The sequence below is a fragment of the Taudactylus pleione genome, unplaced genomic scaffold (genome assembly GCF_031769625.1).
Source record: "Taudactylus pleione unplaced genomic scaffold, aTauple2 ptg001716l, whole genome shotgun sequence".
Classification (NCBI taxonomy): domain Eukaryota; kingdom Metazoa; phylum Chordata; class Amphibia; order Anura; family Myobatrachidae; genus Taudactylus; species Taudactylus pleione.
In genome coordinates, this window is record NW_028286113.1 from 910,820 (window position 1) to 973,441 (window position 62,622).

A 62,622-nucleotide genomic window follows, 5' to 3' on the forward strand; every position below is an offset into this window, starting at 1 on the left:
TGGGGCAGACAATAGCAGATTAGTACATCAGTATAACACTATAAGGACACACAATACAGTATATATATAAGATATTACACCATCAGTAAGTATAGTAATGACATAACACTCCTGTGCTGTGTCCCTCCTGTCAGTACCAGCCCCGTGTGTCTCCCCAGCACACCAGACGAGCTCTCCCATGATGGCCGTATCTGGTAACAGACATAGATAACTTATGTTACCGCAGTATAACAATATCTGTCTCATGTAGATAACACACAACATGTAAGGGACGGATGACTCCTGTCCTGTGTCCATGCTATTATCACACTGGGGGGTTATAGTATTAGTCTGTTATGGGTCTGTAATAACTACACACCAGCCCCCCCCTCTATCACTAACGTCAGCCAGGCTACAGGACACAGACGCGCTTTACTGACTCGCCCAGATGTGCGCTGACGAGCGGGGTCACACATCACATTACCGTTAGGTAATCAGCCCTCAGTTATGCCATAAATAGACTATTATACTGTGTAATAACATTGTCCAGTTACTACTTCATCCCTTCTGTGGGACAGTACTCTTCCTGCTCCAGTATTCCCAGCATGCTTCAGGGAGAGATTCAGCTGTAATAGGGGAGGTTAGGGGCAGACACTTATAGGGGTGGTTAGGGGTAGGCACTTATAGGGGGTGGTTAGGGGTAGGCACTTATAGGGGGTGGTTAGGGGTAGGCACTTATAGGGGTGGTTAGGGGTAGACACTTATAGGGGGTGGTTAGGATTAGACACTTATAGGGGAGGTGAGGGGTAGGCACTTATAGGGGTGGTTAGGGGAAGGTCCTTATAGGGGTGGTTAGGGGTAGGCACTTATAGGGGGTGGTTAGGGGTAGGCACTTATAGGGGGTGGTTAGGGGTAGACACTTATAGTGGAGGTTAGGGGTAGACACTTATAGGGGTGGTTAGGGGAAGGCACTTATAGGGGTGGTTAGGGGTAGGCACTTATAGGGGTGGTTAGGGTTAGACACTTATAGGGGGGTTAGGGGTAGGCACTTATAGGGGGGGTTAGGGGTAGACACTTATAGGGGAGGTTAGGGGTAGACACTTATAGGGGGGTTAGGGGTAGGCACTTATAGGGGAGGTTAGGGGCAGACACTTATAGGTATGGTTAGGGGTAGGCACTTATAGGGGAGGTTAGGGGCAGGCACTTATAGGGGTGGTTAGGGGTAGGCACTTATAGGGGGGGCTAGGGGTAGGCACTTATAGGGGTGGTTAGGGGTAGGCATACGGGGGTTAGGGGTAGGCACTTATAGGGGTGGTGAGGGGAGGCACTTATAGGGGTGGTTAGGGGTAGGCACTTATAGGGGAGGTTAGGGGTTGGCACTTATAGGGGGGGTAGGGGTAGGCACTTATAGGGGTGGTTAGGGGTAAGCACTTATAGGAGTGATTAGGGGTAGACACTTTTAGGGGTGGGTTAGAGGTAGGCACTTATAGGGGTGGTTAGGGATAGGCACTTATAGGGGGGGTTAGGGAAAGGCACTTATAAGGGTGGGTTAGGGGTAGGCACTTATAGGGGTGGGTTAGGGGTAGGCACTTATAGGGGTGGTTAGGGATAGGCATTTATAGGGGTGGTTAGGCACTTATAGGGGAGGTTAGGGTTAGGCACTTATAGGGGTGGTTAGGGGTAGGCACTTTTAGGGGGGCTAGGGGTAGGCACTTATAGGGGAGGATAGGGGTAGGCACTTATAGGGGTGGTTAGGGGTAGGCACTTTTAGGGGGGCTAGGGGTAGGCACTTATAGGGGTGGTTAGGGGTAGGCACTTATAGGGGGGGTTAGGGGTAGACACTTATAGGGGGGTTAGGGGTAGACACTTATAGGGGAGGTTCGTGGTAGGCACATAGGGGTGGTTAGGAGTAGGTACTTATAGGGGAGGTTAGGGGTAGACACTTAGAGGGGTGGTTAGGGATAGGCACTTATAGGGGAGGTTAGGGGTAGGTACTTATAGGGGTGGTTAGGGGTAGGCACTTATAGGGGTGGTTAGGGGTAGACACTTATAGGGGTGGTTAGGGTTAGGCACTTATAGGGGGTGGTTAGGGTTAGGCGCTTATAGGGGAGGTTAGGGGTAGGCGCTTATAGGGGTGGTTAGGGTTAGGCGCTTATAGAGGAGGTTAGGGGTAGGCGCTTTTAGGGGTGGTTAGGGGTAGACACTTATAGGGGAGGTTCGTGGTAGGCACATAGGGGTGGTTAGGAGTAGGTACTTATAGGGGAGGTTAGGGATAGGCACTTATAGGGGAGGTTAGGGGTAGGCATTTATAGGGGTGGTTAGGGGTAGACACTTATAGGGGTGGTTTGGGGTAGGCACTTATAGGGGAGGTTAGGGGTAGGCGCTTATAGGGGTGGTTAGGGTTAGGCACTTATAGGGGAGGTTAGGGGTAGGCACTTATAGGAGAGGTTAGGGTTAGGCACTTATAGGGGTGGTTAGGGGTAGGCACTTATAGGGGAGGTTAGGGTTAGGCACTTATAGGGGGGGTTAGGGGAAGGCACTTATAGGGGGGGTTTAGGGGTAGGCACTTATAGGGGGGATAGGGTTAGGCGCTTATAGGGGAGGTTAGGGGTAGGCACTTATTGGAGAGGTTAGGGTTAGGCGCTTATAGGGGAGGTTAGGGGTAGGCACTTATTGGAGAGGTTAGGGGTAGGCACTTATAGGGGGGGATAGGGGTAGGCACTTATAGGGGAGGTTAGGGTTAGGCGCTTATAGGGGAGGTTAGGGGTAGGCACTTATAGGAGAGGTTAGGGGTAGGCACTTATAGGGGGGTTTAGGGGAAGGCACTTATAGGGGGGTTTAGGGGTAGGCACTTATAGGGGGGGATAGGGGTAGGCACTTATAGGGGAAGTTAGGGGTAGGCACTTATAGGGGAAGTTAGGGGTAGGCACTTATAGGGGAAGTTAGGGGTAGGCACTAATAGGGGTGGTTAGGGGTAGGCACTTATAGGGGTCTCTCTGAGATAAAGGGAGAACATTATATATACACAGCAGTATATATGAGAGCGGCGGCCATTTTCCAGTAGTCAGACACTGTCACATCTCTTATAAAGCAGAAAGCTACTTAGTTTCTATAGAAGCAGACACAAACATTCCGTAACATGTGACCTGCATCCAGCATCAGATTGGTTTAGACTTCATCACTAGAGGATCAGTTTCCTATTTGAGCTGTAGGGCGGCGGCCATTTTGGTGTAGTTTCTATTCTCCCATGTTACACCTTATACGCCAGCTGTGGGCACGTGATGTGGACGTGGGCGGAGCCATTTTGCTTTGTGGACGTCATGGACCTGTAAGCTGATATAATACAGCGAGGCTGAGGTAATATATATCATATTATATATCATTATTATATAGGGGAGAGGGGACTGTACAGTGATATATGAGGGGGAACAACACAGCTCCCAGCACACACTGATATGTGGTATTATTATTATATGGGGGAGAGGGGACTGTACAGTGATATATGAGGGGGAATAACACAGCTCCCAGCACACACTGATATGTGGTATTATTATTATATAGGGGAGAGGGGACTGAGCTGTGATATATGAGGGGGAATAACACAGCTCCCAGCACACACTGATATCTGGTATTATTATTATATAGGGGAGAGGGGACCGTACAGTGATATATGAGGGGGAATAACACAGCTCCCAGCACACACTGATATCTGGTATTATTATTATATAGGGGAGAGGGGACTGTACTGTGATATATGAGGGGGAATAACACAGCTCCCAGCACACACTGATATGTGGTATTATTATTATATGGGGGAGAGGGGACTGTACAGTGATATATGAGGGGGAATAACACAGCTCCCAGCACACACTATGTGCTATTATTATTATATAGGGGAGAGGGGACTGTACTGTGATATATGAGGGGGAATAACACAGCTCCCAGCACACACTGATATGTGGTATTATTATTATATGGGGGAGAGGGAACTGTACAGTGATATATGAGGGGGAATAACACAGCTCCCAGCACACACTGATATCTGGTTTTATTATTATATAGGGGAGAGGGGACTGTACAGTGATATATGAGGGGGAATAACACAGCTCCCAGCACACACTGATATGTGGTATTATTATTATATAGGGGAGAGGGGACCGTACAGTGATATATGAGGGGGAATAACACAGCTCCCAGCACACACTGATATGTGGTATTATTATTATATGGGGGAGAGGGGACTGTACAGTGATATATGAGGGGGAACAACACAGCTCCCAGCACACACTGATATGTGGTATTATTATTATATGGGGGAGAGGGGACTGTACAGTGATATATGAGGGGGAATAACACAGCTCCCAGCACACACTGATATGTGGTATTATTATTATATAGGGGAGAGGGGACTGAGCTGTGATATATGAGGGGGAATAACACAGCTCCCAGCACACACTGATATCTGGTATTATTATTATATAGGGGAGAGGGGACCGTACAGTGATATATGAGGGGGAATAACACAGCTCCCAGCACACACTGATATCTGGTATTATTATTATATAGGGGAGAGGGGACTGTACTGTGATATATGAGGGGGAATAACACAGCTCCCAGCACACACTGATATGTGGTATTATTATTATATGGGGGAGAGGGGACTGTACAGTGATATATGAGGGGGAATAACACAGCTCCCAGCACACACTATGTGCTATTATTATTATATAGGGGAGAGGGGACTGTACTGTGATATATGAGGGGGAATAACACAGCTCCCAGCACACACTGATATGTGGTATTATTATTATATGGGGGAGAGGGAACTGTACAGTGATATATGAGGGGGAATAACACAGCTCCCAGCACACACTGATATCTGGTTTTATTATTATATAGGGGAGAGGGGACTGTACAGTGATATATGAGGGGGAATAACACAGCTCCCAGCACACACTGATATGTGGTATTATTATTATATAGGGGAGAGGGGACCGTACAGTGATATATGAGGGGGAATAACACAGCTCCCAGCACACACTGATATGTGGTATTATTATTATATAGGGGAGAGGGGACCGTACAGTGATATATGAGGGGGAATAACACAGCTCCCAGCACAAACTGATATGTGGTATCATTATTATATAGGGGAGAGGGGACTGTACAGTGATATATGAGGGGGAATAACACAGCTCCCAGCACACACTGATATGTGGTATTATTATTATTATATGGGGGAGAGGGGACTGTACAGTGATATATGAGGGGGAATAACACAGCTCCCAGCACACACTGATATGTGGTATTATTATTATATAGGGGAGAGGGGACTGTACAGTGATATATGAGGGGGAATAACACAGCTCCCAGCACACACTGATATGTACTATCATTATTATATAGGGGAGAGGGGACTGTACAGTGATATATGAGGGGGAATAACACAGCTCCCAGCACACAGTGATATGTGGTATTATTATTATATTGGGGAGAGGGGACTGTACAGTGATATATGAGGGGGAATAACACAGCTCCCAGCACACACTGATATGTACTATCATTATTTTATAGGGCAGAGGGCACTGTACAGTGATATATGAGGGGGAATAACACAGCTCCCAGCACACACTGATATGTAGTATTATTATTATATAGGGGAGAGGGGACTGTACAGTGATATATGAGGGGGAATAACACAGCTCCCAGCACACACTGATATGTGCTATTATTATTATATAGGGGAGAGGGGACTGTACAGTGATATATGAGGGGGAATAACACAGCTCCCAGCACACACTGATATGTAGTATTATTATTATATAGGGGAGAGGGGACCGTACAGTGATATATGAGGGGGACTAACACAGCTCCCAGCACACACTGATATGTGGTATTATTATATAGGGGAGAGGGGACTGTACAGTGATATATGAGGGGGAATAACACAGCTCCCAGCACAAACTGATATGTGGTATTATTATTATATAGGGGAGAGGGGACTGTACAGTGATATCTGAGTGGGAATAACACAGCTCCCAGCAGACACTGATATGTAGTATTATTATATAGGGGAGAGGGGACTGTACAGTGATATCTGATGGGGAATAACACAGCTCCCAGCACACACTGATATGTGGTATTATTATTATTATATAGGGGGAGAGGGGACTGTACAGTGATATATGAGGGGGAATAACACAGCTCCCAGCACACACTGATATGTGGTATTATTATTATATAGGGGAGAGGGGACTGTACAGTGATATATGAGGGGGAATAACACAGCTCCCAGCACACACTGATATGTAGTATTATTATTATATAGGGTAGAGGGGACTGTACAGTGATATATGAGGGGGAATAACACAGCTCCCAGCACACACTGATATGTAGTATTATTATTTTATAGGGGAGAGGGGACTGTACAGTGATATATGAGGGGGGAATAACACAGCTCCCAGCACACACTGATATGTAGTATTATTATTATATAGGGGAGAGGGGACTGTACAGTGATATCTGAGGGGGAATAACACAGCTCCCAGCACACACTGATATGTGGTATTATTATTATTATATAGGGGGAGAGGGGACTGTACAGTGATATATGAGGGGGAATAACACTGCTCCCAGCACACACTGATATGTGGTATTATTATTATATAGGGGAGAGGGGACTGTACAGTGATATATGAGGGGGAATAACACAGCTCCCAGCACACACTGATATGTAGTATTATTATTATATAGGGGAGAGGGGACTGTACAGTGATATATGAGGGGGAATAACACAGCTCCCAGCACACACTGATATGTAGTATTATTATATAGGGGAGAGGGGACCGTACAGTGATATATGAGGGGGAATAACACAGCTCCCAGCACACACTGATATGTGGTATTATTATTATATAGGGGAGAGGGGACTGTACAGTGATATATGAGGGGGAATAACACAGCTCCCAGCACACTGATATGTGGTATTATTATTATATAGGGGAGAGGGGACTGTACAGTAATATATGAGGGGGAATAACACCGCTCCCTGCACACACTGATATGTGGTATTGCTATTATATAGGGGAGAGGGCACCGTACAGTGATATATGAGGGGGAATAACACAGCTCCCAGCACATACTGATATGTGCTATTATTATTATATAGGGGGAGAGGGGACTGTACAGTGATATATGAGGGGGAATAACACAGCTCCCAGCACACACTGATATGTGGTATATTATTATATAGGGGAGAGGGGACTGTACAGTGATATATGAGGGGGAATAACACAGCTTCCAGCACACACTGAGATGTGGTATTATTATTATATAGAGGGAGAGGGGACCGTACAGTGATATATGAGGGGGAATAACACAGCTCCCAGCTCACACTGATATGTGCTATTATTATTATATAGGGGAGAGGGGACTGTACAGTGATATATGAGGGGGATAACACAGCTCCCAGCATACACTATGTGGTATTATTATATAGGGAGAGGGGACCGTACAGTGATATAAGAGGGGGAATAACACAGCTCCCAGCACACACTGATATGTAGTATTATTATTATATAGGGGAGAGGGGACCGTACAGTGATAATAGGGGGAATAACACAGCTCCCAGCACATACTGATATGTGGTATTATTATTATATAGGGGGAGGGGGGACCGTACAGTGATAATAGGGGGAATAACACAGCTCCCAGCACACACTGATATGTGGTATTATATAGGGGAGAGGGGACTGTACAGTGATATTTGAGGCGGAATAACACAGCTCCCAACACACACTGATATGTGGTATTATTATTATATAGGGGGAGGGGGGACCGTACAGTGATAATAGGGGGAATAACACAGCTCCCAGTACACACTGATATGTGGTATTATATAGGGGAGAGGGGACTGTACAGTGATATTTGAGGGGGAATAACACAGCTCCCAACACACACTGATATGTGGTATTATTATTATATAGGGGAGGGGGTACCGTACAGTGATAATAGGGGGAATAACACAGCTCCCAGCACATACTGATATGTGGTATTATTATTATATTGGGGGAGGGGGGACCGTACAGTGATAATAGGGGGAATAACACAGCTCCCAGCACATACTGATATGAGGGGGAATAACACAGCTCCCAGCACACACTGATATGTGGTATTATTATAAAGGGGGAGAGGGGACTGTACAGTGATATATGAGGAATAACATAGCTCCCAGCACACACTGATATGTGCTATTATTATTATATAGGGGGAGAGGGGACTGTACAGTGATATATGAGGGGGAATAACACAGCTCCCAGCACACACTGATATGTGGTATATTATTATATAGGGGAGAGGGGACTGTACAGTGATATATGAGGGGGAATAACACAGCTTCCAGCACACACTGAGATGTGGTATTATTATTATATAGAGGGAGAGGGGACCGTACAGTGATATATGAGGGGGAATAACACAGCTCCCAGCTCACACTGATATGTGCTATTATTATTATATAGGGGAGAGGGGACTGTACAGTGATATATGAGGGGGAATAACACAGCTCCCAGCACACACTGATATGTGCTATTATTATTATTATTATTATATAGGGGGAGAGGGGACTGTACAGTGATATATGAGGGGGAATAACACAGCTCCCAGCACACACTGATATGTGGTATTATTATTATATAGGGGAGAGGGGACTGTACAGTGATATATGAGGGGGAATAACACAGCTCCCAGCACACACTGATATGTAGTATTATTATTATATAGGGGAGAGGGGACCGTACAGTGATATATGAGGGGGAATAACACAGCTCCCAGCACACACTGATATGTACTATCATTATTATATAGGGGAGAGGGGACTGTACAGTGATATATGAGGGGGAATAACACAGCTCCCAGCACACAGTGATATGTGGTATTATTATTATATTGGGGAGAGGGGACTGTACAGTGATATATGAGGGGGAATAACACAGCTCCCAGCACACACTGATATGTACTATCATTATTTTATAGGGCAGAGGGCACTGTACAGTGATATATGAGGGGGAATAACACAGCTCCCAGCACACACTGATATGTAGTATTATTATTATATAGGGGAGAGGGGACTGTACAGTGATATATGAGGGGGAATAACACAGCTCCCAGCACACACTGATATGTGCTATTATTATTATATAGGGGAGAGGGGACTGTACAGTGATATATGAGGGGGAATAACACAGCTCCCAGCACACACTGATATGTAGTATTATTATTATATAGGGGAGAGGGGACCGTACAGTGATATATGAGGGGGACTAACACAGCTCCCAGCACACACTGATATGTGGTATTATTATATAGGGGAGAGGGGACTGTACAGTGATATATGAGGGGGAATAACACAGCTCCCAGCACAAACTGATATGTGGTATTATTATTATATAGGGGAGAGGGGACTGTACAGTGATATCTGAGTGGGAATAACACAGCTCCCAGCAGACACTGATATGTAGTATTATTATATAGGGGAGAGGGGACTGTACAGTGATATCTGATGGGGAATAACACAGCTCCCAGCACACACTGATATGTGGTATTATTATTATTATATAGGGGGAGAGGGGACTGTACAGTGATATATGAGGGGGAATAACACAGCTCCCAGCACACACTGATATGTGGTATTATTATTATATAGGGGAGAGGGGACTGTACAGTGATATATGAGGGGGAATAACACAGCTCCCAGCACACACTGATATGTAGTATTATTATTATATAGGGTAGAGGGGACTGTACAGTGATATATGAGGGGGAATAACACAGCTCCCAGCACACACTGATATGTAGTATTATTATTTTATAGGGGAGAGGGGACTGTACAGTGATATATGAGGGGGGAATAACACAGCTCCCAGCACACACTGATATGTAGTATTATTATTATATAGGGGAGAGGGGACTGTACAGTGATATCTGAGGGGGAATAACACAGCTCCCAGCACACACTGATATGTGGTATTATTATTATTATATAGGGGGAGAGGGGACTGTACAGTGATATATGAGGGGGAATAACACTGCTCCCAGCACACACTGATATGTGGTATTATTATTATATAGGGGAGAGGGGACTGTACAGTGATATATGAGGGGGAATAACACAGCTCCCAGCACACACTGATATGTAGTATTATTATTATATAGGGGAGAGGGGACTGTACAGTGATATATGAGGGGGAATAACACAGCTCCCAGCACACACTGATATGTAGTATTATTATATAGGGGAGAGGGGACCGTACAGTGATATATGAGGGGGAATAACACAGCTCCCAGCACACACTGATATGTGGTATTATTATTATATAGGGGAGAGGGGACTGTACAGTGATATATGAGGGGGAATAACACAGCTCCCAGCACACTGATATGTGGTATTATTATTATATAGGGGAGAGGGGACTGTACAGTAATATATGAGGGGGAATAACACCGCTCCCTGCACACACTGATATGTGGTATTGCTATTATATAGGGGAGAGGGCACCGTACAGTGATATATGAGGGGGAATAACACAGCTCCCAGCACATACTGATATGTGCTATTATTATTATATAGTGGAGAGGGGACTGTACAGTGATATATGAGGGGGAATAACACAGCTTCCAGCACACACTGAGATGTGGTATTATTATTATATAGAGGGAGAGGGGACCGTACAGTGATATATGAGGGGGAATAACACAGCTCCCAGCTCACACTGATATGTGCTATTATTATTATATAGGGGAGAGGGGACTGTACAGTGATATATGAGGGGGATAACACAGCTCCCAGCATACACTATGTGGTATTATTATTATATAGGGAGAGGGGACCGTACAGTGATATAAGAGGGGGAATAACACAGCTCCCAGCACACACTGATATGTAGTATTATTATTATATAGGGGAGAGGGGACCGTACAGTGATAATAGGGGGAATAACACAGCTCCCAGCACATACTGATATGTGGTATTATTATTATATAGGGGGAGGGGGGACCGTACAGTGATAATAGGGGGAATAACACAGCTCCCAGCACACACTGATATGTGGTATTATATAGGGGAGAGGGGACTGTACAGTGATATTTGAGGCGGAATAACACAGCTCCCAACACACACTGATATGTGGTATTATTATTATATAGGGGGAGGGGGGACCGTACAGTGATAATAGGGGGAATAACACAGCTCCCAGTACACACTGATATGTGGTATTATATAGGGGAGAGGGGACTGTACAGTGATATTTGAGGGGGAATAACACAGCTCCCAACACACACTGATATGTGGTATTATTATTATATAGGGGAGGGGGTACCGTACAGTGATAATAGGGGGAATAACACAGCTCCCAGCACATACTGATATGTGGTATTATTATTATGTTGGGGGAGGGGGGACCGTACAGTGATAATAGGGGGAATAACACAGCTCCCAGCACATACTGATATGAGGGGGAATAACACAGCTCCCAGCACACACTGATATGTGGTATTATTATAAAGGGGGAGAGGGGACTGTACAGTGATATATGAGGAATAACATAGCTCCCAGCACACACTGATATGTGGTATTATTATTATATAGGGGGAGAGGGGACTGTACAGTGATATATGAGGGGGAATAACACAGCTCCCAGCACACACTGATATGTGCTATTATTATTATATAGGGGAGAGGGGACTGTACAGTGATATATGACGGGGAATAACACAGCTCCCAGAACACACTGATATGTGGTATTATTATTATGTAGGGGAGAGGGGACCATACAGTGATATATGAGGGAGAATAACACAGCTCCCAGCACACACTGATATGTGGTATTATTATATAGGGGAGAGGGGACTGTACAGTGATATATGAGGGGAATAACAGCTCCCAGCACACACTAATATGTGCTATTATTATATAGGGGAAGAGGGGACTCTACAGTGATATATGAGGGGAAATAACACAGCTCCCAGCACACACGGATATGTGCTATTATTATATAGGGGAGAGCGGACTGTACAGTGATATATGAGGGAGAATAACACAGCTCCCAGCACACACTATGTGATATTATTATTATATAGGGGAGAGGGGCCTGTACAGTGATATATGAGGGGGAAAAACATAGCTCCCAGCACACACTGATATGTGGTATTATTATATAGGGGAGAGGGGACTGTACAGTGATATCTGAGGGGGAATAACACAGCTCCCAGCACACACTGATATGTGGTATTATTATTATTATATAGGGGGAGAGGGGACTGTACAGTGATATATGAGGGGGAATAACACTGCTCCCAGCACACACTGATATGTGGTATTATTATTATATAGGGGAGAGGGGACTGTACAGTGATATATGAGGGGGAATAACACAGCTCCCAGCACACACTGATATGTAGTATTATTATTATATAGGGTAGAGGGGACTGTACAGTGATATATGAGGGGGAATAACACAGCTCCCAGCACACACTGATATGTAGTATTATTATTTTATAGGGGAGAGGGGACTGTACAGTGATATATGAGGGGGAATAACACAGCTCCCAGCACACACTGATATGTAGTATTATTATTATATAGGGGAGAGGGGACTGTACAGTGATATCTGAGGGGGAATAACACAGCTCCCAGCACACACTGATATGTGGTATTATTATTATTATATAGGGGGAGAGGGGACTGTACAGTGATATATGAGGGGGAATAACACTGCTCCCAGCACACACTGATATGTGGTATTATTATTATATAGGGGAGAGGGGACTGTACAGTGATATATGAGGGGGAATAACACAGCTCCCAGCACACACTGATATGTAGTATTATTATTATATAGGGGAGAGGGGACTGTACAGTGATATATGAGGGGGAATAACACAGCTCCCAGCACACACTGATATGTAGTATTATTATATAGGGGAGAGGGGACCGTACAGTGATATATGAGGGGGAATAACACAGCTCCCAGCACACACTGATATGTGGTATTATTATTATATAGGGGAGAGGGGACTGTACAGTGATATATGAGGGGGAATAACACAGCTCCCAGCACACTGATATGTGGTATTATTATTATATAGGGGAGAAGGGACTGTACAGTAATATATGAGGGGGAATAACACCGCTCCCTGCACACACTGATATGTGGTATTGCTATTATATAGGGGAGAGGGCACCGTACAGTGATATATGAGGGGGAATAACACAGCTCCCAGCACATACTGATATGTGCTATTATTATTATATAGGGGGAGAGGGGACTGTACAGTGATATATGAGGGGGAATAACACAGCTCCCAGCACACACTGATATGTGGTATATTATTATATAGGGGAGAGGGGACTGTACAGTGATATATGAGGGGGAATAACACAGCTTCCAGCACACACTGAGATGTGGTATTATTATTATATAGAGGGAGAGGGGACCGTACAGTGATATATGAGGGGGAATAAGACAGCTCCCAGCTCACACTGATATGTGCTATTATTATTATATAGGGGAGAGGGGACTGTACAGTGATATATGAGGGGGATAACACAGCTCCCAGCATACACTATGTGGTATTATTATTATATAGGGAGAGGGGACCGTACAGTGATATAAGAGGGGGAATAACACAGCTCCCAGCACACACTGATATGTAGTATTATTATTATATAGGGGAGAGGGGACCGTACAGTGATAATAGGGGGAATAACACAGCTCCCAGCACATACTGATATGTGGTATTATTATTATATAGGGGGAGGGGGGACCGTACAGTGATAATAGGGGGAATAACACAGCTCCCAGCACACACTGATATGTGGTATTATATAGGGGAGAGGGGACTGTACAGTGATATTTGAGGCGGAATAACACAGCTCCCAACACACACTGATATGTGGTATTATTATTATATAGGGGGAGGGGGGACCGTACAGTGATAATAGGGGGAATAACACAGCTCCCAGTACACACTGATATGTGGTATTATATAGGGGAGAGGGGACTGTACAGTGATATTTGAGGGGGAATAACACAGCTCCCAACACACACTGATATGTGGTATTATTATTATATAGGGGAGGGGGTACCGTACAGTGATAATAGGGGGAATAACACAGCTCCCAGCACATACTGATATGTGGTATTATTATTATATTGGGGGAGGGGGGACCGTACAGTGATAATAGGGGGAATAACACAGCTCCCAGCACATACTGATATGAGGGGGAATAACACACCTCCCAGCACACACTGATATGTGGTATTATTATAAAGGGGGAGAGGGGACTGTACAGTGATATATGAGGAATAACATAGCTCCCAGCACACACTGATATGTGGTATTATTATTATATAGGGGGAGAGGGGACTGTACAGTGATATATGAGGGGGAATAACACAGCTCCCAGCACACACTGATATGTGCTATTATTATTATATAGGGGAGAGGGGACTGTACAGTGATATATGACGGGGAATAACACAGCTCCCAGAACACACTGATATGTGGTATTATTATTATATAGGGGAGAGGGGACCATACAGTGATATATGAGGGAGAATAACACAGCTCCCAGCACACACTGATATGTGGTATTATTATATAGGGGAGAGGGGACTGTACAGTGATATATGAGGGGAATAACACAGCTCCCAGCACACACTAATATGTGCTATTATTATATAGGGGAAGAGGGGACTCTACAGTGATATATGAGGGGAAATAACACAGCTCCCAGCACACACGGATATGTGCTATTATTATATAGGGGAGAGCGGACTGTACAGTGATATATGAGGGAGAATAACACAGCTCCCAGCACACACTATGTGATATTATTATTATATAGGGGAGAGGGGCCTGTACAGTGATATATGAGGGGGAAAAACATAGCTCCCAGCACACACTGATATGTGGTATTATTATATAGGGGAGAGGGGACTGTACAGTGCTATATGAGGGGGAATAACACAGCTACCTGCACACACTAATATGTGCTATTATTATTATATAGGGGACTGTACAGTGATATATTAGGGGAAATAACACAGCTCCCAGCACACACTGATATGTGGTATTATTATTTAGGGGGAGAGGGGACTGTACAGTGATATATGAGGGGGAATAACACATCTCCCAGCACACACTGATATGTTCTATTATTATATAGGTGGAGGGAGGACTATACAGTGATATATGAGGGGGAATAACACAGCTCCCAGCACACACTATGTACTATTATTATTAAATAGGGGAGAGAGGACCGTACAGTGATATATGACGGGGAATAACACAGCTCCCAGCACACACTGATATGTGGTATTATTATTATATAGGGAAGAGGTGACCGTACAGTGATATATGAGGGGGAATAACAGCTCCCAGCACACACTGATATGTGCTATTATTATTATATAGAGGAGCCGACTGTACAGTGATATATGAGGGAGAATAACACAGCTCCCAGCACACACTATGTGGTATTATTATTATATAGGGGAGAGGGGCCTGTACAGTGATATATGAGGGGGAATAACACAGCTCCCAGCACACACTGATATGTGCTATTATTATATAGGGGGAGGGAGAACTATACAGTGATATATGAGGGGGAATAACACAGCTCCCAGCACACACTATGTGCTATTATTATATAGGGGAGAGAGGACCGTACAGTGATATATGAGGGGGAATAACACAGCTCCCAGCACACACTGATATGTGCTATTATTATTATATAGGGGAGAGGGGACCGTACAGTGATATATGACGGGGAATAACACAGCTCCCAGCACACACTACTATATGTGCTATTATTATTATATAGGGGGAGGGGACTGTACAGTGATATATGAGGGGGAATAACACAGCTCCCAGCACACACTGATATGTGGTATTATTATATAGGGGATTGGGGACCGTACAGTGATATATGAGGGGGAGTAACACAGCTCTCAGCACACACTGATATGTGGTATTATTATTATATAGGGGAGAGGGGACTGTACAGTGATATCTGAGGGGGAATAACACAGCTCCCAGCACACACTGATATGTAGTATTATTATATAGGGGAGAGGGGACTGTACAGTGATATCTGAGGGGGAATAACACAGCTCCCAGCACACACTGATATGTGGTATTATTATTATTATATAGGGGGAGAGGGGACTGTACAGTGATATATGAGGGGGAATAACACAGCTCCCAGCACACACTATGTACTATTATTATTATATAGGGGAGAGAGGACCGTACAGTGATATATGAGGGGGAATAACACAGCTCCCTGCACACACTGATATGTGCTATTATTATTATATAGGGGAGAGGGGACCGTACAGTGATATATGACGGGGAATAACACAGCTCCCAGCACTCACTGATATGTGGTATTATTATTATATAGGGAAGAGGTGACCGTACAGTGATATATGAGGGGGAATAACAGCTCCCAGCACACACTGATATGTGCTATTATTATTATATAGGGGAGAGAGGACTGTACAGTGATATATGAGGGGGAATAACACAGCCCCCAGCACACACTGATATGTGGTATTAATATTATATAGGGGAGAGGGGAACGTACAGTGATATATGAGGGGGAATATCACAGCTCCCAGCACACACTGATATGTGGTATTATTATATAGGGGGAGAGGGGACTGTACAGTGATATATGAGGGGAAATAACCCAGCACACATGGATATGTGTTATTATTATATAGAGGAGCCAACTGTACAGTGATATATGAGGGACAATAACACAGCTCCCAGCACACACCACACACTATGTGGTATTATTATTATATAGGGGAGAGGGCCTGTACAGTGATGTATGAGGGGGAATAACACAGCTCCCAGCACACACTGATATGTGCTATTATTATATAGGGGGAGGGAGGACTATACAGTGATATATGAGGGGGGAATAACACAGCTCCCAGCACACACTATGTGCTATTATTATTATATAGGGGAGAGAGGACCGTACAGTGATATATGAGGGGGAATAACACAGCTCCCAACACACACTGATATGTGCTATTATTATTATATAGGGGGAGGGGACTGTACAGTGATATGAGGGGGAATAACACAGCTCCAGCACACACTGATATGTGGTATTATTATATAGGGGGATTGGGGACCGTACAGTGATATATGATGGGGAATAACACAGCTCCCAGCACACACTGATATGTGGTATTATTATTATATAGGGGAGAGGGGACTGTACAGTGATATCTGAGGGGGAATAACACAGCTCCCAGCACACACTGATATGTAGTATTATTATATAGGGGAGAGGGGACTGTACAGTGATATCTGAGGGGGAATAACACAGCTCCCAGCACACACTGATATGTAGTATTATTATTATTATATAGGGGGAGAGGGGACTGTACAGTGATATATGAGGGGGAATAACACAGCTCCCAGGACACACTGATATGTGGTATTATTATTATATAGGGGAGAGGGGACTGTACAGTGATATATGAGGGGGAATAACTCAGCTCCCAGCACACACTGATATGTAGTATTATTATATACGGGAGAGGGGACCGTACAGTGATATATGAGGGGGAATAACACAGCTCCCAGCACACACTGATATGTACTATCATTATTATATAGGGGAGAGGGGACTGTACAGTGATATATGAGGGGGAATAACACAGCTCCCAGCACACACTGATATGTAGTATTATTATTATATAGGGGAGAGGGGACTGTACAGTGATATATGAGGGGGAATAACACAGCTCCCAGCACACACTGATATGTGGTATTATTATTATATAGGGGAGAGGGGACTGTACAGTGATATATGAGGGGGAATAACACAGCTCCCAGCACACACTGATATGTAGTATTATTATTATATAAGGGAGAGGGGACCGTACAGTGATATATGAGGGGGAATAACACAGCTCCCAGCACACACTGATATGTACTATCATTATTATATAGGGGAGAGGGGACTGTACAGTGATATATGAGGGGGAATAACACAGCTCCCAGCACACAGTGATATGTGGTATTATTATTATATTGGGGAGAGGGAACTGTACAGTGATATATGAGGGGGAATATCACAGCTCCCAGCACACACTGATATGTACTATCATTATTATATAGGGCAGAGGGCACTGTACAGTGATATATGAGGGGGAATAACACAGCTCCCAGCACACACTGATATGTGCTATTATTATTATATAGGGGAGAGGGGACTGTACAGTGATATATGAGGGGGAATAACACAGCTCCCAGCACACACTGATATGTAGTATTATTATTATATAGGGGAGAGGGGACCGTACAGTGATATATGAGGGGGAATAACATAGCTCCCAGCACACACTGATATGTGGTATTATTATTATATAGGGGAGAAGGGACTGTACAGTGATATCTGAGGGGGAATAACACAGCTCCCAGCACACACTGATATGTGGTATTATTATTATTATATAGGGGGAGAGGGGACTGTACAGTGATATATGAGGGGGAATAACACAGCTCCCAGCACACACTGATATGTGGTATTATTATTATATAGGGGAGAGGGGACCGTACAGTGATATAAGAGGGGGAATAACACAGCTCCCAGCACACACTGATATGTAGTATTATTATTATATAGGGGAGAGGGGACCGTACAGTGATATATGAGGGGGAATAAACACAGCTCCCAGCACACACTGATATGTGGTATTATTATTATATAGGGGAGAGGGGACTGTACAGTGATATATGAGGGGGAATAACACAGCTCCCAGCACATACTGATATGTGCAATTATTATTATATAGGGGGGAGAGGGGACTGTACAGTGATATATGAGGGGGAATAACACAGCTCCCAGCACACACTGATATGTGGTATATTATTATATAGAGGGAGAGGGGACCGTATAGTGATATATGAGGGGGAATAACACAGCTCCCAGCTCACACTGATATGTGCTATTATTATTATATAGGGGAGAGGGGACTGTACAGTGATATATGAGGGGGATAACACAGCTCCCAGCATACACTATGTGGTATTATTATATAGGGAGAGGGGACCGTTACAGTGATATATGAGGGGGAATAACACAGCTCCCAGCACATACTGATATGTGGTATTATTATTATATAGGGGGAGAGGGGGACTGTACAGTGATATATGAGGGGGAATAACACAGCTCCCAGCACACACTGATATGTGGTGGTATTATTATTATATAGGGGGAGAGGGGACTGTTCAGTGATTTATGAGGGGGAATAACACAGCTCCCAGTACACACTATGTGGTATTATATAGGGGAGAGGGGACTGTACAGTGATATTTGAGGGGGAATAAACACAGCTCCCAACACACACTGATATGTGGTATTATTATATAGGGGAGGGGGTACCGTTACAGTGATAATAGGGGGAATAACACAGCTCCCAGCACATACTGATATGTGGTATTATTATTATATAGGGGGAGGGGGGACCGTACAGTGATATATGAGGGGGAATAACACAGCTCCCAGCACACACTGATATGTGGTATTATTATATAGGGGGAGAGGGGACTGTACAGTGATATATGAGGGGGAATAACACAGCTCCCAGCACACACTAATATGTGCTATTATTATTATATAGGGGACTGTACAGTGATATATTAGGGGAAATAACACAGCTCCCAGCACACACTGATATGTGGTATTATTATATAGGGGGGAGATGGACCGTACAGTGATATATGAGGGGGAATAACACAGCTCCCAGCACACACTATGTGGTATTATTATTATATAGGGGAGAGGGGACCGTACAGTGATATATGACGGGGAATAACACAGCTCCCAGCACACACTGATATGTGGTATTATTATTATATAAGGGAGAGGTGACCGTACAGTGATATATGAGGGGGAATAACAGCTCCCAGCACACACTGATATGTGCTATTATTATTATATAGGGGGAGAGAGGACTGTACAGTGATATATGAGGGGGAATAACACAGCCCCCAGCACACACTGATATGTGGTATTAATATTATATAGGGGAGAGGGGAACGTACAGTGATATATGAGGGGGAATATCACAGCTCCCAGCACACACTGATATGTGGTATTATTATATAGGGGGAGAGGGGACTGTACAGTGATATATGAGGGGAAATAACCCAGCACCCAGCACACATGGATATGTGTTATTATTATATAGGGGAGCCGACTGTACAGTGATATATGAGGGAGAATAACACAGCTCCCAGCACACACTGTGGTATTATTATTATATAGGGGAGAGGGGCCTGTACAGTGATATATGAGGGGGAATAACACAGCTCCCAGCACACACTGATATGTGCTATTATTATATAGGGGGAGGGAGGACTATACAGTGATATATGAGGGGGAATAACACAGCTCCCAGCACACACTATGTGCTATTATTATTATATAGGGGAGAGAGGACCGTACAGTGATATATGAGGGGGAATAACACAGCTCCCAGCACACACTGATATGTGCTATTATCATTATTTAGGGGAGAGGGGACCGTACAGTGATATATGATGGGGAATAACACAGCTCCCAGCACACACTGATATGAGGTATTATTATTATATAGGGGAGAGGTGACCGTACAGTGATATATGAGCGGGGAATAACAGCTCCCAGCACACACTGATATGTGCTATTATTATTATATAGGGGAGAGAGGACTGTACAGTGATATATGAGGGGGAATAACACAGCCCCCAGCACACACTGATATGTGGTATTAATATTATATAAGGGAGAGGGGAACGTACAGTGATATATGAGGGGGAATAGCACAGCTCCCAGCACACACTGATATGTGGTATTATTATATAGGGGGAGAGGGGACTGTACAGTGATATATGAGGGGAAATAACACAGCACCCAGCACACATGGATATGTGTTATTATTATATAGGGGAGCCGACTGTACAGTGATATATGAGGGAGAATAACACAGCTCCCAGCACACACTGATATGTGTTATTATTATTATATAGGGGACTGTACAGTGATATATGAGGGGGAATAACATAGCTCCCAGCACACACTAATATGTGGTATTATATAGGGGGAGAGGGGACTGTACAGTGATATATGAGGGGGAATAACACAGCTCCCAGCACACACTATGTGCTATTATTATTATATAGGGGAGAGGAGACCGTACAGTGATATATGACGGGGAATAACACAGCTCCCAGCACATACTGATATGTGGTATTATTATTATATAGGGGAGAGGGGACCGTACAGTGATATATGAGGGGGAATAACACAGCTCCCAGCACACACTGATATGTAGTATTATTATTATATAGGGGAGAGGGGACTGTACAGTGATATATGAGGGGGAATAACACAACTCCCAGCACATACTGATATGTGGTATTATTATTATATAGGGGAGAGGGGACTGTACAGTGATATATGAGGGGGAATAACACAGCTCCCAGCACACACTGATATGTAGTATTATTATTATATAGGGGAGAGGGGACCGTACAGTGATATATGAGGGGGAATAACAGCTCCCAGCACACACTGATATGTGGTATATTATTATATAGGGGAGAGGGGACTGTACAGTGATATATGAGGGGGAATAACACAGCTTCCAGCACACACTGATATGTGGTATTATTATTATGTAGAGGGAGAGGGGACCGTACAGTGATATATGAGGGGGAATAACACAGCTCCCAGCTCACACTGATATGTGCTATTATTATTATATAGGGGAGAGGGGACTGTACAGTGATATATGAGGGGGATAACACAGCTCCCAGCATACACTATGTGGTATTATTATTATATAGGGAGAGGGGACCGTACAGTGATATAAGAGGGGGAATAACACAGCTCCCAGCACACACTGATATGTAGTATTATTATTATATAGGGGAGAGGGGACCGTACAGTGATATATGAGGGGGAATAACACAGCTCCCAGCACATACTGATATGTGCTATTATTATTATATAGGGGGAGAGGGGACTGTACAGTGATATATGAGGGGGAATAACACAGCTCCCAGCACACACTGATATGTGGTATATTATTATATAGGGGAGAGGGGACTGTACAGTGATATATGAGGGGGAATAACACAGCTTCCAGCACACACTGATATGTGGTATTATTATTATATAGAGGGAGAGGGGACCGTACAGTGATATATGAGGGGGAATAACACAGCTCCCAGCTCTCACTGATATGTGCTATTATTATTATATAGGGGAGAGGGGACTGTACAGTGATAAATGAGGGGGATAACACAGCTCCCAGCATACACTATGTGGTATTATTATTATATAGGGAGAGGGGACCGTACAGTGATATATGAGGGGGAATAACACAGCTCCCAGCACACACTGATATGTGGTGGTATTATAAAGGGGGAGAGGGGACTGTACAGTGATATATGAGGAATAACATAGCTCCCAGCACACACTGATATGTGGTATTATTATTATATAGGGGAGAGGGGACTGTACAGTGATATATGAGGGGGAATAACACAGCTCCCAGCACACACTGATATGTGGTATTATTATAAAGGGGGAGAGGGGACTGTACAGTGATATATGAGGAATAACATAGCTCCCAGCACACACTGATATGTGGTATTATTATTATATAGGGGGAGAGGGGACTGTACAGTGATATATGCGGGGGAATAACACAGCTCCCAGCACACACTGATATGTGGTGGTATTATTATTATATAGGGGGAGAGGGGACTGTTCAGTGATTTATGAGGGGGAATAACACAGCTCCCAGTACACACTGATATGTGGTATTATATAGGGGAGAGGGGACTGTACAGTGATATTTGAGGGGGAATAACACAGCTCCCAACACACACTGATATGTGGTATTATTATTATATAGGGGAGGGGGTACCGTACAGTGATAATAGGGGGAATAACACAGCTCCCAGCACATACTGATATGTGGTATTATTATTATATAGGGGGAGGGGGGACCGTACAGTGATATATGAGGGGGAATAACACAGCTCCCAGCACACACTGATATGTGGTATTATTATAAAGGGGGAGAGGGGACTGTACAGTGATATATGAGGAATAACATAGCTCCCAGCACACACTGATATGTGGTATTATTATTATATAGGGGGAGAGGGGACTGTACAGATATATATGAGGTGGAATAACACAGCTCCCAGCACACACTGATATGTGCTATTATTATTATATAGGGGAGAGGGGACTGTACAGTGATATATGACGGGGAATAACACAGCTCCCAGAACACACTGATATGTGGTATTATTATTATATAGGGGAGAGTGGACCGTACAGTGATATATGAGGGAGAATAACACAGCTCCCAGCACACACTGATATGTGGTATTATTATATAGGGGAGAGGGGACTGTACAGTGATATATGAGGGGAATAACACAGCTCCCAGCACACAGTAATATGTGCTATTATTATTATATAGGGGAAGAGGGGACTGTACAGTGATATATGAGGGGAAATAACACAGCTCCCAGCACACACGGATATGTGGTATTATTATATAGGGGAGAGCGGACTGTACAGTGATATATGAGGGAGAATAACACAGCTCCCAGCACACACTATGTGGTATTATTATTATATAGGGGAGAGGGGCCTGTACAGTGATATATGAGGGGGAAAAACATTGCTCCCAGCACACACTGATATGTGGTATTATTATATAGGGGAGAGGGGACTGTACAGTGCTATATGAGGGGGAATAACACATCTACCTGCACACACTAATATGTGCTATTATTATTATATAGGGGACTGTACAGTGACATATTAGGGGGAATAACACAGCTCCCAGCACACACTGATATGTGGTATTATTATATAGGGGGAGAGGGGGACTGTACAGTGATATATGAGGGGGAATAACACAGCTCCAAGCACACACTGATATGTTCTATTATTATATAGGGGGAGGGAGGACTATACAGTGATATATGAGGGGGAATAACACAGCTCCCAGCACACACTATGTACTATTATTATTATATAGGGGAGAGAGGACCATACAGTGATATATGAGGGGGAATAACACAGCTCCCAGCACACACTGATATGTGCTGTTATTATTATATAGGGGAGAGGGGACCGTACAGTGATATATGACGGGGAATAACACAGCTCCCAGCACACACTGATATGTGCTATTATTATTATATAGGGGAGAGAGGACTGTACAGTGATATATGAGGGTGAATAACACAGCCCCCAGCACACACTGATATGTGGTATTAATATTATATAGGGGAGAGGGGAACGTACAGTGATATATGAGGGGGAATATCACAGCTCCCAGCACACACTGATATGTGGTATTATTATATAGGGGGAGAGGGGATTGTACAGTGATATATGAGGGGAAATAACACAGCACCCAGCACACATGGATATGTGTTATTATTATATAGGGGAGCCGACTGTACAGTGATATATGAGGGAGAATAACACAGCTCCCAGCACACACTATGTGGTATTATTATTATATAGGGGAGAGGGGCCTGTACAGTGATATATGAGGGGGAATAACACAGCTCCCAGCACACACTGATATGTGCTATTATTATATAGGGGGAGGGAGGACTATACAGTGATATATGAGGGGGAATAACACAGCTCCCAGCACACACTATGTGCTATTATTATTATATAGGGGAGAGAGGACCGTACAGTGATATATGAGGGGGAATAACACAGCTCCCAGCACACACTGATATGTGCTATTATTATTATATAGGGGAGAGGGGACCGTACAGTGATATATGACGGGGAATAACACAGCTCCCAGCACACACTGATATGTGGTATTATTATTATATAGGGGAGAGGTGACCGTACAGTGATATATGAGGGGGAATAACAGCTCCCAGCACACACTGATATGTGCTATTATTATTATATAGGGGAGAGAGGACTGTACAGTGATATATGAGGGGGAATAACACAGCCCCCAGCACACACTGATATGTGGTATTAATATTATATAGGGGAGAGGGGAACGTACAGTGATATATGAGGGGGAATAGCACAGCTCCCAGCACACACTGATATGTGGTATTATTATGTAGGGGGAGAGGGGACTGTACAGTGATATATGAGGGGAAATAACACAGCACCCAGCACACATGGATATGTGTTATTATTATATAGGGGAGCCGACTGTACAGTGATATATGAGGGAGAATAACACAGCTCCCAGCACACACTGATATGTGTTATTATTATTATATAGGGGGACTGTACAGTGATATATGAGGGGGAATAACACAGCTCCCAGCACACACTGATATGTGGTATTATATAGGGGGAGAGGGGACTGTACAGTGATATATGAGGGGGAATAACACAGCTCCCAGCACACACTGATATGTGGTATTATTATATAGGGGAGAGGGGACCGTACAGTGATATATGACGGGGAATAACACAGCTCCGAGCACACACTGATATATGTTATTATTATAATATAGGGGAGAGGGGACTGTACTGTGATATGAGGGGGAATAACACAGCTCCCAGCACACACTGATATGTGCCATTATTATTATATAGGGAACTGTACAGTGATATGAGGGGGAATAACACAGCTCCCAGCATACACTGATATGTGGTATTATTATATAGGGGGAGAAGGGACCGTTCAGTGATATGAGGGGGAATAGCACAGCTCCCAGCACACACTGATATGTGGTATTATTATATAGGGGGGAGGGGAACGTACAGTGATATATGAGGGGGAATAACACAGTTCCCAGCACACACTGATTTGTGGTATTATTATATAGGGGGAGAAGGGACCGTTCAGTGATATGAGGGGGAATAGCACAGCTCCCAGCACACACTGATATGTGGTATTATTATATAGGGGGGAGGGGAACGTACAGTGATATATGAGGGGGAATAACACAGTTCCCAGCACACACTGATATGTGCCATTATTATTATATAGGGGAGAGGGGACTGTACTGTGATATGAGGGGGAATAACACAGCTCCCAGCACACACTGATATGTGCCATTATTATTATATAGGGAACTGTACAGTGATATGAGGGGGAATAACACAGCTCCCAGCATACACTGATATGTGGTATTATTATATAGGGGGAGAAGGGACCGTTCAGTGATATGAGGGGGAATAGCACAGCTCCCAGCACACACTGATATGTGGTATTATTATATAGGGGGGAGGGGAACGTACAGTGATATATGAGGGGGAATAACACAGTTCCCAGCACACACTGATATGTGCCATTATTATTATATAGGGAACTGTACAGTGATATGAGGGGGAATAACACAGCTCCCAGCATACACTGATATGTGGTATTATTATATAGGGGGAGAAGGGACCCTTCAGTGATATGAGGGGGAATAGCACAGCTCCCAGCACACACTGATATGTGGTATTATTATATAGGGGGGAGGGGAACGTACAGTGATATATGAGGGGGAATAACACAGTTCCCAGCACACACTGATTTGTGGTATTATTATATAGGGGGAGACGGGACTGTACAGTGATATATGAGGGGAAATAACACAGCTCCCAGCACACACGGATATGTGTTGTTATTATTATTATATAGGGGAGAGCGAACTGTACAGGGATATATGAGGGAGAATAACACAGCTCCCAGCCCACACTGATATGTGGTATTATTATTATATAGGGGATTGGGGACTGTACAGTGATATATGAGAGGGAATAACACAGCTCCCACACACACTGATATGTGGTATTATTATATAGGGGGAGAAGTGACCGCTCAGTGATATGAGGGGGAATAACACAGCTCCCAGCACACACTGATATGTGGTATTGCTGTTATATAGGGGAGAGTGGACTGTACAGTGATATATGAGGGGGAATAACACAGCTCCCAGCACACACTTTGTGGTATTATTATTATATAGGGGAGAGGGGACTGTACAGTGATATATGAGGGGGAATAACACAGCTCCCAGCACACACTGATATGTGCTATTATTATTATATAGGGAAGAGGGGACTGTACAGTGATATATGAGGGGGAATAACAAAGCTCCCAGCACACACTGATATGTGCTGTTATTATTATATAGGGGAGAGTGGACTGTTCAGTGATATATGAGGGGGAATAACACAGCTCCCAGCACACACTGATATGTGGTATTATTATTATATAGGGGAGAGGGGACTGTACAGTGATATATGAGGGGGAATAACACAGCTCCCACACACACTGATATGTGGTATTATTCTTATATAGGGGAGAGGGGACTGTACAGTGATATATGAGGGGGAATAACACAACTCCCAGCACATACTGATATGTGTTGTTATTATTATATAGGGGAGCCGACTGTACAGTGATATATGAGGGAGAATAACACAGCTCCCAGCACACACTATGTGGTATTATTATTATATAGGGGAGAGGGGCCTGTACAGTGATATATGAGGGGGAATAACATAGCTGCCAGCACTCACTGATATGTGTTATTATTATAATATAGGGGAGAGTGGACTGTACAGTGATATATTAGGGGAATAACACAGCTCCCAGCACAGACTGATATGTGGTATTATTATTATATAGGGGACTGTACAGTGATGTATGAGGGGGAATAACACAGCTCCCAGCACACACTGATATGTGGTATTATTATATAGGGGGAGACGGGACTGTACAGTGATATATGAGGGGGAATAACACAGCTCCCAGCACACACTATGTGCTATTATTATTATATAGGGGAGAGGGGACCGTACAGTGATATATAACGGGGAATAACACAGCTCCCAGCACATACTGATATGTGGTATTATTATTATATAGGGGAGAGGGGACCGTGCAGTGATATATGAGGGGGAATAACAGCTCCCAGCACACACTGATATGTGTTATTATTATTATATAGGAGAGTGGGGACCGTACAGTGATATATGAGAGGGAATAACACAGCTCCCAGCACACACTGATATGTGGTATTATTATTATATAGGGGAAAGGGGAACGTACAGTGATATATGAGGGGGAATAACACAGCTCCCAGCACACACTGATATGTGGTATTATTATATAGGGGGAGAGGGGACTGTACAGTGATATATGAGGGGGAATAACACAGCTCCTAGCCCACACTGATATGTGCTATTATTATTATATAGGGGACTGTACAGTGATATGAGGGGGAATAACACAGCTCCCTGCACACAATGATATGTGGTATTATTATATAGGGGGAGAGTGGACTGTACAGTGATATGAGGGGGAATAACACAGTTCTCAGCACACACTGATATGTGGTATTATTATATAGGGGGAGAGGGGACTGTACAGTGATATATGAGGGGAAATAACACAGCTCCCAGCACACACGGATGTGTGTTATTATTATTATATAGGGGAGAGCGGAATGTACAGTGATATATGAGGGAGAATAACACAGCTCCCAGCACACACTATGTGGTATTATTATTATATAGTGGAGAGGTGCCTGTACAGTGATATATGAGGGGGAATAACATAGCTCCCAGCACACACTGATATGTGGTATTATTACATAGGGGAGAGGGGACTGTACAGTGATGTATGAGGGGGAATAACACACACTGATATGTGGTATTATTATATAGGGGAGAGGGGACTGTACAGTGATATATGAGGGGGAGTAACACAGTTCCCAGCACACACTGATATGTGCTATTATTATTATATAGGGAAGAGGGGACTGTACAGTGATATATGAGGGGGAATAACAAAGCTCCCAGCACACACTGATATGTGGTATTATTCTTATATAGGGGAGAGGGGACTGTACAGTGATATATGAGGGGGAATAACACAACTCCCAGCACATACTGATATGTGCTATTATTATTATATAGGGGAGAGGGGACTGTACAGTGATATATGAGGGGGATTAACAGCTCCCAGCACACACTGATATATGCTATTATTATTATTATATAGGGGGAGAGGGGACTGTACAGTGATATATGAGGCGGAATAACACAGCTCCCAGCACATACTGATATGTGCTATTATTATTATATAGGGGAGAGGGGACTGTACAGTGATATATGAGGGGGAATAACACAGCTCCCAGCACACACTGATATGTGCTATTATTATATAGGGGAGAGGTGACCGTACAGTGATATATGAGGGGGAATAACACAGCTCCCAGCACACACTGATATGTGCTATTATTATTATATAGGTGACTGTACAGTGATATGAGGGGGAATAACACAGCTCCCAGCATACACTGATATGTGGTATTATTATATAGGGGGAGAAGGGACCGTACAGTGATATATGAGGGGGAATAGCACAGCTCCCAGCACACACTGATATGTGGTATTATATAGGGGAGAGGGGAACGTACAGTGATATATGAGGGGGAATAACACAGCTCCCAGCACACACTATGTGTTATTATTATTATATAGGGGAGAGAGGACTGTACAGTGATATATGAGGGGGAATAACACAGCTCCCACACACACTGATATGTGGTATTATTCTTATATAGGGGAGAGGGGACTGTACAGTGATATATGAGGCGGAATAACACAGCTCCCAGCACATACTGATATGTGCTATTATTTATATAGGGGAGAGGGGACTGTACAGTGATATATGAGGGGGAATAACACAGCTCCCAGCACACACTGATATGTGCTATTATTATATAGGGGAGAGGGGACCGTACAGTGATATATGAGGGGGAATAACACAGCTCCCAGCACACACTGATATGTGCTATTAATATTATATAGGGGACTGTACAGTGATATGAGGGGGAATAACACAGCTCCCAGCATACACTGATATGTGATATTATTATATAGGGGGAGAAGGGACCGTACAGTGATATATGAGGGGGAATAGCACAGCTCCCAGCACACACTGATATGTGGTATTATTATATAGGGGAGAGGGGAACGTACAGTGATATATGAGGGGGAATAACACAGCTCCCAGCACACACTATGTGGTATTATTATTATATAGGGAAGAGGGGACTGTACAGTGATATATGAGGGGGAATAACACAGCTCCCACACACACTGATATGTGGTATTATTCTTATATAGGGGAGAGGGGACTGTACAGTGATATATGAGGGGGAATAACACAACTCCCAGCACATACTGATATGTGCTATTATTATTATATACGGGAGAGGGGACTGTACAGTGATATATGAGGGGGAATAACATCTCCCAGCACACACTGATATGTGCTATTATTATTATATAGATGAGAGAGGACTGTACAGTGATATATGAGGGGGAATAACACAGCTCCCAGCACACACTGATATGTGGTATTATTATTATATAGGGGAGAGGGGACTGTACAGTGATATATGAGGGGGAATATCACAGCTCCCAGCACACACTGATATGTGGTATTATTATATAGGGGGAGAGGGGACTGTACAGTGATATATGACGGGAAATAACACAGCTCCCAGCACACTGATATGTGGTAGTATTATTATATAGGGGGAGGGAGGACTATACAGTGATATATGAGGGGGAATAACACAGCTCCCAGCACATACTACTATGTGGTATTATTATTATATAGGGGAGAGGGGACTGTACAGTGATATATGAGGGGATTAACACAGCTCCCAGCACACACTGATATGTGTTATTATTATTATATAGGGTAGAGGGGACTGTACAGTGATATATGAGGGAGAATAACACAGCTCCCTGCACACACTATGTGGTATTATTATATAGGGGAGAGGGGCCTGTACAGTGATATATGAGGGGGAATAGCATAGCTCCGAGCACACACTGATATGTGGTATTATTATATAGGGGAGAGGGGACTGTACAGTGATATATGAGGGGAGATAACACAGCTCCCAGCACACACTGATATGTGGTATTATTATTATATAGGGAGAAGGGACTGTACAGTGATATATGAGGGGGGATAACACAGCTCCCAGCACACACTGATATGTGGTATTATTATTATATAGGGAGTGGGGATTGAACAGTGATATATGAGGGGGAATAACACAGCTCCCAGCACACACTGATATGTGGTATTATTATAATATAGGGGAGAGGGGACCGTACAGTGATATATGAGGGGAATAACACAGCTCCCAGCACACACTGATATGTGCTATTATTATTATATAGGGTAGAGGGGACCGTACAGTGATATATGAGGGGGAGTAACACAGCTCCCAGCACACACTGATATGTGGTATTATTATTATATAGGGGAGAGGGAACCGTACAGTGATATATGAGGGGGAATAATACAGCTCCCAGCACACACTGATATGTGCTATTATTATTATATAGGCGAGAGAGGACTGTACAGTGATATATGAGGGGGAATAACACAGCTCCCAGCACACACTGATATGTGGTATTATTATTATATAAGGGAGAGGGGACCGTACAGTGATATATGAGGGGGAATAACACAGCTCCCAGCACACACTGATATGTGGTATTATTATTATATGGGGATAGGGGACCGTACAGTGATATATGAGGGGGAATAACACAGCACCCAGCACACACGGATATGTGTTATTATTATATAGGGGAGCCGACTGTACAGTGATATATGAGGGAGAATAACACAGCTCCCAGCACACACTATGTGGTATTATTATTATATAGGGGAGGGGGGCCTGTACAGTGATATATGAGGGGGAATAACAGCTCCCAGCACATACTGATACTTGGTATTATTATTATATAGGGGAGAGGGGACCATACAGTGATATATGAGGGGGAATAACAGCTCCCAGCACACACTGATATGTTTTATTATTATTATATAGGGGAGTGGGGACCGTACAGTGATATATGAGGGGGAATAATACAGCTCCCAGCACACACTGATATGTGGTATTATTATTATATAGGGGAAAGGGGAACGTACAGTGATATATGAGGGGGAATAACACAGCTCCCAGCAAACACTGATATGTGGTATTATTATATAGGGGGAGAGGGGACTGTACAGTGATATATGAGGGGAAATAAAACAGCTCCCAGCACACACGGGTATGTTATTATTATTATATATGGGAGAGCGGACTGTACAGTGATATATGAGGGAGAATAACACAGCTCCCAGCACACACTATGTGGTATTATTATTATATAGGGGACAGGGGACTGTACAGTGATATAGGAGGGGGAATAACACAGCTCCCAGCACACACTGATATGTGGTATTATTATTATATAGGGGACTGTACAGTGATATGAGGGGGAATAACACAGCTCCCAGCACACACTGATATGTGGTATTATTATATAGGGGGAGAGGGGACTATACAGTGATATATGAGGGGGAATAACAGAGCTCCCAGCACACACTGATTTATGTTATTATTATAATATAGGGGAGAGGGGACTGTACAGTGATATGAGGGGGAATAACACAGCTCCCAGCACACCCTGATATGTGCTATTATTATTATATAGGGGACTGTACAGTGATATGAGGGGGAATAACACAGCTCCCAGCATACACTGATATGTGCTATTATTATTATATAGGGGAGAGGGGACTGTACAGTGATATATGAGGGGGAATAACATAGCTCCCAGCACACACTGATATGTGCTATTATTATTATATAGGGGAGAGGGGACTGTACAGTGATATATGAGGGGGAATAACACAGCTCCCAGCACACACTGATATGTGCTATTATTATTATATAGGGGAGAGGGGACCGTACAGTGATATATGAGGGGGAATAACACAGCTCCCAGCACACACTGATATGTGCTATTATTATTATATAGTGGACTGTACAGTGATATGAGGGGGAATAACACAGCTCCCAGCATACACTGATATATGCTATTATTATTATTATATAGGGTGAGAGGGGACTGTACAGTGATATATGAGGGGGAATAACACAGCTCCCAGCACACACTGATATGTGGTATTATTATATAGGGGAGAGGGGACTGTACAGTGATATATGAGGGGGAATAACACAGCTCCCAGCACACACTGATATATGCTATCATTATTATTATATAGGGTGAGAGGGGACTGTACAGTGATATATGAGGGGGAATAACACAGCTCCCAGCACATACTTATATGTGCTATTATTATTATATAGGGGAGAGGGGACTGTACAGTGATATATGAGGGGGAATAACACACACTGATTTGTGGTATTATTATATAAGGGAGAGGGGACTGTACAGTGATATATGAGGGGGAATAACACAGCTCCCAGCACACACTGATATGTGCCATTATTATTATATAGGGAACTGTACAGTGATATGAGGGGGAATAACACAGCTCCCAGCATACACTGATATGTGGTATTATTATATAGGGGGAGAAGGGACCGTTCAGTGATATGAGGGGGAATAGCACAGCTCCCAGCACACACTGATATGTGGTATTATTATATAGGGGGGAGGGGAACGTACAGTGATATATGAGGGGGAATAACACAGTTCCCAGCACACACTGATTTGTGGTATTATTATATAGGGGGAGACGGGACTGTACAGTGATATATGAGGGGGAATAACACAGCTCCCAGCACACACGGATATGTGTTGTTATTATATAGGGGAGAGCGAACTGTACTGGGATATATGAGGGAGAATAACACAGCTCCCAGCACACACTGATATGTGGTATTATTATTATATAGGGGATTGGGGACTGTACAGTGATATATGAGAGGGAATAACACAGCTCCCAGCACACACTATGTGGTATTATTATTATATAGTGGAGAGGTGCCTGTACAGTGATATATGAGGGGGAATAACATAGCTCCCAGCACACACTGATATGTGGTATTATTATATAGGGGGAGAGGGGACTGTACAGTGATATATGAGGGGGAATAACACAACTCCCAGCACACACTGATATGTGGTATTATTATTATATAGGGGACAGGGGACTGTACAGTGATATATGAGGGGGAATAACACAGCTCCCAGCACACACTGATATTTGTTATTATTATAATATAGGGGAGAGGGGACTGTACAGTGATATATGAGGGGGAATAACACAGCTCCCAGCACACACTGATATGTGCTATTATTATTATATAGGGGAGAGGGGACCGTACAGTGATATATGAGGGGGAATAACACAGCTCCCAGCACACACTGATATGTGCTATTATTATTATATAGTGGACTGTACAGTGATATGAGGGGGAATAACACAGCTCCCAGCACACACTGATATGTGCCATTATTATTATATAGGGAACTGTACAGTGATATGAGGGGGAATAACACAGCTCCCAGCATACACTGATATGTGGTATTATTATATAGGGGGAGAAGGGACCGTTCAGTGATATGAGGGGGAATAGCACAGCTCCCAGCACACACTGATATGTGGTATTATTATATAGGGGGGAGGGGACTGTACAGTGATATATGAGGGGGAATAACACAGCTCCCAGCACACACTATGTGGTATTATTATTATATAGGGGAGAGGGGCCTGTACAGTGATATATGAGGGGGAATAACACAACTCCCAGCACACACTGATATGTGGTATTATTATTATATAGGGGACAGGGGACTGTACAGTGATATATGAGGGGGAATAACACAGCTCCCAGCACACACTGATATTTGTTATTATTATAATATAGGGGAGAGAGGACTGTACAGTGATATATGAGGGGGAATAACACCGCTCCTAGCATACACTGATATGTGGTATTATTATATAGGGGGAGAAGTGACCGCACAGTGATATGAGGGGGAATAACACAGCTCCCAGCACACACTGATATGTGGTATTGCTATTATATAGGGGAGAGTGGACTGTACAGTGATATATGAGGGGGAATAACACAGCTCCCAGCACACACTTTGTGGTGTTATTATTATATAGGGGAGAGGGGACTGTACAGTGATATATGAGGGGGAATAACACAGCTCCCAGGACACACTGATATGTGCTATTATTATTATATAGGGAAGAGGGGACTGTACAGTGATATATGAGGGGGAATAACAAAGCTCCCAGCACACACTGATATGTGCTATTATTATTATATAGGGGAGAGTGGACTGTTCAGTGATATATGAGGGGGAATAACACAGCTCCCAGCACACACTGATATGTGCTATTATTATTATATAGGGAAGAGGGGACTGTACAGTGATATATGAGGGGGAATAACAAAGCTCCCAGCACACACTGATATGTGCTGTTATTATTATATAGGGGAGAGTGGACTGTTCAGTGATATATGAGGGGGAATAACACAGCTCCCAGCACACACTGATATGTGGTATTATTATTATATAGGGGAGAGGGGACTGTACAGTGATATATGAGGGGGAATAACACAGCTCCCACACACACTGATATCTGGTATTATTCTTATATAGGGGAGAGGGGACTGTACAGTGATATATGAGGGGGAATAACACAACTCCCAGCACATACTGATATGTGTTGTTATTATTATATAGGGGAGCCGACTGTACAGTGATATATGAGGGAGAATAACACAGCTCCCAGCACACACTATGTGGTATTATTATTATATAGGGGAGAGGGGCCTGTACAGTGATATATGAGGGGGAATAACATAGCTGCCAGCACTCACTGATATGTGTTATTATTATAATATAGGGGAGAGGGGACTGTACAGTGATATATTAGGGGAATAACACAGCTCCCAGCACACACTGATATGTGGTATTATTATTATATAGGGGACTGTACAGTGATGTATGAGGGGGAATAACACAGCTCCCAGCACACACTGATATGTGGTATTATTATATAGGGGGAGACGGGACTGTACAGTGATATATGAGGGGGAATAACACAGCTCCCAGCACACACTATGTGCTATTATTATTATATAGGGGAGAGGGGACCATACCGTGATATATAACGGGGAATAACACAGCTCCCAGCACATACTGATATGTGGTATTATTATTATATAGGGGAGAGGGGACCGTACAGTGATATATGAGGGGGAATAACAGCTCCCAGCACACACTGATATGTGTTATTATTATTATATAGGAGAGTGGGGACCGTACAGTGATATATGAGGGGGAATAACACCGCTCCCAGCACACACTGATATGTGGTATTATTATTATATAGGGGGAGAGGGGACTGTACAGTGATATATGAGGGGGAATAACACAGCTCCCAGCCCACACTGATATGTGCTATTATTATTATATAGGGGACTGTACAGTGATATGAGGGGGAATAACACAGCTCCCTGCACACACTGATATGTGGTATTATTATATAGGGGGAGAGGGGACTGTACAGTGATATATGAGGGGGAATAACACAGCTCCCAGCACACACTGATATGTGTTGTTATTATTATAATATAGGGGAGAGGGGACTGTACAGTGATATAAGGGGGAATAACACAGTTCTCAGCACACACTGATATGTGTTATTATTATATAGGGGGAGAGGGGACTGTACAGTGATATATGAGGGGAAATAACACAGCTCCCAGCACACACGGATATGTGTTGTTATTATTATTATATAGGGGGAGAGGGGACTGTACAGTGATATATGAGGGAGAATAACACAGCTCCCAGCACACACTATGTGGTATTATTATTATATAGTGGAGAGGTGCCTGTACAGTGATATATGAGGGGGAATAACAAAGCTCCCAGCACACACTGATATGTGGTATTATTATTATATAGGGGAGAGGGGACTGTACAGTGATATATGAGGGCGAATAACACAGCTCCCTCACACACTGATATGTGGTATTATTCTTATATAGGGGAGAGGGGACTGTACAGTGATATATGAGGGGGAATAACACAACTCCCAGCACATACTGATAAGTGCTATTATTATTATATAGGGGAGAGGGGACTGTACAGTGATATATGAGGGGGATTAACAGCTCCCAGCACACACTGATATATGCTATTATTATTATTATATAGGGGGAGAGGGGACTGTACAGTGATATATGAGGCGGAATAACACAGCTCCCAGCACATACTGATATGTGCTATTATTATTATATAGGGGAGAGGGGACTGTACAGTGATATATGAGGGGGAATAACACAGCTCCCAGCACACACTGATATGTGCTATTATTATATAGGGGAGAGGGGACCGTACAGTGATATATGAGGGGGAATAACACAGCTCCCAACACACACTGATATGTGCCATTATTATTATATAGGTGACTGTACAGTGATATGAGGGGGAATAACACAGCTCCCAGCATACACTGATATGTGGTATTATTATATAGGGGGAGAAGGGACCGTACAGTGATATATGAGGGGGAATAGCACAGCTCCCAGCACACACTGATATGTGGTATTATTATATAGGGGAGAGGGGAACGTACAGTGATATATGAGGGGGAATAACACAGCTCCCAGCACACACTGATATGTGGTATTATTATATAGGGGAGAGGGGACCGTACAGTGATATATGAGGGGGAATAACACAGCACCCAGCACACACCGATATGTGTTGTTATTATTATATAGGGGAGCCGACTGTACAGTGATATATGAGGGAGAATAACACAGCTCCCAGCACACACTATGTGGTATTATTATTATATAGGGGAGGGGGGCCTGTACAGTGATATATGAGGGGGAATAACAGCTCCCAGCACATACTGATATGTGGTATTATTATTATATAGGGGAGAGGGGACCGTACAGTGATATATGAGGGGAAATAACAGCTCCCAGCACACACTGATATGTTTTATTATTATTATATAGGGGAGTGGGGACCGTACAGTGATATATGAGGGGTAATAACACAGCTCCCAGCACACACTGATATGTGGTATTGTTATATAGGGGGAGAGGGGACTGTACAGTGATATATGAGGGGAAATAACACAGCTCCCAGCACACACGGGTATGTTATTATTATTATATATGGGAGAGCGGACTGTACAGTGATATATGAGGGAGAATAACACAGCTCCCAGCACACACTATGTGGTATTATTATTATATAGGGGAGAGGGGACTGTACAGTGATATATGAGGGGGAATAACACAGCTCCCAGCACACACTGATATGTGGTATTATTATATAGGGGGAGAGGGGACTATACAGTGATATATGAGGGGGAATAACAGAGCTCCCAGCACACACTGATATATGTTATTATTATAATATAGGGGAGAGGGGACTGTACAGTGATATGAGGGGGAATAACACAGCTCCCAGCACACCCTGATATGTGCTATTATTATTATATAGGGGACTGTACAGTGATATGAGGGGGAATAACACAGCTCTCAGCATACACTGATATGTGGTATTATTATATAGGGGGAGAAGGGACCGTACAGTGATATGAGGGGGAATAGCACAGCTCCCAGCACACACTGATATGTGGTATTATTATATAGGGGGGAGGGGAACGTACAGTGATATATGAGGGGGAATAACACAGTTCCCAGCACACACTGATTTGTGGTATTATTATATAGGGGGAGAGGGGACTGTACAGTGATATATGAAGGGAAATAACACAGCTCCCAGCACACACGGATATGTGTTGTTATTATTATAATATAGGGGAGAGGGGACTGTACAGTGACATATGAGGGGGAATAACACAGCTCCCAGCACATACTGATATGTGGTGTTATTCTTATATAGGGGAGAGGGGACTGTACAGTTGTATATGAGGGGGAATAACACAACTCCCAGCGCATACTGATATGTGCTATTATTATTATATAGGGGATAGGGGACTGTACAGTGATATATGAGGGGGAATAACACAGCTCCCTGCACACACTGATATATGGTATTATTATTAAATAGGGGGAGAGGACTGTACAGTGATATATGAGGCGGAATAACACAGCTCCCTGCACACACTGATATGTGGTATTATTATTATATAGGGGACAGGGGACCGTACAGTGATATATGAGGGGGAATAACACAGTTCCCAGCACACACTGATATGTGCTATTATTATTATATAGGTGACTGTACAGTGATAGGAGCGGGAATAACACAGCTCCCAGCATACACTGATATATGCTATCATTATTATTATATAGGGTGAGAGGGGACTGTACTGTGATACATGAGGCGGAATAACATAGCTCCCAGCACACACTGATATGTGGTATTATTATTATATTGGGGACAGGGGACCGTACAGTGATATATGAGGGGGAATAACACAGCTCCCAGCACACACTGATATGTGCTATTATTATTATTTAGGGGAGAGGGGACTGTACAGTGATATATGAGGGGGAATAACACAGCTCCCAGCACACACTGATATGTGGTATTATTATTATATAGGGGAGAGGGGATTGTACAGTGATATATGAGGGGGAATAACAGCTCCCAGCACATACTTATATGTGCTATTATTATTATATAGGGGAGAGGGGACTGTACAGTGATATATGAGGGGGAATAACACACACTGATTTGTGGTATTATTATATAGGGGAGAGGGGACTGTACAGTGATATATGAGGGGGAATAACACAGCTCCCAGCGCACACTGATATGTGGTATTATTATTATATAGGGTAGAGGGGACTGTACAGTGATATATGAGGAGGAATAACACAGCTCCCAGCACACACTATGTGGTATTATTATTATATAGGGGACAGGGGACTGTACAGTGATATATGAGGGGGAATAACAGGTCCCAGCACACACTGATATATGCTATTATTATTATATAGGGGGAGAGGGGACTGTACAGTGATATGAGGCGGAATAACACAGCTCCCCGCACACTCTGATATGTGGTATTATTATTATATAGGGGACAGGGGACCGTACAGTGATATATGAGGGGGAATAACACAGCTCCCAGCACACACTGATATGTGCTATTATTATTATATAGGGGAGAGGGGACCGTACAGTGATATATGGGGGGAATAACACAGCTCCCAGCACACAATGATATGTGCTATTATTATTATTATATAGGGGACTGTACAGTGATATGAGGGGGAATAACACAGCTCCCTGCATACACTGATATGTGGTATTGCTATTATATAGGGGTGAGGGGACTGTATAGTGATATATGAGGGGGAATAACACAGCTCCCAGCACACACTGATATGTGGTATTATTATTATATAGGGTAGAGGGGACTGTACAGTGATATATGAGGGGGAATAACTCAGCTCCCAGCACACACTATGTGGTATTATTATTATATAGGGGAGAGGGGACTGTACAGTGATATATGAGGGGGAATAACACAGCTCCCAGCACACACTAATATGTGGTAATATTCTTATATAGGGGAGAGGGGACTGTACAGTGATATATGAGGGGGAATAACACAGCTCCCATCACATACTGATATTTGCTATTATTATTATATAGGGGAGAGAGGACTGTACAGTGATATGAGGGGGAATAACACACACTGATATGTGGTATTATTATATAGGGGAGAGGGGACTGTACAGTGATATATGAGGGGGAATAACACAGCTCCCAGCGCATACTGATATGTGGTATTATTATTATATAAGGGAGAGGGGACTGTACAGTGATATATGAGGGGGAATAACACAGCTCCCAGCACACACTGATATGTGGTATTATTATTATATAGGGGAGAGGGGAATGTACAGTGATATATGAGGGGGAATAACACAGCTCCCAGCACACACTGATATATGCTATTATTATTATTATTATATAGGGGAGAGGGGACCGTACAGTGATAAATGAGGGGGAATAACACAGCTCCCAGCACACACTGATATGTGGTATTATTATTATATAGGGGAAAGGGGACCGTACAGTGATATATGAGGGCGAATAACACAGCTCCCAGTACACACTGATAGGTGGTGGTATTATTATTATATAAGGGAGAGGGGACTGTACAGTGATATATGAGGGGGAATAACACAGCTCCCAGCACACACTGATATGTGGTATTATTATTATATAAGGGAGAGGTGACTGTACAGTGATATATGAGGGGGAATAACACAGCTCCCATCACACACTGATATGTGTTATTATTATAATATAGGGGAGAGGGGACTGTACAGTGATATATGAGGGGGAATAACACAGCTCCCAGCACACACTGATATGTGGTATTATTATTATATAGGCGACAGGGGACCGTACAGTGACATATGAGGGGGAATAACACAGCTCCCAGCACATACTGATATGTGGTTTTGTTCTTATATAGGGGATAGGGGACTGTACAGTTGTATATGAGGGGGAATAACACAACTCCCAGCACATACTGATATGTGCTATTATTAATATATAGGGGAGAGGGGACTGTACAGTGATATATGAGGTCGAATAACACAGCTCCCTGCACACACTGATATATGGTATTATTATTATATAGGGGGAGAGAGGACTGTACAGTGATATATGAGGCGGAATAATACACCTCCCTGCACACACTGATATGTGGTATTATTATTATATAGGGGACAGGGGACCGTACAGTGATATATGACGGGGAATAACACAGTTCCCAGCACACACTGATATGTGCTATTATTATTATATACGTGACTGTACAGTGATAGGAGCGGGAATAACACAGCTCCCAGCATACACTGATATGTGGTATTATTATATAGTGGGAGAAGGGACCGTACAGTGATATATGAGAGGGAATAGCACAGCTCCCAGCACACACTGATATGTGGTATTATTATATAGGGGACAGGGGAACGTACAGTGATATATGAGGGAGAATAACACTGCTCCCAGCACACACTATGTGGTATTATTATTATATAGTGGAGAGGTGCCTGTACATTGATATATGAGGGGGAATAACATAGCTCCCAGCACACACAGATATGTGGTATTATTATATAGGGGGACTGGGGACTGTACAGTGATATATGACGGGGAATAACACAGCTCCCAGCACACACTGATATGTGGTATTATTGTATAGGGGGAGAGGGGACTGTACAGTGATATATGACGGGGAATAACACAGCTCCCAGTACACACTGATATGTGTTGTTATTATTATATAGGGGACTGTACAGTGATATGAGGGGGAATAACACAGCTCCCAGCATACACTGATATGTGGTATTATTATATAGGGGGAGAAGGGACCGTACAGTGATATATGAGGGGAAATAACACAGCCCCCAGCACACACTGATATGTGGTATTGCTATTACATAGGGGAGAGGGGACTGTACAGTGATATATGAGGGGGAATAACACAGCTCCCAGCACACACTGATATGTGGTATTATTATTATATAGGGTAGAGGGGACTGTATAGTGATATTTGAGGGGGAATAACACCGCTCCCAGCACACACTATGTGGTATTATTATTATATAGGGGAGAGGGGACTGTACAGTGATATATGAGGGGGAATAACACACACTGATATGTGGTATTATTATATAGGGGAGAGGGGACTATACAGTGATATATGAGGGGGAATAACACAGCTCCCAGCACACACTATGTGGTATTATTATTATATATGGGAGAGGGGACCGTACAGTGATATATGAGGGGGAATAACACAGCTCCCAGCACATACTGATATGTGGTGTTATTCTTATATAGGGGAGAGGGGACTGTACAGTGATATATGAGGGGGAATAACACAACTCCTAGCACATACTGATATGTGCTATTATTATTATATAGGGGAGAGGGGACTGTACAGTGATATATGAGGGGGAATAACAGCTCCCAGCACACACTGATATATGCTATTATTATTATATAGGGGGAGAAGGGACTGTACAGTGATATATGAGGCGGAATAACACAGCTCCCAGCACACAGTTATATGTGGTATTATTATTATATAGGGGACAGGGGACCGTACAGTGATATATAAGGGGGAATAACACAGCTCCCAGCACACACTGATATATGCTATTATTATTATTATTATTATATAGGGGAGAGGGGACTGTACAGTGATATATGAGGGGGAATAACACAGCTCCCAGCACACACTTATATGTGGTATTATTCTTATATAGGGGATAGGGGACAGTACAGTGATATGAGGGGGTATAACAGAGCTCCCAGTACACACTGATATGTGGTATTATTATATAGGGGGAGAAGGGACCGTACAGTGATATATGAGGGGGAATAGCACAGCTCCCAGCACACACTGATATGTGGTATTATTCTTATATAGGGGAGAGGGGACTGTACAGTGATATATGACGGGGAATAACACAGCTCCCAGCACACACTATGTGCTATTATTATTATATAGGGGAGAGGGGACTGTACATTGATATATGAGGGGGAATAACACAGCTCCCAGCACACACTGATATGTGGTATTATTATATAGGGGACAGGGGACCGTACAGTGATATGAGGGGGAATAACACAGCTCCCAGTACACACTGATATGTGGTATTATTATATTGGGGAGAGGGGACTGTACAGTGATGTATGAGGGGGAATAACACAGCTACCAGCACACACTGATATGTGGTATTATTATATAGGGGAGAGGGGACTGTACAGTGATATATGAGGGGGAATAACACAAATCCCAGCATATACTGATATGTGCTATTATTATTATATTGGGGAGAGGGGACGGTACAGTGATATATGAGGGAGAATAATACAGCTCCCAGCACACACTGATATGTGCTATTATTATTATATAGGGGAGAGGGGACCGTACAGTGATATGAGGGGGAATAACACAGCTCCCAGCACACACTGATATATGGTATTATTATTATATTGGGTAGAGGGGACTGTACAGTGATATATGAGGGGGAATAACACAGCTCCCAGCACACACTGATATGTGGTATTATTATTATATAAGGGAGAGGTGACTGTACAGTGATATATGAGGAGGAATAGCACACGCTGATATGTGGTATTATTATATAGGGGAGAGGGGACTGTACAGTGATATATGAGGGGGATAACACAGCTCCCAGCACATACTGATATGTGCTATTATTATTATATAGGGGAGAGGGGACTGTACAGTGATATATGAGGGGGAATAGCACACGCTGATATGTGGTATTATTATATAGGGGAGAGGGGACTGTACAGTGATATATGAGGGGGAATAACACAGCTCCCAGCACACACTGATATATGCTATTATTATATAGGGGGAGAGGGGACTGTTCATTGATATATGAGGGGGAATAACACAGCTCCCAGCACACACTGATATGTGGTATTATTATTATATAGGGGACAGGGGACGGTACAGTGATATATGAGGGAGAATAATACAGCTCCCAGCACACACTGATATGTTCTATTATTATTATATAGGTGAGATGGGACCGTACAGTGATATATGAGGGGGAATAACACAGCTCCCAGCACACACTGATATATGGTATTATTATTATATTGGGGAGAGCGGACTGTACAGGGATATATGAGGGGGAATAACACAGCTCCCAGCACACACTGATATGTGGTATTATTATTATATAAGGGAGAGGTGACTGTACAGTGATATATGAGGGGGAATAACACAGTTCCCAGCACACACTGATATGTACTATTATTATTATATAGGGGAGAGGGGACTGTACAGTGATATATGTGGGGGAATAACACAGCTCCCAGCACACACTGATATGTGGTATTTTTATTATATAAGGGAGAGGGGACTGTACAGTGATATATGAGGGGGAATAACACTGCTCCCTGCACACACTGATATGTGGTATTATTATATAGGGGAGAGGGGACTGTACAGTGATATATGAGGGGGAATAACACAGCTCCCAGCACACACTGATATGTGGTATTATTATTATATAGGGAAGAGGGGATTGTACAGTGATATATGAGGGGGAATAACACAGCTCCCAGCACACACTGATATATGCTATTATTATTATATAGGGGGAGAGGGGACTGTACAGTGATATGAGGCGGAATAACACAGCTCCCAGCACACACTGATATGTGCTATTATTATTATATAGGGGAGAGGGGACTGTACAGTGATATGAGGGGGAATAACACAGCTCCCAGCACACACTGATATGTGCTATTATTATTATATAGGGGAGAGGGGACTGTACAGTGATATATGAGGGGGAATAACACAGCTCCCAGCACACACTGATATGTGGTATTATTATATAGGGGAGAGGGGACTGTACAGTGATATATGAGGGGGAATAACACAGCTCCCAGCACATACTGATATGTGTTTTTATTATTATATAAGGGAGAGGGGACTGTACAGTGATATATGAGGGGGAATAACACAGCTCCCAGCACACACTGATATGTGCTATTATTATATAGGGGAGAGGGGACTGTACAGTGATATATGAGGGGGAATAACACAGCTCCCAGCACACACTATGTGGTATTATTATATAGGGGAGAGGGGACTGTACAGTGATATATGAGGGGGAATAACTCATCTCCCAGCACACACTGATATGTGGTATTCTTCTTATATGGGGACTGTACAGTCATATATGAGGGGGAAGAACACAGCTCCCAGAACACACTGATATGTGGTATTATTATTATATAGGGTAGAGGGGACTGTACAGTGATATATGAGGGGGAATAACACAGCTCCCAGCACACACTATGTGGTATTATTATATAGGGGAGAGGGGACTGTACAGTGATATATGAGGGGTAATAACACAGCTCCCAGCACACACTGATATGTGGTATTATTCTTCTATAGGGGAGAGGGGGACTGTACAGTGATATATGAGGGGGAATAACACAAATCCCAGCATATACTGATATGTGCTATTATTATTATATTGGGGAGAGGGGACGGTACAGTGATATATGAGGGAGAATAATACAGCTCCCAGCACACACTGATATGTGCTATTATTATTATATAGGGGAGAGGGGACCGTACAGTGATATGAGGGGGAATAACACAGCTCCCAGCACACACTGATATATGGTATTATTATTATATTGGGTAGAGGGGACTGTACAGTGATATATATGAGGGGGAATAACACAGCTCCCAGCACACACTGTTATATGGTATTATTATTATATAAGGGAGAGGTGACTGTACAGTGATATATGAGGGGGAATAGCACACGCTGATATGTGGTATTATTATATAGGGGAGAGGGGACTGTACAGTGATATATGAGGGGGATAACACAGCTCCCAGCACATACTGATATGTGCTATTATTATTATATAGGGTAGAGGGGACTGTACAGTGATATATGAGGGGGAATAGCACACGCTGATATGTGGTATTATTATATAGGGGGAGAGGGGACTGTATAGTGATATATGAGGGGGAATAACACAGCTCCCAGCACACACTGATATATGCTATTATTATATAGGGGGAGAGGGGACTGTTCAGTGATATATGAGGGGGAATAACACAGCTCCCTGCACACACTGATATGTGGTATTATTATTATATAGGGGACAGGGGACGGTACAGTGATATATGAGGGAGAATAATACAGCTCCCAGCACACACTGATATGTTCTATTATTATTATATAGGGGAGATGGGACCGTACAGTGATATATGAGGGGGAATAACACAGCTCCCAGCACACACTGATATATGGTATTATTATTATATTGGGGAGAGCGGACTGTACAGGGATATATGAGGGGGAATAACACAGCTCCCAGCACACACTGATATGTGGTATTATTATTATATAAGGGAGAGGTGACTGTACAGTGATATATGAGGGGGAATAACACAGTTCCCAGCACACACTGATATGTACTATTATTATTATATAGGGGAGAGGGGACTGTACAGTGATATATGAGGGGGAATAACACAGCTCCCAGCACACACTGATATATGCTATTATTATTATATAGGGGGAGAGGGGACTGTACAGTGATATATGAGGCGGAATAACACAGCTCCCAGCACACACTGATATGTGGTATTATTATATAGGGGGAGAAGGGACCGTACAGTGATATATGAGGGGGAATAACACAGCTCCCAGCACACACTGATATGTGCTATTATTATTATATAGGGGAGAGGGGACTGTACAGTGATATATGAGGGGGAATAACACAGCTCCCAGCACACACTGATATGTGGTATTATTATTATATAGGGAGAGGGGACTGTACACTGATATGTGAGGGGGAATAACACAGCTCCCAGCACACACTGATTTGTGGTATTGCTATTATTTAGGGGGAGAAGGGACCGTACAGTGATATATGAGGGGGAATAACACAGCTCCCAGTACACACTGATATGTTCTATTATTATTATATTGGGGAGAGGGACTGTACAGTGATATATGAGGGGGAAGAACACAGCTCCCAGCACACACTGATATGTGGTATTATTATATAGGGGATTGGGGACTGTACAGTGATATATGAGGGGGAATAACACAGCTCCCAGCACACACTGATATGTGGTGTTATTATATAGGGGAGAGGGGACTGTACAGTGATATATGAGGGGGAATAACACAGCTCCCAGCACACACTATGTGGTATTATTATTATTATATAGGGGAGAGGGGACTGTACAGTGATATATGAGGGGGAATAACACAGCTCCCAGCACATACTGATATGTGGTATTATTATTATTATATAGGGTAGAGGGGACTGTACAGTGATATTTGAGGGGGAATAACACACACTGATATGTGGTATTATATAGGGGAGAGGGGACTGTACAGTGATATATGAGGGGGAATAACACAGCTCCCAGCACACACTGATATGTGGTATTATTATTATATAGGGGACAGGGGACGGTACAGTGATATATGAGGGAGAATAATACAGCTCCCAGCACACACTGATATATTCTATTATTATTATATAGGGGAGAAGGGACCGTACAGTGATATATGAGGGGGAATAACACAGCTCCCAGCACACACTGATATATGGTATTATTATTATATTGGGGAGAGCGGACTGTACAGGGATATATGAGGGGGAATAACACAGTTCCCAGCACACACTGGTATGTACTATTATTATTATATAGGGGAGAGGGGACTGTACAGTGATATATGAGGGGGAATAACACAGCTCCCAGCACACACTGATATATGCTATTATTATTATATAGGGGGAGAGGGGACTGTACAGTGATATATGAGGCGGAATAACACAGCTCCCAGCACACACTGATATGTGGTATTATTATATAGGGGGAGAAGGGACCGTACTGTGATATATGAGGGGGAATAACACAGCTCCCAGCACACACTGATATGTGCTATTATTATTATATAGGGGAGAGGGGACTGTACAGTGATATATGAGGGGGGAATAACACAGCTCCCAGCACACACTGATATGTGGTATTATTATTATATAGGGGAGAGGGGACTGTACAGTGATATATGAGGGGGAATAACACAGCTCCCAGCACACACTGATATGTGTTATTATTATAATTTAGGGGGAGGGGACTGTACAGTGATATATGAGGGGGAATAACACAGCTCCCAGCACACACTGATATGTGGTATTATTGTATAGGGGGAGAGGGGACTGTACAGTGATATATGAGGGGGAATAACACAGCTCCCAGTACACACTGATATGTGTTGTTATTATTATATAGGGGACTGTACAGTGATATGAGGGGGAATAACACAGCTCCCAGCTTACACTGATATGTGGTATTATTATATAGGGGGAGAAGGGACCGTACAGTGATATATGAGGGGGGATAACACAGCCCCCAGCACACACTGATATGTGGTATTGCTATTATATAGGGGAGAGGGGACTGTACAGTGATATATGAGGGGGAATAACACAGCTCCCAGCACACACTGATATGTGATATTATTATTATATAGGGTAGAGGGGACTGTATAGTGATATTTGAGGGGGAATAACACCGCTCCCAGCACACACTATGTGGTATTATTATATAGGGGAGAGGGGACTGTACAGTGATATATGAGGGGGAATAACACAGCTCCCAGCACACACTGATATGTGGTATTATTATTATATAGGGGAGAGGGGACTGTACAGTGATATATGAGGGGGAATAACACACACTGATATGTGGTATTATTATATAGGGGAGAGGGGACTGTACAGTGATATATGAGGGGGAATAACACAGCTCCCAGCACACACTATGTGGTATTATTATTATATATGGGAGAGGGGACCGTACAGTGATATATGAGGGGGAATAACAGCTCCCAGCACATACTGATATGTGGTGTTATTCTTATATAGGGGAGAGGGGACTGTACAGTGATATATGAGGGGGAATTACACAACTCCTAGCACATACTGATATGTGCTATTATTATTATATAGGGGAGAGGGGACTGTACAGTGATATATGAGGGGGAATAACAGCTCCCAGCACACACTGATATATGCTATTATTATTATATAGGGGGAGAAGGGACTGTACAGTGATATATGAGGCGGAATAACACAGCTCCCAGCACACACTTATATGTGGTATTATTATTATATAGGGGACAGGGGACCGTACAGTGATATATAAGGGGGAATAACACAGCTCCCAGCACACACTGATATATGCTATTATTATTATTATATAGGGGAGAGGGGACTGTACAGTGATATATGAGGGGGAATAACACAGCTCCCAGCACACACCTATATGTATTATTATTCTTATATAGGGGATAGGGGACAGTACAGTGATATGAGGGGGAATAACACAGCTCCCAGTACACACTGATATGTGGTATTATTATATAGGGGGGGAAGGGACCGTACAGTGATATATGAGGGGGAATAGCACAGCTCCCAGCACACACTGATATGTGGTATTATTCTTATATAGGGGAGAGGGGACTGTACAGTGATATATGAGGGGGAATAACACAGCTCCCAGCACACACTATGTGCTATTATTATTATATAGGGGAGAGGGGACTGTACATTGATATATGAGGGGGAATAACACAGCTCCCAGCACACACTGATATGTGGTATTATTATTATATAGGGGGACAGGGGACCGTACAGTGATATGAGGGGGAATAACACAGCTCCCAGTACACACTGATATGTTCTATTATTATATTGGGGAGAGGGGACTGTACAGTGATGTATGAGGGGGAATAACACAGCTACCAGCACACACTGATATGTGGTATTATTATATAGGGGACAGGGGACTGTACAGTGATATATGAGGGGGAATAACACAGCTCCCAGCACACACTGATATGTGGTATTATTATATAGGGGGCGAAGGGACCTTACAGTGATATATGAGGGGGAATAGCGCAGCTCCCAGCACACACTGATATGTGGTATTATTCTTATATAGGGGAGAGGGGACTGTACAGTGATATATGAGGGGGAATAACACAGCTCCCAGCACACACTATGTGCTATTATTATTATATAGGGGAGAGGGGACTGTACAGTGATATATGAGGGGGAATAATCCACACTGATATGTGGTATTATTATATAGGGGAGAGGGGACTGTACAGTGATATATGAGGGGGAATAACACAGCTTCCCAGCACACACTGATATTTGCTATTATTATTATTATTATATTGGGGGAGTGGGGACTGTACAGTGATATATGAGGGGCAATAACACTGCTCCCAGCACACACTGATATGTGGTATTATTCTTATATACGGGAGAGGGGGACTGTACAGTGATATATGAGGGGGGAATAACACAGCTCCCAGCACACACTATGTGCTATTATTATATAGGGGAGAGGGGGACTGTACAGTGATATTTGAGGGGGGAATAACACAGCTCCCAGCACACACTATGTGCTATTATTATATAGGGGAGAGGGGACTGTACAGTGATATATGATTGGGAATAACACACACTGATGTGTGGTATTATTATATAGGGAAGAGGGGATTGTACAGTGATATATGAGGGGGAATAACACAGCTCCCAGCACACACTGATATGTGCTATTATTATTATATAGGGGAGAGGGGACTGTACAGTGATATATGAGGGGGAATAACACAGCTCCCAGCACACACTGATATGTGGTATTATTATATAGGGGAGAGGGGACTGTACAGTGATATATGAGGGGGAATAACACAGCTCCCAGCACATACTGATATGTGTTATTATTATTATTATATAAGGGAGAGGGGACTGTACAGTGATATATGAGGGGGAATAACACAGCTCCCAGCACACACTGATATGTGCTATTATTATATAGGGGAGAGGGGGACTGTACAGTGATATATGAGGGGGAATAACACAGCTCCCAGCACACACTATGTGGTATTTATTATATAGGGGGAGAGGGGACTGTACAGTGATATATGAGGGGGAATAAATCATCTCCCAGCACACACTGATATGTGGTATTCTTCTTATATAGGGGACTGTAGTACAGTGATATATCAGGGGGAATAACACAGCTCCCAGCATACACTGATATGTGGTATTATTATATAGGGGGAGAAGGGACCGTACAGTGATATATGAGGGGGAATAGCACAGCTCCCGGCACACACTGATATATGCTATTATTATTATTATATAGGGGAGAGGGGACTGTACAGTGATATATGAGGGGGAATAACACAGCTCCCAGCACACACTGATTTGTGGTATTGCTATTATATAGTGGAGAGGGGACTGTACAGTGATATATGAGGGGGAATAACACAGCTCCCAGCACATACTGATATGTGCTATTATTATTATATAGGGGAGATGGGACTGTACAGTGATATGAGGGGGAATAACACACACTGATATGTGGTATTATTATATAGGGGAGAGGGGACTGTACAGTGATATATGAGGGGGAATAACACAGCTCCCAGCACACACTGATATGTGGTATTATTATTATATAGGGGAGAGGGGACTGTACAGTGATATATGAGGGGGAATAACACAGCTCCCAGCACATACTGATATGTGGTATTATTATTATATAGGGGAGAGTGGACTGTACAGTCATATATGAGGGGGAAGAACATAGCTCCCAGAACACACTGATATGTGGTATTATTATTATATAGGGTAGAGGGGACTGTACAGTGATATATGAGGGGGAATAACACAGCTCCCAGCACACACTATGTGGTATTATTATATAGGGTAGAGGGGACTGTACAGTGATATATGAGGGGGAATAACACAGCTCCCAGCACACACTGATATGTGGTATTATTCTTATATAGGGTAGAGGGGACTGTACAGTGATATATGAGGGGGAATAACACAAATCCCAGCACTTACTGATATGTGCTATTATTATTATATAGGGGAGAGGGGACTGTACAGTGATATATGAGGGGGAATAAGACAGCTCCCAGCACACACTGATATGTGCTATTATTATTATATAGGGGAGAGGGGACCGTACAGTGATATGAGGGGGAATAACACAGCTCCCAGCACACACTGATATATGGTATTATTATTATATTGGGGAGAGGGGACTGTACAGTGATATATGAGGGGGAATAACACAGCTCCCAGCACACGCTGATATGTGGTATTATTATATAGGGGAGAGGGGACTGTACAGTGATATATGAGGGGGAATAACACAGCTCCCAGCACACACTGGTATGTGGTATTTTTCTTATATAAGGGAGAGGTGACTGTACAGTGATATATGAGGGGGAATAACACAGTTCCCAGCACACACTGATATGTGCTATTATTATTATATAGGGGAGATGGGACTGTACAGTGATATGAGGGGGAATAACACACACTGATATGTGGTATTATTATATAGGGGAGAGGGGACTGTACAGTGATATATGAGGGGGAATAACACAGCTCCCAGCACACACTGATATGTGGTATTATTATTATATAGGGGAGAGGGGACTGTACAGTGATATATGAGGGGGAATAACACAGCTCCCAGCACATACTGATATGTGGTATTATTATTATATAGGGGAGAGTGGACTGTACAGTCATATATGAGGGGGAAGAACATAGCTCCCAGAACACACTGATATGTGGTATTATTATTATATAGGGTAGAGGGGACTGTACAGTGATATATGAGGGGGAATAACACAGCTCCCAGCACACACTATGTGGTATTATTATATAGGGTAGAGGGGACTGTACAGTGATATATGAGGGGGAATAACACAGCTCCCAGCACACACTGATATGTGGTATTATTCTTATATAGGGTAGAGGGGACTGTACAGTGATATATGAGGGGGAATAACACAAATCCCAGCACTTACTGATATGTGCTATTATTATTATATAGGGGAGAGGGGACTGTACAGTGATATATGAGGGGGAATAAGACAGCTCCCAGCACACACTGATATGTGCTATTATTATTATATAGGGGAGAGGGGACCGTACAGTGATATGAGGGGGAATAACACAGCTCCCAGCACACACTGATATATGGTATTATTATTATATTGGGGAGAGGGGACTGTACAGTGATATATGAGGGGGGAATAACACAGCTCCCAGCACACGCTGATATGTGGTATTATTATATAGGGGAGAGGGGACTGTACAGTGATATATGAGGGGGAATAACACAGCTCCCAGCACACACTGGTATGTGGTATTTTTCTTATATAAGGGAGAGGTGACTGTACAGTGATATATGAGGGGGAATAACACAGTTCCCAGCACACACTGATATGTGCTATTATTATTATATAGGGGAGAGGGACTGTACAGTCATATATGAGGGGGAAGAACACAGCTCCCAGAACACACTGATATGTGGTATTATTATTATATAGGGTAGAGGGGACTGTACAGTGATATATGAGGGGGAATAACACAGCTCCCAGCACACACTATGTGGTATTATTATATAGGGGGAGAGGGGACTGTACAGTGATATATGAGAGGGAATAACACAGCTCCCAGCACACACTGATATGTGGTATTATTATTATATAGGGGAAAGGGGACGGTACAGTGATATATGAGGGAGAATAATACAGCTCCCAGCACACACTGATATGTGCTATTATTATTATATAGGGGAGAGGGGACCGTACAGTGATATGAGGGGGAATAACACAGCTCCCAGCACACACTGATATATGGTATTATTATTATATTGGGTAGAGGGGACTGTACAGTGATATATGAGGGGGAATAACACAGCTCCCAGCACACACTGATATGTGGTATTATTATTATATAAGGGAGAGGTGACTGTACAGTGATATATGAGGGGGGATAGCACACGCTGATATGTGGTATTATTATATAGGGGAGAGGGGACTGTACAGTGATATATGAGGGGGAATAACACAGCTCCCAGTACACACTGATATGTTCTATTATTATTATATTGGTGAGAGGGACTGTACAGTGATATATGAGGGGGAATAACACAGCTCCCAGCACACACTGATATGTGGTATTATTATATAGGGGATTGGGGACTGTACAGTGATATATGAGGGGGAATAACACAGCTCCCAGCACACACTGATATGTGGTATTATTATATAGGGAAGAGGGGACTGTACAGTGATATATGAGGGGGAATAACACAGCTCCCAGCACACACTATGTGGTATTATTATTATTGTATAGGGGAGAGGGGACTGTACAGTGATATATGAGGGGGAATAACACAGCTCCCAGCACATACTGATATGTGGTATTATTATTATATAGGGTAGAGGGGACTGTACAGTGATATTTGAGGGGGAATAACACACACTGATATGTGGTATTATATAGGGGAGAGGGGACTGTACAGTGATATATGAGGGGGAATAACACAGCTCCCAGCACACACTGATATGTGGTATTATTATTATATAGGGGACAGGTGACGGTACAGTGATATATGAGGGAGAATAATACAGCTCCCAGCACACACTGATATGTTCTATTATTATTATATAGGGGAGAAGGGACCGTACAGTGATATATGAGGGGAATAACACAGCTCCCAGCACACACTGATATATGGTATTATTATTATATTGGGGAGAGCGGACTGTACAGGGATATATGAGGGGAATAACACAGCTCCCAGCACACACTGATATGTGGTATTATTATTATATAAGGGAGAGGTGACTGTACAGTGATATATGAGGGTGAATAACACAGTTCCCAGCACACACTGATATGTACTATTATTATTATATAGGGGAGAGGGGACTGTACAGTGATATATGAGGGGGAATAACACAGCTCCCAGCACACACTGATATATGCTATTATTATTATATAGGGGGAGAGGGGACTGTACAGTGATATATGAGGCAGAATAACACAGCTCCCAGCACACACTGATATGTGGTATTATTATATAGGGGGAGAAGGGACCGTACAGTGATATATGAGGGGGAATAACACAGCTCCCAGCACACACTGATATGTGCTATTATTATTATATAGGGGAGAGGGGACTGTACAGTGATATATGAGGGGGAATAACACAGCTCCCAGCACACACTGATATGTGGTATTATTATTATATAGGGAGTGGGGACTGTACACTGATATGTGAGGGGGAATAACACAGCTCCCAGCACACACTGATTTGTGGTATTGCTATTATTTAGGGGGAGAAGGTACCGTACAGTGATATATGAGGGGGAATAACACAGCTCCCAGTACACACTGATATGTTCTATTATTATTATATTGGGGAGAGGGACTGTACAGTGATATATGAGGGGGAATAACACAGCTCCCAGCACACACTGATATGTGGTATTATTATATAGGGGATTGGGGACTGTACAGTGATATATGAGGGGGGAATAACACAGCTCCCAGCACACACTGATATGTGGTATTATTATATAGGGGAGAGGGGACTGTACAGTGATATATGAGGGGGAATAACACAGCTCCCAGCACACACTATGTGGTATTATTATTATTATATAGGGGAGAGGGGACTGTACAGTGATATATGAGGGGGAATAACACAGCTCCCAGCACATACTGATATGTGGTATTATTATTATATAGGGGGAGAGGACTGTACAGTGATATTTGAGGGGAATAACACACACTGATATGTCGTATTATATAGGGGAGAGGGGACTGTACAGTGATATATGAGGGGGAATAACACAGATCCCAGCACACACTATGTGGTATTATTATTATATAGGGTGAGAGGGGACTGTACAGTGATATATGAGGGGGAATAACACAGCTCTCAGCACACACTGATATGTGGTATTATTCTTATATAGGGGAGAGGGGACTGTACAGTGATATATGAGGGGGAATAACACAGCTCCCAGCACATACTGATATGTGCTATTATTATTATATAGGGGGAGAGGGGACTGTACAGTGATATATGAGGGGGAATATCACACACTGATATGTGGTATTATTATATAGGGGATTGGGGACTGTACAGTGATATATGAGGGGGAATAACACAGCTCCCAGCACACACTGATATGTGGTATTATTATATAGGGGAGAGGGGACTGTACAGTGATATATGAGGGGGAATAACACAGCTCCCAGCACACACTATGTGGTATTATTATTATTATATAGGGGAGAGGGACTGTACAGTGATATATGAGGGGGAATAACACAGCTCCCAGCACATACTGATATGTGGTATTATTATTATATAGGGGAGAGGGGACTGTACAGTGATATTTGAGGGGGAATAACACACACTGATATGTGGTATTATATAGGGGAGAGGGGACTGTACAGTGATATATGAGGGGGAATAACACAGATCCCAGCACACACTATGTGGTATTATTATTATATAGGGTGAGAGGGGACTGTACAGTGATATATGAGGGGGAATAACACAGCTCCCAGCACACACTGATATGTGGTATTATTCTTATATAGGGGAGAGGGGACTGTACAGTGATATATGAGGGGGAATAACACAGCTCCCAGCACACACTGATATGTGCTATTATTATTATATAGGGGAGAGGGGGACTGTACAGTGATATATGAGGGGGAATATCACAGCTCCCAGCACACACTGATATGTGGTATTATTATTATATAGGGAGAGGGGACTGTACACTGATATGTGAGGGGGAATAACACAGCTCCCAGCACACACTGATTTGTGGTATTGCTATTATTTAGGGGGAGAAGGGACCGTACAGTGATATATGAGGGGGAATAACACAGCTCCCAGTACACACTGATATGTTCTATTATTATTATATTTGGAGAGGGACTGTACAGTGATATATGAGGGGGAATAACACAGCTCCCAGCACACACTGATATGTGGTATTATTATATAGGGGATTGGGGACTGTACAGTGATATATGAGGGGGAATAACACAGCTCCCAGCACACACTGATATGTGGTATTATTATATAGGGGAGAGGGGACTGTACAGTGATATATGAGGGGGAATAACACAGCTCCCAGCACACGCTATGTGGTATTATTATTATTATATAGGGGAGAGGGGACTGTACAGTGATATATGAGGGGGAATAACACAGCTCCCAGCACATACTGATATGTGGTATTATTATTATATAGGGGAGAGGGGACTGTACAGTGATATTTGAGGGGGAATAACACAGCTCCCAGCACACACTGATATGTGGTATTATTATTATATAGGGGAGAGGGGACTGTACAGTGATATATGAGGGGGAGTAACACAGCTCCCAGCACACACTGATATGTGGTATTATTATTATATAGGGGAGAGGGGACTGTACAGTGATATATGAGGGGGAATAACACAGCTCCCAGCACACACTGATATGTGGTATTATTATTATATAGGGGAGAGGGGACCGTACAGTGATATATGAGGGGGAATAACACAGCTCCCAGCACACTGATATGTGCTATTATTATTATATAGGGGCAGAGTGGACTGTACAGTGATATATGAGGGGGAATAACACAGCTCCTAGCACACACTGATATGTGCTATTATTATATAGGGAGAGGGGACTGTACATTGATATTTGAGGGGGAATAACACAGCTCCCAGCACACACTGATTTGTGCTATTATTATTATTATATAGGGGAGAGGGGACTGTACAGTGATATATGAGGTGACTGCTGGGAATGGGACATTATACAGTAACACCAGGGGATGTGTCTGGGTGATGACTGGACAGGTGACTGCTGGGAATGGGACGTTATACAGTAACACCAGGAGATGTGTCTGGGTGATGTCTGGAGAGGTGACTGCTGGGAATGGGACATTATACAGTAACACCAGGGGATGTGTCTGGGTGAGGAATGGAGAGGTTACTGCTGGGTATGGGACATTATACGGTAACACCAGGGGATGTGTCTGGGTGATGACTGGATAGGTGACTGCTGGAAAGGGACATTATACAGTAACACCGGGGGATGTGTCTGGGTGATGACTGGAGAGGTGACTGCTGGGAATGGGACATTATACAGCAGGGGTCTTCAACCCTGGCCCTCCAGCTGCTGTGGAACTACACATCCCAGCATGCACTGCCATAGATTTAGCATGCTGTTATATCAAAAACGTGGCAGTGCATGCTGGGATATGTAGTTCTACAGCAGCTGGAGGGCCAAGGTTGAAGACCCCTTTTATATAGTAACACCAGGGGATGTGTCTGGGTAATGACTGGAGAGGTGACTGCTGGGAATGGGACATGATACAGTAACACCAGGGGATGTGTCTGGGTGATGACTGGGGAGGTGACTACTGGGAATGGGACATTATATAGTAACACCAGGGGATGTGTCTGATTGATGACTGGAAGTGACTGCTGGGAATAGGACATTATACAGTAACACCGGGGATGTGTCTGGGTGATGACTGGGGAAGTGACTGCTGGGAATAGGACATTATACAGTAACACCGGGGGATGTGTCTGGGTGATGACTGACAGGTGATTGCTGGGAATGAACCTTATACAGTAACACCAGGGGATGTGTCTGGGTGATGACTGGATAGGTGACTGCTGGGAAGGGGACATTACACAGTAACACCAGGGGATGTGTCTGGGTGATGACTGGAGAGGTGACTGCTGGGAATGGGACATTATACTGTAACACCAGGGATGTGTCTGGGTAATGACTATCATTGTGTGTGTGTCAGGTTCCTATAAGGTGTCAGGATGTCACTGTCTATGTCTCCATGCAGGAGGGGGATTATATAGAGGAACACAGGGGTCTGTACAAGGACATGATGATGGAGAATCACCGGACCCTCACATCACTGGGTAAGAGGAGACTATCTTGTATTTGTTGGGGGGATCAGGTATGGGGGCCCCCTATATACACACATCACCTGATAATCACATGTATACAATGTACTCACTCACTGTGTGTCTCCTACAGATGGACTCAGTAACAGAAATACACCAGAGAGATGTCCCCGTCCTCTTTATTCACAGGATCGTACAGAGGAGAATCACAGGATCCCACAGGAACATCAGGTAGAGAATCTGTGTGTGTTTTATGTACTTAAATTATATTGTGTAATCTCCATTGTTGAAAAGAAACATCACTAATTTTTTTTATTGTTTAATGTATTAATAAGGTTGATGTTCTGACTGATATTAAAGCAGAAGATATAGACGGAGAAGAAGAGACGTATGTGACTGATATAAAGGCAGAAGATATAAAGGGAGAAGAAGAGACGTATGTGACTGATATAAAGGCAGAAGATATAAAGGGAGAAGAAGAGACGTATGTGACTAATATTAAGGCAGAAGATACAGAGGCAGAAGAAGAGACGTATGTGACTGATATAAAGGCAGAAGATATAGAGGGAGAAGAGACGTATGTGACTGATATAAAGGCAGAAGATATAGAGGGAGAAGAAGAGACGTATGTGACTGATATAAAGGCAGAAGATACAGAGGAAAAAGAAGAGACGTATGTGACTGATATAATTGCAGAAGATATAGAGGGAGAAGAAGAGACGTATGTGAGGGGTGATAAGTGGTGTAAGGTGGAGGAAATCCCTACAGATATCATCACTGGTGAGTAATAAACACTTGTTACACAATAGTCGCATATTCCTCTTGTTCAAGTCACTACAGCAATCTCTTATCCTACACCCTCCTCTGTCAGTTCAAGCTGATCAGATAAATGTAATCAACCCTTATTAGACTCCTATTCCCCTAATCCTATCATGTCACTGTGTATTACCAGCCCAGAGATCTGACCTGTCTCCTCCCCACACTCTCTGGTGTATCTCATACATTGTATTACATCACACATACCCGTATATCCATGTTATTACATCATACACACCCTTATATCCATGTTATCCTTCACCCATTGTATTACATCACACACCCTTATATCCATGTTATTCTCACACATTGTATTACATCACACACCCCTTATATCCATGTTATTCTCACCCATTGTATTACATCACACACCCTTATATCCATGTTATTCTCACCCATTGTATTACATCTCACACACCCTTATATCCATGTTATTGTCACCCATTGTATTACATCACACACCCTTATATCCATGTTATCCTCACCCATTGTATTACATCACACACACCCTTATATCCATGTTATTCTCACACATTGTATTACATCACACACACCCTTATATCCATGTTATCCTCACCCATTGTATTACATCACACACCCTTATATCCATGTTATTCTCACCCATTGTATTACATCACACACACCCTTATATCCATGTTATTCTCACACATTGTATTACATCACACACCACCCTTATATCCATGTTATCCTCACCCATTGTATTACATCACACACCCTTATATCCATGTTATCCTCACCCATTATATTACATCACAACACCCTTATATCCATGTTATTCTCACCCATTGTATTACATCACACACACCCTTATATCCATGTTATTCTCACCCATTGTATTACATCACACACCCCTTATATCCATGTTATTCTCACCCATTGTATTACATCACACACCCTTATATCCATGTTATTCTCACCCATTGTATTACATCTCACACACCCTTATATCCATGTTATTGTCACCCATTGTATTACATCACACACCCTTATATCCATGTTATCCTCACCCATTGTATTACATCACACACCCTTATATCCATGTTATCCTCACCCATTGTATTACATCACACACCCTTATATCCATGTTATCCTCACCCATTGTATTACATCACACACCCTTATATCCATGTTATTCTCACCCATTGTATTACATCACACACCCTTATATCCATGTTATTCTCACCCATTGTATTACATCTCACACACCCTTATATCCATGTTATTCTCACCCATTGTATTACATCACACACCCTTATATCCATGTTATCCTCACCCATTGTATTACATCACACACACCCTTATATCCATGTTATCCTCACCCATTGTATTACATCACACACACCCTTATATCCATGTTATCCTCACCCATTGTATTACATTACACACCATTATATCCATGTTATTCTCACCCATTGTATTACATCACACACACCCTTATATCCATGTTATTCTCACCCATTGTATTACATCACACACCCTTATATCCATGTTATTCTCACCCATTGTATTACATCACACACCCTTATATCCATGTTATTCTCACCCATTGTATTACATCACACACCCTTATATCCATGTTATTCTCACCCATTGTATTACATCACACACACCCTTATATCCATGTTATCCTCACCCATTGTATTACATCACACACACCCTTATATCCATGTTATTCTCACCCATTGTATTACATCACACACACCCTTATATCCATGTTATTCTCACCCATTGTATTACATCACACACCTCTTATATCCATGTTATTCTCACCCATTGTATTACATCACACACACCCTTATATCCATGTTATTCTCACCCATTGTATTACATCACACACCCTTATATCCATGTTATTCTCACCCATTGTATTACATCACAACACCCTTATATCCATGTTATTCTCACCCATTGTATTACATCACACACACCTTATATCCATGTTATTCTCACCCATTGTAATTACAATCACATACACACACCCTTATATCCATGTTATTCTCACCCATTGTATTACATCACACACCCTTATATCCATGTTATTCTCACCCATTGTATTACATCACACACCCTTATATCCATGTTATTCTCACCCATTGTATTACATCACACAACCCTTATATCCATGTTATTCTCACCCATTGTATTACATCACACACCCTTATATCCATGTTATTCTCACCCATTGTATTACATCACAACACCCTTATAATCCATGTTATTCTCACCACATTGTATTACATCACAACACACCCTTATATCCATGTTATTCTCACCCATTGTATTACATCACACACCCTTATATCCATGTTTATTCTCACCCATTGTATTACATCACACACACCCTTATATCCATGTTATTCTCACCCATTGTATTATAATCACACACCCTTATATCCATGTTATTCTCACCCATTGTATTACATCACACACACCCTTATATCCATGTTATTCTCACCCATTGTATTACATCAACACACACTCCTTATATCCATGTT

The 62,622-nt window shown here is 43.0% G+C and overlaps 1 protein-coding gene across 1 annotated transcript; it reads left to right on the forward strand.

Annotated features, from left to right (window-relative positions):
- Window positions 1-3,257: 3,257 nt before the first annotated feature.
- Window positions 3,258-60,070, forward strand: LOC148439553 (uncharacterized; the record flags this gene model as incomplete). The annotated part of the gene is made up of 4 exons (XM_088464609.1): window positions 3,258-3,336; window positions 59,227-59,305; window positions 59,424-59,521; window positions 59,626-60,070. Coding segments are annotated over exons 2-4 (580 nt in total), but the record flags the coding sequence as incomplete, so codon positions are not given.
- Between the last annotated feature and the right edge of the window lie 2,552 nt (window positions 60,071-62,622).